This window comes from Schistocerca cancellata, chromosome 2, assembly GCF_023864275.1.
Source record: "Schistocerca cancellata isolate TAMUIC-IGC-003103 chromosome 2, iqSchCanc2.1, whole genome shotgun sequence".
In the NCBI taxonomy this organism is placed as follows: Eukaryota; Metazoa; Arthropoda; class Insecta; order Orthoptera; family Acrididae; genus Schistocerca; species Schistocerca cancellata.
Genome location: NC_064627.1, coordinates 455463943 through 455536031, shown reverse-complemented (window position 1 = coordinate 455536031; position 72089 = coordinate 455463943).

The following is a 72089-nucleotide window of genomic DNA, read 5'->3' as shown; positions in this document are numbered from 1 at the left end:
CCTTTAAAGACACTGTCCATTCCGTTAATTTGCTCTTCCAGGTCCTCTACATCTACATCCATACTCCGCAAGCCACCTGACGGTGTGTGGCGGAGGGTACCCTGAGTACCTCTATCGGTTCTCCAGTCTATTCCAGTCTCGTATTGTTCGTGGAAAGAAGGATTGTCCGTATGCTTCTGTGTGGCCTCTAATCTCTCTGATTTTATCCTCATGGTCTCTTCGCGAGATATACGTAGGAGGGAGCAATATACTGCTTGAAACTTTAACAAAAGCCCGTACCGAATTACTGAGCGTCTCTCCTGCAGAGTCTTCCACTGGAGTTTATCTACCATCTCCGTAACGCTTTCGCGATTACTAAATGATCCTGTAACGAAGCGCGCTGCTCTCCTCTGCTGTCTCTGACAGAATTAAAATGTCGTTGGCCAACCTCAAAGCTTTTATTTCTTCTCCATGGATTTTAATTCCTACTCAAAATTTTTTTTGTTTTCTTTACTGCTTGCTCAATATACAGACTGAATAACATCGGGGATAGGCTACAAACCTGTCACCTTCTCAATTACTGATTCCTTTCATGCCACTCGATTTTTATGATTCCATCTGGTTTCTATACAACTTGTACATAGCTCTTCGCTCCCTGTATTTGACCCCTGCCAACTTCAGAATTTGAAAGAGAGTATTCCAGTCAACATTGTCAAAAGCTTTCTCTAAGTCTACAAATGCTAGAAACGTAGCTTTCCCTTTCATAATTTATGTTGTAAGATAAGTCGCTGAGTGAGTATTGGCTCTCGTTTTCCACCGTTTCAAGGAATCCAAACTGATCTTCTCCAATGTCGGCTTCTACCAGTTTTTTCCATTCGTCTGTGAAGAATTCGTGTTAGTATTTTGCAGCCATGACTTATTAAACTGACAGTTTGGTAGTTTTCACACCTATCGACACCTGCTTTCTTTGAAATTGGAATTATTATATTCTTCTTGAAGTCTGAGTGTATTTCAGCTGCCTCATACATCTTTCTCACTAGATGGAAGAGTTTTGTCGTGACTGTCTCTCCCTTTTTTATCTTAGGTCTTTCAGTGCTCTGACAAAATTCTTCACGCAGCATCATATCTCCATTTTACCTTCATCTACGTCCTCTCCCGTTTCCATAATAATGTCCTCAAGTATATCTCCCTTGTATAGACCCTCCATATACTCCTTCCACGTATCTGATTTCCCTTCTTTGCTTAGAACTAGTTTTCCATCTGCGCTCTTGATATTCATACCAGCGGTTCTCTTTCCTCATAGGTCTCTTTAATTTTCTGTAGATAGTATCTATCTTACCCCTAGTGATACATGCCTCTACATCCTTACATTTGAACTCTAGCCACCCCTCCTTAGCCATTTAACACTTCCTGTCGATCTCATTTTTGCAACGTTTCTGTTCCTTTTTGCCTGCTGCATTTATTGAATTTTTATATTTTCTCCTTTCATCAATTAAATTCAATATCTCTTCTGTTACCAAAGGATTTCTACTAGCCCTCGTCTTTTTACCTACTTGATCCTCTGCTGCCTTCGCTACTTCATCCCTCAAAGCTACCCATTCCTCGTCTACTGTATTTCTTTCCCCCATTCCTGTCAATTGTTCCCTTATGCTCTCCCTGAAACTCTCTACAACCTCTGGTTCTTTCAGTTTATCCAGGTCCCATCTCCTTAAATTCCCACCTTTTTGCAGATTCTTCAGTTTTAATCTACAGTTCATAACAAATAGATTGTGGTCAGAGTACACATCTGCCCCCGTAAATGTCTTACATTTTAAAACCTGGTTCCTAAACCTCTGTCTTATCATAATATAATCTATCTGAAACCTTTCAGTATCTTCAGGCCTCTTCCATGTATACAAACTTCTTTCATGATTCTTAAACCAAGTGTTAGCTATGATTAACTTATGTGCAAAATTCTGCCAGGCGGCCTCCTCTTTCATTCCTTACCCCCGTTCTATATTCACCTACTACTTTTCCTTCTCTTCCTTTTCCTACTACCGAATTCCAGTCCCCCATGACTATTTAATTTTCATCTCCCTTCATTATCTGAATAATTTATTTTATCTCGTCATACATTTCTTCAATCCGTTCTTCATCTGCGTAACTAGTTGCCATATATAATTGTACTACTGTGGTAGGCGTGGGCTTCGTGTCTATGTTGACTGCAATAATGCGTTCACTATGCTGTTCGTAATAGCTTACCCGCGCTCCTATATTTTTATTCATTATTTAACCTACTCCTGCATTACCACGATTTGATTTTGTATTTATAGCCCTGTATTCACCTGACCAGAAGTCGCGTTCTTCCTGCCACCGAACTTCACGAATTCCTACTATATCTAGCTGAAACCCATCCATTTCCCTTTTTAAATTTTCTAACCTACTTGTCCGATTAAGGGATCTGACATTCCACGCTCCGATCCGTAGAACGCCATTTTATTTCTGCTGATAACGACATCCTCCTGAGTAGTCCCCACCCGAAGATCCGAATGGGGGACTATTTTACCTCCGGAATATTTTACCCAAGAGAACGTTATCATCATTTAACCATACAGTGAAGCTGCATGCCCTCGGGAAAAATTATGGCTGTAGTTTGCCCATGCTTTCAACCGTTCGAGATGACTGGGTGTTGTGTGCTGTCCTTAGGTTAGTTAGGTTTAAAAAAAGTAGTTCTAAGTTCTAGGGGACTGATGACCATAGGTGTTAAGTCCCATAGTGCTCAGAGCCATTTGAACCAACCGTTCGCTGTACCAGTACAACAAAGTCGTTTTGGTTAATGATACAAAGCCAGATGTCATCCAGACTGTTGCCGCTGAAACTACTGAAAAGGCTGCTGCCCCTCTTCAGGAACCAAACGATTGTCTGGCCGGTGCGATTGCACCGAAGGTACGTCTATCTGTATCGCTGAGGCACGCAAGCCTCCCCACCAACGGCAACCTCTATGGTTCATGGGAGAAGGAATTATGTTATATGAAGATTTAAATTACGTCGCTTGCTGATACACTGTATGCTATATTTTCCCCGTTCAAGACAAGTCCTGAGAGACAAGATGTTGCGTGCGATTGTTAGGACAGACGCCCCGCCCCTCTTAATGTGCATCCTACCGACCGCCACTGGTTTACAAAAGTCTCTCTTCCTCTCATTCCTCTCAGGGGATGCCCCTTTCATTCCTATCTGTGTTCTTGGCCGACTCACTAATTTACTTTACAGTTCGCTTCCTTGACTCAATGCCTCTGCATCTGAGTTTGGCTTTACTGGACGTTGATGATTATCATAAGAACGCTAGGTATTCCCACAGCTATATTTACGTATATGATAGTGCATGTGTATATTGTATATATTGTTAGAGAAATAGTCGACTAAGCCCGTGGACTAATAGCCCAGTCTGTGAAGACCAAGAGAAAATAATTCGTATAGTCGCACATATGAAGGTCACTTTATTACGTTTTCCTAGGATAAGTCGAAAGACTCAGCCTCTAGCGAAAACATGTCCCGAGGCAAAAGTACATTAAATTTTCTACAAGAAAGGTCCTGTTCATTTTTCCTCTCGAACTAATAGTTTGCGCGAAGAGAGCGAGAGAATATTGAAAACCTTACGTGACATGCATCCACCTTTGCTTAGGTAATTTCTTTAGCCAATTTGAGGTAATTTCTCGACTTGATAGACCGCAGCTTTCATTTATCAAATTATTCGTCTCGATTTCGTCTATACTACTGTGACTCATAGTAACTAGTTACCACTTACACTCTGTAGCGCAGCTTTTGAGTTGAAAAGTAAATGTCTAATTTTAGTAGCCCAATAAATGTTATATCGTATTGAATGAGTTGTGACATCTTGTTATTTGACGAAGTATCGCACACAGAATACGTTGTAGGTGATCATGTGAGTTACACGAGCAGCTGTCATCTGCCACCACTTGCACGAAGTGGATCGTCCTGCAACCGCTCCCTACGGCACGGCGGCCGATCCCGGTTGCCAGTGGATCCCAAGCCAGGAGCGATCCCCATCGCCAGCCGATCGCACGAAGTGGATTACAAAGAAACTCTGGAGTCGCTATGATCTCTGTGCTCTTGGCCAACTCACTGATTTGGTTTGCAGTTCGCTTCCTTGACTCAATACTTTCCATCTGTGTTTGGCTTTACTCGACGTCGATGTTCATCATAAGAACGCTTGGTATTCCCACAATTATTTTTACATATATGATGTATATATTGTTTTTATTTTTGTTTATGTAACCAGATCATATGAATGCTTTCAGTATACCTCTTAGAATGGACCAGGCTTTGAAATGTAATTTAAAAATTTATTATGTCACATTTATCTAAAAGTCGTAATATAATTAATATGAGATGACTTCTTTTATCTGCATCTATTAGGCATTTTCCTGTTGCACCCTTCTGCTTGAAGTTATTGATCTTTAGACGTTTTTCTCGGTATTCTTAAGGACCTTACATCCACTGGGTAATAATTCGTCAATTATTTGGGTATACTTTCATTTTCCATTCTTGTAGTATCATCCATACAGCGGTTCCTATACTCTTTAATCCACTCATTTAAGCTCTTCACTAGCTGTTCTTCTGTCAGAGTTCATCCTCCCGTGACCTGTCAGAGAGTGTGCACCCACTTACCCTTCGTAGGAGTCAAATCTCCAGTGCTTGATTTTTTAAAACTTTTTCCCCTCTTACAGCTCACAACTCATTTTCAGATGTCATAATTTGATCTTACATCGTTTTGTAGAGTTTGGATAGCGTTTCCTTTCTTACTTTAACTCCGAAGGTTCTATACATTTTTCTGTTAATTCAATTAAATCTTCCTACTTTCTTTTGTATGTCTCTTTATGTCATGTATGAGGCAAAATTTTCTAAGCGACTGAGAGAGTATACACTTTCTGTTTTCTAATCATTTATCATTATTTTGATGGGAACTGGCTTTTGGCCTCTGAATGACATAACTTCTGTTTCCCTTGAAGATGTAAACAGATTAGATCCTTTCGTGGTTGTGGATAAAATAGTAACAGCTGGATGGAGTGTATTCTCAGCTCTAAGGAAGTCACGTTCAGCGATTGTCGAACTCTGACAAACATTTATCTGAGGCATATTTGCCTAGAAACAGCGATTCCTTAAACTGGTGGGAAACCAGAAAAATGCTGTACTCAACGTTATACCAACTGGTTCTCAAAATATTATGCATCCCAGCTAAGTCAGTGCCCTGTGAGTGTATCTTTCCAAATGTAGGACAAATGTGCACGAATAAAAGCAACTGACTCACCTAGATCGAATTTTATTTATAAATCATACAACTGATTAATTATTCTATTTTTTGGTACATGTATTGCCAAAGTAATTGTTAACGGAGACTGTGGAAGCTTAAATAAATTACGATTGTGCTATATTTCTTACACTGCTTTTTGTCTCCAGTAAAAGTATTAAACATAATTAGAATTATTCCTACTTATAAAATTTTCACATTTGATGAAGACTATTTAGGATTTTGTTGCAATGTTTTTAATTTTTACGGCAGGTGAAATGCACACAACTTAAACATCAAAACTACTAGGGGCATAACATAAACCTATTACTTCTCTTTCTACCATCTTTCAAAACAGGACGAAATCAGATAAAAATACAGGTATAATGGTGTGAATTAAAAAGGCAAGGCGACTACCTATTATTTATTACTGTGAGAAAATGATGAGCGTTCGGTCATGAAAAGGAGCGAGTTCATTCCAGTGATTAAGCAGTTCTAATCCGATCTCTGGAAAGAATAGTTTTGCCCATCCGTAGTAGTGACACGTCGCCAACCAGAGCCAGGTATCCTTGCGACTGTTCATTCTCGTGACCACCGCTAGCAGCAGTAAAGTACAGTGACTGTATACCCGCCATGCCTTTCTGCAGTATCGCAGAAGGAACACCCACCTTCTTGTCGCCTTGCTACACGACCACATTCAAACTCAGAGAGTATTGATAATGGCGTCCTTGTCGCCTTAACATCAGTCTTGATTGACATCAACTCAGCATATCCAGACTCAAAGGTAACTAACACTCACCCCCGTTGCGGCGTGTATTTAAAGCAAATGTGATTTGCATTTTCATAGTGGCACTACTAGTACCACTCTTATGCGACTGGCACCAAATATGAATTAGACGTCGTCTTTCAGTTGTAGAAAGATGCCTAGCAACTTTTGCTTGTTTCGCACAACTCCTTCTTCGTACTTCGAGTTTTTTACGTCAGTGTAGACGATTTTATTCACGAGGCATTCATAGTGGTCAACAAGACGAAACCAAGGGAAGGAAGGTGTAGCTTGCACAATTATCGATGTCAGACAGCGGGCGTGCTGTAACTCAAGGCTACCGTTAGTTACGGTGTCTGTGCGGGAGGCGCCTGGAATCTGACATTAAGTTCACAGGCGGCGGCAGGGCCGTGACCTGGCGACCCCTTTCCTTCAGACGCTTGCCTGCCATCGCTCAAGCCGTCACGATTGCTCTCAGATGTCTTTTCTCCCAGACAACTTCCAGCTGTTTTTCTGTTGGTAACCAGCTGAAGCAAGAAGGCGTTCTGTAATTCACACTCTGAATGGTGTCGACATCGAGGGAAGTTACCTCCAGTCTTTTCGATACTATCTGTTTCACGGATGTGTAACTCTACTAAAGGAAGTTTCCATCTGGAGACACCGACGGCAGAGTTATTTGTGTTACAGACCAGTATTTTAGGATCTGAAGACCCCTATGCTGAACATGTGGTGCGGTTAATACAAGAATAAATTTTGTTATAACTAAGCCATACAAACAGCATTTTAAAACAAGTTTCGAATTTGAAGCCTATTACACAATATCTGAGTGATTTTTGTTGGGTTGGTGCGTAACTTCGTACCGTTATTCCATAAGGTTCATAAACACAGCAGGTACTCATAACAGAGACTTTAGTGATCAATAAGGTATTCTCCTTCACCATTTCCAACAGTCTGGCAACGCTGGAGTAATTTTCGATTCCGCGACTGTAAATTCACGTGGTTTTGAGGCGAAGAACTCATCGAGCCATGTTCGGAGCCCATTCTCATGCGGAAAGGACGTTCCCTAAATATTGTTCGACAGAGAGCGGAAATCTAAGGGCACAAGATCAACGTATAAGATGGGTGCGGAGTGACTTCCCCATCCAACTCCTGTACTGTGTTTCTTGTCTATCTAGCAGAACGCTGAGAGGGGGAGGGGGAGGGTTGACGTTATCGTGGAGTAGCGTCACTTCAAGAAGTCTCCCTGGTCGTTGTTCTTGGACTGAGTCTGCAAGACGTTTCAGTTGTTGACAAAGCCAGCCGGGGTGACCGAGCGGTACTAGGCACTTCAGTCTGGACCCGCCCCACCGCTACAATCGCAGACTCGAATCCTGCCTCGGGCATGGATGTGTGTGATGTCCTTAGGTTAGTTTGCTTTAAGTAGTTCTAAGGTCTAGGGGACTGATGACCTCAGATGTTAAGTCCCATAGTCCTCAGAGCCATTTGAAATGTTGACAATAACTTCGGGGAAGCAATTCGTAATACACCACACCGTCGCTGGCCCACCAGATGTATATAGCATTCTTTTGTGGATGCGCACAGCTCTTTTTAAGAAGGGTTGCTGCTTTGTTTGAGCTCAACCATTCCTTTCCTTTTCTTACGTTAGCACAAAGACTCCATTTCTCGTTACCACTAACGATGCGAGATACGGAGCTGTTCAGGAGCCAGATGATGACAAGCAAGCAGAGATGCACATACGGCCACCCGCTGGTTTTTGCGATTTTGGCTTAGACATCCGGTTATTGAACCTTCCCCATTGGAAGCAAATGTCGCACGATGGTGGAATGATTACAGTTCATCTCATTCGCAAGTTCTCGAGTACACTGACGTGGATTATTGTGGATTAATGCTCTTAAACGATCTTCATCAAACCACGGAGGTCTTCCTGAACGTTGAGAGTCTCTATGTTAAAACGAATCTCCTTAAGACTAGAAAACCATTCTATTTCAGTGCTCCGTCTAATGGCATTTTACTCATATACGGCGCAAATGTTGCTGGCTGCATCCGAAGCTGTCGTCACTCAGCTGAACTAAAACGGAAAAATATGTCGGAAATGTTCTGATTTCTCCGCTTGGCGCTCCATTTTCTACCGTACACAACTTCATTCACTATTTCCAAAAGAAAAAGTGGCAATATGTCATCTCAGATAGAAACAGTGAACTACAAATAAAATATAACAGTTGATACATAAACTCACAGCAACCATAATTTTTTTTTTTTTTTTTGGTCATCAGTCTACTGACTGGTTTGATGCGGCCCGCCACGAATTCCTTTCCTGTGCTAACCTCTTCATCTCAGAGTAGCACTTGCAACCTACGTCCTCAATTATTTGCTTGACGTATTCCAATCTCTGTCTTCCTCTACAGTTTTTGCCCTCTACAGCTCCCTCTAGTACCATGGAAGTCATTCCCTCATGTCTTAGCAGATGTCCTATCATCCTGTCCCTTCTCCTTATCAGTGTTTTCCACATATTCCTCTCCGATTCGGCGTAGAACCTCCTCATTCCTTATCTTATCAGTCCACCTAATTTTCAACATTCGTCTATAGCACCACATCTCAAATGCTAAGATTCTCTTCTGTTCCGGTTTTCCCACAGTCCATGTTTCACTACCATACAATGATGTACTCCAGACGTACATCTTCAGAAATTTCTTCCTCAAATTAAGGCCCGGTATTTGATATTAGTAGACTTCTCTTGGACAGAAATGCCTTTTTTTCCATAGCGCGTCTGCTTTTCATGTCCTCCTTGCTCCGTCCGTCATTGGTTATTTTACTGCCTAGGTAGCAGAATTCCTTAACTTCATTGACTTCGTGATCATCAATCCTGATGTTAAGCTTCTCGCTGTTCTCATTTCTACTACTTCTCATTACCTTCGTCTTTCTCCGATTTACTCTCAAACCATACTGTGTACTCATTAGACTGTTCATTCCGTTCAGCAGATCATTTAATTCTTCTTCACTTACACTCAGGATAGCAATGTCATCAGCGAATCGTATCATTGATATCCTTTCACCTTGTATTTTAATTCCACTCCTGAACCCTTCTTTTATTTCCATCATTGATTCCTCGATGTACAGATTGAAGAGTAGGGGCGAAAGGCTACAGCCTTGTCTTACACCCTTCTTAATACGAGCACTTCGTTCTTGATCGTCCACTCTTATTATTCCGTCTTGGTTGTTGTACATATTGTATATGACCCGTCTCTCCCTATAGCTTACCCCTACTTTTTTCAGAATCTCGAACAGCTTGCACCATTTTATATTGTCGAACGCTTTTTCCAGGTCGACAAATGCTATGAAAGTGTCTTGATTTTTCTTTAGCCTTGCTTCCATTATTAGCCGTAACGTCAGAATTGCCTCTCTCGTCCCTTTACTTTTCCTAAAGCCAAACTGATCGTCATCTAGCGCATTCTCAATTTTCTTTTCCATTTGTAATCGCCCCACGGAAAATTACCCTCTACCACGCAATAATTAATAATGGTCAATAAAATCATCCACATTTATTTACGTTTGAAAAGTACCTGAGCAGATTTTCTAGTAATATATGCGCCGACAGCTCGTCGACGCCAAGGTATTTTTCTAGTACGTTTATTCTTTGGAACAACAGAGGTACAGAGATGTATGCTCCATGGTGATTATAGAGAGAGAGAGAGAAAGGAACAGCTTCGGAAAGTATCGGTTGGAAGATTTTCGGATTGCTAAAGGAGATTTTATTTACTCTTATTCGCGCTAAAGCGAGACAGGAAAGTTTGCGCCGCTAGCGTGGTAGATAAAGAGAAAGAAGGACTTGTAAAAGTAAATTGCATGAGACTTAAAATCCACGGAAACGGAACATGTACGGAAATGGATTCAATATACAATTTTCCTCAGAAATAAGGTTTGTGACCATTTTATTCTAGAGTGAATGACGAATGCGTTCTCTGTCTGAATCATTGATGATTGTCTGGGCCCTGTAATTAATTGGGAAGTTTCAGCTGTGACGAAGAGAGCCTGCAATCTCTGAGTTTTTTTGAAATCGTCCAAAAAGGCTTCGTCCACATCTGAAATTTTAGATCTGTCGTAAATTGAACGAAGTGTTCAAACGATCGATTTTTCCCAACTGAATGCAGCGCTTAATAATAATAACGTATGTAAAGATCTTTTCTAGCAAGCCAGCCGCTGAATATTAAGACGAAGGGCTCCACCAGAGATTCTACTAGGCTGATTTCATGTAACTTTTATTTGAACTGTACACAGATAAAGGACAGAGAGAGAGAGAGAGAGAAAGAGAGAGCGAATGGAATTCTAGAAGTTACTCAGAATCCTCCCATTAGTATAATTTTTTTGTCTGTCTTTGCACGGATAGGCCTGATAAGAAAACCTAACCCCTTGACTTTATTGTACAGAATCGTGTATGAGGGTGAGAGAGCGATAAAGGCGACAGATACACTTCTGTACAGACAAAACATTACACCAAGTTAGGGGCTAGCTGCATTAACACACACACATAGACTTTCATCAAAACCAAAGCAGTAAGAGAATTCATTAGAATGGCCAATCCGTGACAGGACACGTTTTTGGACATTGTTAAAATAATTTTGTTCTTTGTTTCATGTGAACTACGACGAGACAACTTAACGTGGAAAAGAGAAGAAATACTCGCAGTCGTATTATTTGATCTACAAATAAAAGCAGCACGCTGGACGCAGAAATAAAGGCCAGATCTATACTTTTTTATTGAACTTGCTAGTATTGAGGAAGTAGACATTTACTAATTGTGTTCATAACAGAAGTAGTTTTTTGACTGACCTGCTTTAGTTGCATTTACCTGTATAAGTACTATAACAAAGTATCCACAGAAGTATTCTTGTGAAGGGAGAAAGATATACATCTTGACTGTAGAACATTTATATGGTTTTAACTAGGGCAATGTTTAAGATGAGTCAAGCAGAGCAGAGCAACACCCAACAGCCTTCAACTGTGAGCACTGATGATAATGATTACCTGTATAAGTACTATAACAAAGTATCCACAGAAGTATTCTTGTGAAGGGAGAAAGATATACATCTTGACTGTAGAACATTTATATGGTTTTAACTAGGGCAATGTTTAAGATGAGTCAAGCAGAGCAGAGCAACACCCAACAGCCTTCAACTGTGAGCACTGATGATAATGATGTAGTAAGAAGTGTTGTAGAACCGATCGCTATAGATAGCGCAATAGAACGCCCGGTGGACACGGCTGGAGATGTATCAGCCAGTACGCAACATGGATTAGACCCATTGGTCATTATCATGAGGCAGATGCAGATGTTAACGGAGACCGTGAATAATATGAATACAAAATTAGCCTCAGTTACTGAGGGGCAAAACCATTTGAATACAAAATTAGCCTCAGTTACTGAAGGGCAGAAAAATATGAAAACCGACATTAACGCGAAATTAGCCTCAGTTACTGAAGGGCAAAACCATTTGAATACAAAATTAGCCTCAGTTACTGAAGGGCAAGAAAATTTGAAAACCGACATTAACGCGAAGTTCGCCGCAGTGAATGAAGGGCAAAATGATTTGAATGCGAAGTTAGCCTCAGTTACTGAAGGGCAGGAAAAGCTGAAAGCTGAGATTAAGCAGCAGTTACATGACAGTTTTTCCGAATTAGAACAACGGATAGAGGCAAAGACAAAGGAACTTAAAGATCAGGCCGAAGAGACGGAACGAAAATTAACTGCACAAATCGAATTGGTTAAAGCTCAATGTGAGGAATCTACTCAACGCGTACGTGTAGAAATGAAGGAGTACGTGGCTATTAAGATAGATACCGTACGCGAACAGGTGGAAATGGTTCCGCAATTAGTACAAAAGCAAGATGCCATGTCATGTGCAATTGCGCAACTTCCCGAATTGGCACGTACGCAGACGAACCTAAAGGAAAGTGTGGAACATCTGACAGAACGTCAAGGCGTTATAGACCACCAGATTAATGTATTAACGGGTAAATTATCCGAAATCACATTAGAAAACAAAAGGCTAATGTGTGAAAACGTTGAGCAAAATGTTAAAGAAGCATTCCAGAGTCTGTGCGGCAAACAGGAAGAGAATTTGTTTGCGAAAGGACTAGAGGAAGTGCGACAGCAGTTAGGTGCTGATCTCGAGCATTGGAAACAAACGATAGCAGAGTCGATACGCGTTTCACAACAAGGCTCAGAACAAATGAATACAGGCCAGCAGCAGAAGTTGTCAGCGACTATAGAGCCAGTTACTGCACATTCGCACACAATACCGACTTGTGTGAGTAACTCAAATATTAAATTGCCACGAGCTAGTTGTTCGCGTGAAGTTTTATCTGACGGAGATTACGAAAGCCTTTGCCATGCCGAAGAAAAAAATGATAAAGCATCGGGAATTTCAGATTTTTAACACTGACAAAAGGGGGATCCATCCGATTGTTTTTATTCGAAGTTTTAGAGGAGTTCTACCCAGAAATTGGTCGGAGTGGCAGAAGATCAGTTTCGTTACTGGGTATATACAAGGTTCGGGGGCGATCTGGGCCTCGGACATGACTTCTGTTTGCTCGACCTATGACGATTTTGAGAAAGCGTTTTTAGCAAAGTTCTGGTCAGAAGGAGTACAGGAACGCCTAAGGCAGGAGGTGCTCTACCCAGAGCCTTTCTCTTTTTCGAAAGGAAGCCTTAGGAAGTATTTTGAAAAATATATAAATAAAACTAGATATTGGGACAGACCTATGCCTTTGCCAGACATAATAAACATACTTAAGGCAAGATTACCAACTAGCATCCGGAATCAATTAATTTACGGCAACGATAAAGACCTGGAGTCGTTCCTCACGACGTTAGATCATATAGACATTATAGAAGAGAACTACCAGAAAGCCCGTAACAACAGATTCCAATATAGGGAGATAGAACCTCCGCCAAATGGTAGGCAAGGGAACGCACAGAGATCGATAAATAGTGGAGAAACCCCTCAAAATCTCAATAATAATACCGGCAATAGTCTTGCGAGGGGCTATCCAAGGAACAACAGGAATGGGAAACGATACAATCCCGTATGGGGGAACGAAAGGAATTTCAGACCACAAGCTTGGAACAATAACAGTAATAGAAAGTGGAACCAACCGGGGGGAACAAACTCAAATAACCAACATCAGTGGGGACGGACATCCGCGAATCAACCGGTAATTACCGAAGTGACGGATGAGCTCAACCACCAGGTGAATCAAAATCCAACAAACTTGTAAGGACCCACTCGTGCCCCGGAGGAGCGGTCAACAATAGGTTGAGGGGCAACAGGATATGTGTACCCATGCTAACGTATAATGATGGGCGATTACTGGCAGATGAATTGACCGAGGACTTAGAACCCCAAGATGAGAATAAGGAACAGGTGGCAGTAGCCGAAGTGCAAGTCATTTTGGAAACTGTACCTATAGTGGCGGTTTTAGACACAGCTGCAACCACAAATGTTATTTCGGAGGCTCTATTCAACAAGATCAGAAATATAAGACGAGTACCAATTTTTCCAGTTCAAAATTGCAAAATAATAGGCGCCGTTGGGGCTCGATCGGCGAATGTAAAAGTGCAGTCACTACTTAGTGTAGAAGTAGGAAAGGTAGCAATATTAAGCACATTCCTTGTTGTGAAAAATTTGGTGGTAGACTGCATTATCGGAGTCGACAGCCTACGTCAATACGGATGCAGAATAGATTTTAAAACAGGAAAAATTTGGTTAAATGTAAATAAACAAGAAATTGAGTTGGACTTGTTGAAAAAAGAAAGCCTTACCAGAAAATATAATAGTGGGATCAGTGTGCAAGTAATCAGGACTGCACAAAATTCTAAACAGCACGTGAATAATGAGTTCAAAGTCAAAGGAGATTTCGATCAATTAGTGGATGAGAAGTTAAATGAATCCGACTGCATCACTGAAGATCAGAAGACGCAGCTCAAAGAATTATTATCAGCGTATGAAAACGTGTTTGATGAAAGGCCAGGAGTGATTAAAGGATACATATGCCATCTCTACGTTAAGCCGCACGAAACGTATTGTAGAACTTTCTATCCTGTTCCCTGGAGGTTAAAGGCTCAAGTTCAAAAGGAAATAGATCGCATGTTGAAATGGGGTTTGATCGAACCCTCTACAAGCCCATACTGCTCCCCATTGTTGGTTGTGCCAAAAGCAAATGGAACTGTGAGACTGGTACTCGACGCCAGGGAAATAAATAAAATTATAATTCCAGTGAGGACACATCCGGAAAACATAGACGAACTGATACAACGGTTCCAGGATGTCCAATATTTGACGAGCATCGATTTGCGGAGTTCTTATTGGCAAGTCAAGCTGGATGAGGTATCAAGGAGATATACAGCTTTCATTTATGCAGGAAGAAGTTACCAATTTACTGTAGTTCCTTTCGGACTCAACATTAGTGCTGGAATTTTTATAGCAGCGCTAGATTACGCATTAGGCCCAGAACTAAGAAGCAGGATAACAGTATTTGTTGATGATATGCTTATTGCATCGAAGACCTGGGAAGAGCATATTACTTTACTGAGTCGGGTGTTGGACGATTTCAAAACCATGGGAATAACTGCTAACCTACAGAAATCACATTTTGCACTAAATAGAATCAAGTTCCTGGGGCATATAATTGACGCAAAGGGAATTTTACCGACCAAGGAGAAGCTAATGGCGATTAGTAAGTTTCCAACACCAAGAAATAGGAGGCAATTAAAAGGGTTTATGGGTCTTGCATCATTTTTTAGAAGATTTATAACGAATCAGGCCATGAATGCAGCAGCTCTGAATAGTTTGCTGAAGAAGGATGTGCCCTGGCTCTGGACATTAGAGTGTCAAGAAGCATTTGAAGAGATAAAGAAGCAATTAGTAAATGCACCGCTTTTGTACCATCCGGACATGCAAGAGGAATTCTACTTGTCAACAGATTCGTCAAATGTGGGTCTTGGAGCGTGCCTTTTCCAAGTACGCAAGATAAATGGACAGCTTACCTTTTGTCCTATTGCGTTTGCTAGTCGTGTTTTGTCCAACTGTGAACGAACGTACACGACGACAGAATTAGAGGCTCTTGCGGTCGTCTGGGGATTTAAAAAATTTAAATATTATTTATATGGGTCGAAGACTATCGTATATTGCGATCACCAATCATTAACGTTTTTACAAACGTGTAAACTGTTACACCCCAGACTGGCTAGATGGACTCTCGCTCTGCAACAATACCAGTTTAAGATCGTACATGTCTCAGGGCAGCAAAACATTATTGCGGACGCTCTATCAAGGTCACCGCAGGGTTTAACCAAAGAGATTGAAGTAAATAATTCCTCAGAATTCCCTATATTGCTGCTGCAGGAAAATCCATATAAGACGTACTACATCAATTTGTGTGTGCATATGGCCCAGTTACAGAAAAAGGATGCTCAATGGGGAAGTGTCATTCAAAGGTTACAACAGCAACCTTCGGATCAGATCGCAAATTATTACAAGCTGGTAAATGGCGTATTATTTTTCCGCTGTGGAAGGCCAAACAAAGTCCGTTGGTGTGTTTGTATACCTGAGGCACAAATAGAGAAACTTGTCTGGTTCACTCATTTAACCTGGGGACATTTCGGTGCGACAAAATGTGCAGACAAGATAAGTGGGTACTGTTATTTCCCCAACATAAAGCGCAGAGTGCATGAGGTTATAAAGAGGTGCATAATCTGCCAAAAAACAAAGCCGGATTCAATAGGGACTAAGCACCCATTATGCTCTACATTAGTACAAGAACCAAAAGGATTAATTTCGTGCGATCTGTATGGACCGTTACCTACTTCAAGAGGTGGTGTTAAATATGTGTTAGCATTTCTCGATGTGTGCACGAAATACGTAAAGCTATACCCGATAAAGACGGCTACAGCCAAAGTAATTGTATTAAGATTGATAAGAGATTATCTTCCACATGTTGGTACACCAAAGGCGATCATAACTGACAATGCTAAAATATTCACGGGACTCCGGTGGAAGCAGACTTTGTCTCAAGTCGGTGTGAAACATGTACTAACATCATTTTACCACCCACAAGGTAATTTGGTGGAGAGGATTTTTAGAGAATTCAATCGATTTATGAGGACGTATTGCCATAATAAGCAAACTGCGTGGGCAAATTATGTGGAAGAGTTTGAGCAAATATACAATAACATGCCCCACTCCTCAACTGGATATACACCTCGTGAATTGATGTTCGAAGCAAAAGAGGAAAACTTCTGGACTGACCATATCCCCAAAACTCAGGAAACCGAGATGCCTTGGGAAGAAAAAATAAGACAGGCTATCATAAATATGACGAAAAAGGCTGATCAAAGAAAACAACGCTATGACAAATTAATCAAGAGGGTACAGACATACCATGTCGGCGAGAAGGTACTAGTTAAACGACATATCAAATCATCCGTAATAAAGAAAAGTATAAAGAAATGGGAGTTACTATATACTGGACCATACATTATCCTACAAATTCCGAATCCTGGAGCTTATCTGTTAGCATACCCGGGATCGAACAAAATAAAAGGGTTATTTCCTCATAACGACTTAAAAAGATATAATGAAGATTAGAAGATAGGGAGGAATGGTGTTCCGAGTGACAGAGATGAACGCTCGTAAAAAATATAACAATAAACTGTGTGTGTGTAGTGTTAAAAGCCTTTAAATTGAAATAGTTAGTCAGTGACATAGAGTATAGAAATAGTGACTAATTAGTACTATTGAGTGTTGTAAAAAAGATAGTGGAGATAGGCTTCACCTGTGGTTTGGGTGAACATAGAACTTTAGCACTGCTAATGTTATCAAGATGTATAAAGGATCTGACTGACCTTCAAGAAGAATGAAATGTTTCCCCGCAAATGACGCTGAATAATCTAAAGAGGTTCGAGTGAAGATTCATATATAATCTCATGTGAACGCTTAAATGTGTAAATATGTGAAGGGATGTGTTGTGGTAGTGAATCGTGAGTGACGGTTAACGCCGCAAAGATTATTTCCCGCGCAAAACAGTTGACGTCGGCGCGAGAATTAAAATCGATATAGACGATACAGATATCCTTGGTAAGAGACTCGCACCAAACGCGAGGATAAACTGATTCATGTTGAACTTTAAAAGGAATAGGTGGTATAATTCGAAGTTAAGAGTTTTAATTTATTAATGAATGATTAAAGAAAGTAGTATTCATAGATACAGTAGTAATTTAATGGTTCGTGTTCGTTTGGGAATTTTGTGTGAAAAATCCATTTCCATATATGAGCATGGATGAACGCCGTATGAATCAGAGAGTAAATGAAAGAAGTGAATCCGCATTCCTCAATGCTAATAACTTCTACATTTCAGCACTCAAGCGTAGAAATATATGTATTTAGAATAAAAAGTTTTTTTGAGTATAGCTAAATTATATGATTTATCAAGGAAATATGGATGATGCCTTGGAATAAAATGAACTACACTTTCCATTATTCGATGATTTGAATCCAAAATCTATAGTCAGTTACATGAATCCTTTAAATTACGAAGAACAAATCAGTCATAGAAAATCTGTTAAAACTTTTGGACTTATAAGCACAAGTGGGGAGGCAAAGTCAAAAGGAGTATTCAAACGAGAGTAAATCGGATGATGCTTTTGGCAACATCATTAATTAAGAGTTGAATTCCTTGAAGTACGTCGTAACAAAAAGGATCCATGAAGCCACAAGGATTTTGCTTTCAAAAAGGAGAATCTTGGACGGTGCAACCTAATCAGTTCTCTTACAGGAAGAGTTTCCCTTTTGGTCATTGCTAATTCTTTTTGAATGAATGTTGCATGTGAATTCGAGTATCCCTGTCCCTTCTACTCTTCCCATTGTGGGCCGCGTAGAAGATCAACGACAGAGGGGGCCGCATAGAAGACCGACTACAAATGTGGACGTCGGGGACATGCAAGACCCGGGGGAGTTTAGCACCGCAAGATATTGTCCTAGGAGCAAGATTGTAAAACGCAAATTCACGTTGTTTATTGTAAAACTTTTTTTTTTTTTGCTAGAGGCACAAACTACTCTTCTCCAAATCGTGATACAAATTAAGCCCTATATTTCCTTTAGAGATAAATTTCAAAATTATTGTTTGTTCTTCTATAGGCTTTCCTATCTTCTATGTACCGTAGGCTGGGGGTCTAAGCTTAAGAGGTTTTCCAAGGTTTCCCTGCTTAAGAAAGTTCCCGAATGGGTAGACCCTGACATAAGTTCATGAAAGATCATCTTCCTTGCTTGTGCACAGCAAACATAACACCTAGATGCACGTAAAGGTAATACAGCCGCGGTACCGGTCTCTTCATTTCTTCTGTCTTCAACATTTCTTTTCTTCGTCTAGTTCAAACATAATATTCTTTTTCAGTCGGAGGACTGACAATCATCACTTCCGGGTTATCCACGCTAATAGATAGCTCGCGAAGTGTGTTCGGTGAATAAAAATTGACCTCACAAACTTCGCTCGCTGCGAGGGGCATTGTAATCGCCTCACGGAAAATTACCCTCTACCACGCAATAATTAATAATGGTCAATAAAATCATCCACATTTATTTACGTTTGAAAAGTACCTGAGCAGATTTTCTAGTAATATATGCGCCGACAGCTCGTCGACGCCAAGGTATTTTTCTAGTACGTTTATTCTTTGGAACAACAGAGGTACAGAGATGTATGCTCCATGGTGATTATAGAGAGAGAGAGAGAAAGGAACAGCTTCGGAAAGTATCGGTTGGAAGATTTTCGGATTGCTAAAGGAGATTTTATTTACTCTTATTCGCGCTAAAGCGAGACAGGAAAGTTTGCGCCGCTAGCGTGGTAGATAAAGAGAAAGAAGGACTTGTAAAAGTAAATTGCATGAGACTTAAAATCCACGGAAACGGAACATGTACGGAAATGGATTCAATATACAATTTTCCTCAGAAATAAGGTTTGTGACCATTTTATTCTAGAGTGAATGACGAATGCGTTCTCTGTCTGAATCATTGATGATTGTCTGGGCCCTGTAATTAATTGGGAAGTTTCAGCTGTGACGAAGAGAGCCTGCAATCTCTGAGTTTTTTTGAAATCGTCCAAAAAGGCTTCGTCCACATCTGAAATTTTAGATCTGTCGTAAATTGAACGAAGTGTTCAAACGATCGATTTTTCCCAACTGAATGCAGCGCTTAATAATAATAACGTATGTAAAGATCTTTTCTAGCAAGCCAGCCGCTGAATATTAAGACGAAGGGCTCCACCAGAGATTCTACTAGGCTGATTTCATGTAACTTATATTTGAACTGTACACAGATAAAGGACAGAGAGAGAGAGAGAGAAAGAGAGAGCGAATGGAATTCTAGAAGTTACTCAGAATCCTCCCATTAGTATAATTTTTTTGTCTGTCTTTGCACGGATAAGCCTGATAAGAAAACCTAACCCCTTGACTTTATTGTACAGAATTGTGTATGAGGGTGAGAGAGCGATAAAGGCGACAGATACACTTCTGTAAAGACAAAACATTACACCAAGTTAGCGGCTAGCTGCATTAACACACACACATAGACTTTCATCAAAACCAAAGCAGTAAGAGAATTCATTAGACATTCTTCTGTATATTATTCTTGTAAGCTGCTTCGATGCATGAGCTGTTAAGCTGATTGTGCGATAATTCTCGCACATGTCAGCTCTTGCCGTCTTCGGAATTGTGTGGATGATGCTTTTCCGAAAGTCAGATGGTATATGGTTCAAATGGCTCTGAGCACTATGGGACTCAACTGCTGTGTCATAAGTCCCCTAGAACTTAAAACTACTTAAACCTAATTAACCTAAGGACATCACACACATCCATGCCCGAGGCAGGATTCGAACCTGCGACTGTTGCTGTCGTGCGGTTCCAGACTGTAGCGCTTTTAACCGCTCGGCCACTCCGGCCGGCTCAGATGGTATATCGCCAGACTCATATATTCTACACACCAACGCGAATAGTCGTTTTGTTGCCACTTCCCCCAATGATTTTAGAAATTCTGATGGAATGTTATCTATCCCTTCTGCCTTATTTGGCCGTAAGTCCTCCAAAGCTCTTTTAAATTCCGATTCTAATACTGGATCCCCTATCTCTTCTAAATCGACTCCTGTTTCTTCTTCTATCACATCAGACAAATCTTCACCCTCATAGAGGCTTTCAATGTATTCTTTCCACCTATCTGCTCTCTCCTCTTCATTTAACAGTGGAATTCCCGTTGCACTCTTAATGTTACCACCGTTGTTTTTAATGTCACCAAAGGTTGTTTTGACTTTCCTGTATGCTGAGTCTGTCCTTCCGACAATCATATCTTTTTCGATGTTTTCACATTTTTCCTGCAGCCATTTCGTCTTAGCTTCCCTGCACTTCCTATTTATTTCATTCCTCAGCGACTTGTATTTCTGTATTCCTGATTTTCCCGGAACATGTTTGTACTTCCTCCTTTCATCAATCAACTGAAGTATTTCTTCTGTTACCCATAGTTTCTTCGCAGCTACCTTCTTTGTACCTATGTTTTCCTTCCCAACTTCTGTGATGGCCCTTTTTAGAGATGTCCATTCCTCTTCAACTGTACTGCCTACTGCACTATTCCTTATTACTGTATCTATAGCGTTAGAGAACTTCAAACGTATCTCGTCATTCCTTAGTACTTCCGTATCCCAGTTCTTTGTGTATTGATTCTTCTTGACTAATGTCTTGAACTTCAGCCTACTCTTCATCACTACTATATTGTGATCTGAGTCTATATCTGCTCCTGGGTACGCCTTACAATCCAGTATCTGATTTCGGAATCTCTGTCTGACCATGATGTAATCTAATTGAAATCTTCCCGTATCTCCCGGCCTTTTCCTAGTATACCTCCTCCTCTTGTGATTCTTGAACAGGGTATTCGCTATTACTAGCTGAAACTTGTTACAGAACTCAATTAGTCTTTCTCCTCTTTCATTCCTTGTCCCGAGCCCATATTCTCCTGTAACCTTTTCTTCTACTCCTTCCCCTACAACTGCATTCCAGTCGCCCATGACTATTAGATTTTCGTCCCCCTTTACATACTGCATTACCCTTTCAATATCCTCATACACTTTCTCTATCAGTTCATCTTCAGCTTGCGACGTCGGCATGTATACCTGAACTATCGTTGTCGGTGTTGGTCTGCTGTCGATTCTGATTAGAACAACCCGATCACTGAACTGTTCACAGTAACACACCCTCTGCCCTACCTTCCTATTCATAACTAATCCTACACCTGTTATATCATTTTCTGCTGCTGTTGATATTACCCGATACTCATCTGACCAGAAATCCTTGTCTTCCTTCCACTTCACTTCACTGACCCCTACTATATCTAGATTGAGCCTTTGTATTTCCCTTTTCAGATTTTCTAGTTTCCCTACCACGTTCAAGGTTCTGACATTCCACGCCCCGACTCGTAGAACGTTATCCTTTCGTAGATTATTCAATCTTTTTCTCATGGTAACCTCCCCCTTGGCAGTCCTCTCCCGGAGATCCGAATGGGGGACTATTCCGGAATCTTTTGCCAATGACACTTCTTCTATTACAGGCCACATGTCCTGTGGATACACGTTACGTGTCTTTAATGCAGTGGTTTCCATTGCCTTCTGCATCCTCATGTCGTTGATCATTACTGATTCTTCCGCCTTTAGGGGCAATTTCCCACCCCTAGGACAAGAGAGTGCCCTGAACCTCTATCCGCTCCTGCGACCTCTTTGACAAGGCCGTTGGCAGAATGAGGCTGACTTCTTATGCCGGAAGTCTTCGGCCGCCAATGCTGATTATTTATCAAAATTTAGGCAGTGGCGGGGATCGAACCCGGGACCGAAGACGTTTTGATTATGAATCAAAGACGCTACCCTTAGACCACTGGTCAGAAGCCAACATACAAAAGTAAGACGCTACGAACTTACACACCACCCTAATATTTAGAATAAAACTCCTGGAGGATACGATAAATCAACTTGCCAGTGCTTCTTTGTCTTCTGCTGCTGTTTGCTTTGGGTTATCCTTTGTCTGCCGAGAATTCTTCCGGGTTGTATGGACATGGTCCGTGTGGAACTCTTCTATCCCTGACGTTTCGTCCAAATCTACTTTGGACATCTTCGGAGGTACTCCTGGTTGTTCTGAGTCTTCGCGACTGACCAGTCCGGCGTCGAAGAACGGCCTAAATACCGTGGAAAGTAGTCGTGGTCAGGATTTCACGTGTTAGCAGAGATAAACCTTGTCAAAGACAAAATATAACTATCGATCATAGTACGTCAAAGACAAAAACTTCTCATCGATTCTGTAGCGCCAGTGTCCATATATCGCTGAGTTTCATAGCTTCTTCTTTTCTGTGAAAATTATCCCCATGTTTATATATTTTGATGGCGTCTCCATATAGCCGTGGATAATAGTTCGTCATAGTATATAAAACTTCAGTTTCCGAAAATTTCAGTATGTGAGCACCTGACTGAAGAGCATGTTCCGCCACGGCTGACTTGTCTGTTTCGCCTAGTCGACGAAGACTTTTATGTTCCTTCAACCGTGTATTCACACTTCTCTTTGTTGTTCCAAATGCAGACCCTACCATATGTACACAGAATCTTGTATACACCGATTACAGACAGAGGGGGGCGTTTATCCTTAACGGAAGGAAGTGCTTGACCTATTTTCTTAGTTGGTCTGAAAATCGGTCAACGCTATGTTCCCTTAAAAAAAAGTAACGAAGCAAATCAGCAAGATTTCCAACGTAGCTTTGGACGAAACTTAAAGGCCATACAATTCGGAAGAATTCTCGGCAGCTGAAACATCCGGTCGTGAAAGCCTTCATTGTATGAATTCTTTCTCTCTTAGAGAATGTTGTTCTTTCACTTTTTGTGTACAATTTCTTCCAGGTCTTAATTTTTTCTGTCCTCAGTCTGCCTTTTCTATTCCTTGTTTAAAAGTGTTCTGTTTCTTATTTCGTCCAGGTCGACTCCCTCGTTTCCGATATGTCTTCCTACTTCCCTCTGCTATGTTATTTGGGATTTGTAATTGTTTAGTAAATCCAAGACTCGTTTACTTATTGTGTCATTATTCATCCAGCGTGTGTGTCCTTATAATTAAAATCTTCTATTTCTTATTACTTCTGTTAACTTTTCAACGTTCAAATATTATAGTGTGTTAGCTCTTAACCTTCGCTCTGATTCACTGCTGCTTTTGGGTCCTAGCTGCTTTCTTATGATTATTCTTTCAGTTATCTTCTAATTTTTTGAGCCATCTCTTCGTAAATAGTTTAAGAGTTTCCGCTGCATAGGGTATTTCTGGTGTCAACAGTGTTTCATAGTATTTTAGTTTTGTGTTCAAGGATGAAGCCTTATTTGGAATATGCGTTAATTGATATTTGAAAGGCCCTTTACATTTTATGTCTTCTAATCTCTACTACTATTTTTCCCATCATGTTGTTTAATATCCATTCCGGCAGATACTTAAAACAGTCTACTTTATATATTGCATTTCTGGTATTTATTTCAAGCTTTTAAGCTATATTGCTGATGTTCCTCATGAACTTTCCTTTCAAATGATATTTGTAATCTTATTTTTCCTGCTTGACGTTGTAGTTCTGTGGTTTGTTCTTGTGCAGTTTCAGGTGAGTCTGTAATAAGTGTCATGGTATCCGAAACTAGAAAATCTATAGTGATTTTGTTTGGTTTTCTTCCTAGTTGTACACCCTTAGTATTCATAACCGTCCTCCTTTTACCCACTCCATTGAGGTTTATTAATTAATTGGGTATAATTTTACCATGCAAATTATGATTTAATGAATGAGATGGAAAAGATTTTTTTCGCCATTCCGCTTTAACGTTCCTCTTATTTTGGTAGTTACTTTCCATTTTTTATGGCAGTTGCTTTCCGTTTTGTAGCTACTCAGACTGGCCATAATAACAGATTACACAGAAAAACGTAGTCTTACTGCGGAGGCAGCTTTACTTTTTTGTTTCATTGTTGCTATGGGGCCTACAATCATGGGTAAGACCACCATGGAAGTTCTGTACATTGCGCTGCAGCGCTGTAATAGAAACGTAGATAATTTTTTTAGAAATGTTTTCAGATGATATTGGTGTAATTACTATGAAAAACATACTTTCTTAAAAAATCCTTTCGAATATATTTAAATGCATTTCTGTATTTGATATGAAGCTCCCTATAATATATTTCCCGTTGTATAGTAACGTAGCTGTGACGTCACGATTCAGCAATCTGTCAAACGATGTGGATCTTGAGACACCTTGTACGCTTCGCACAATTTCTCACTAGCTAATAAAGTTATCTGAAAATAGTGTTAACCGACTTTAAAAGCACAAGAATGCACGTCGGACAACAAGGGAAAAAAATTATTGGTCCTGCTTTGGAAAAAAATGAGGTATGGTAACAAGCGGCTTCATGACAAATAGAAGTCACTTCATACTGTCGACGTTCTGTAAAACATCTTTTAAAGATTTTCCCTACTGAAGTGCAACGTACACTCCTGGAAATTGAAATAAGAACACCGTGAATTCATTGTCCCAGGAAGGGGAAACTTTATTGACACATTCCTGGGGTCAGATACATCACATGACCACGCTGACAGAACCACAGGCACATAGACACAGGCAACAGAGCATGCACAATGTCGGCACTAGTACAGTGTATATCCACCTTTCGCAGCAATGCAGGCTGCTATTCTCCCATGGAGACGATCGTAGAGATGCTGGATGTAGTCCTGTGGAACGGCTTGCCATGCCATTTCCACCTGGCGCCTCAGTTGGACCAGCGTTCGTGCTGGACGTGCAGACCGCGTGAGACGACGCTTCATCCAGTCCCAAACATGCTCAATGGGGGACAGATCCGGAGATCTTGCTGGCCAGGGTAGTTGACTTACACCTTCTAGAGCACGTTGGGTGGCACGGGATACATGCGGACGTGCATTGTCCTGTTGGAACAGCAAGTTCCCTTGCCGGTCTAGGAATGGTAGAACGATGGGTTCGATGACGGTTTGGATGTACCGTGCACTATTCAGTGTCCCCTCGACGATCACCAGTGGTGTACGGCCAGTGTAGGTGATCGCTCCCCACACCATGATGCCGGGTGTTCGCCCTGTGTGCCTCGGTCGTATGCAGTCCTGATTGTGGCGCTCACCTGCACGGCGCCAAACACGCATAGGACCATCATTGGCACCAAGGCAGAAGCGACTCTCATCGCTGAAGACGACACGTCTCCATTCGTCCCTCCATTCACGCCTGTCGCGACACCACTGGAGGCGGGCTGCACGATGTTGGGGCGTGAGCGGAAGACGGCCTAACGGTGTGCGGGACCGTAGCCCAGCTTCATGGAGACGGTTGCGAATGGTCCTCGCCGATACCCCAGGAGCAACAGTGTCCCTAATTTGCTGGGAAGTGGCGGTGCGGTCCCCTACGGCACTGCGTAGGATCCTACGGTCTTGGCGTGCATCCGTGCGTCGCTGCGGTCCGGTCCCAGGTCGACGGGCACGTGCACCTTCCGCCGACCACTGGAGACAACATCGATGTACTGCGGAGACCTCACGCCCCACGTGTTGAGCAATTCGGCGGTACGTCCACCCGGCCTCCCGCATGCCCACTATACGCCCTCGCTCAAAGTCCGTCAACTGCACATACGGTTCACGTCCACGCTGTCGCGGCATGCTACCAGTGTTAAAGACTGCGATGGAGCTCCGTATGCCACGGCAAACTGGCTGACACTGACGGCGGCGGTGCACAAATGCTGCGCAGCTAGCGCCATTCGACGGCCAACACCGCGGTTCCTGGTGTGTCCGCTGTGCCGTGCGTGTGATCATTGCTTGTACAGCCCTCTCGCAGTGTCCGGAGCAAGTATGGTGGGTCTGACACACCGGTGTCAATGTGTTCTTTTTTCCATTTCCAGGAGTGTATTTTACGGAGCACCACTGGGATTTTAACGAGAAGGGGCGCAGTGTGAGGCGAACGGCGACTTAATTCATATTAGCTTAACGTGCTTGTTAAATGGGCACTTAAATTTTTTTAGTTATTCTCTTTTTTTATCTCTTTTATTTTACAAAGGTGTTTCTGCATTCAGTATCGAGTAACCATAGTCAGTCCCTTTGACTTGTTCTCTCTATGACGTTTCGAGGACGTTTTTGTCGCGAGTGTCAGCAAATCAGCGCTTGAGCGGTTTTCGTGCACGCCAGCGATTTGGTTTTCGAACGACACTTGGTTCGTGGTCTTTCGCCGAGAAGGCTGTTTGGTATTCAACCCATGCCTGAAAGAGGACTCGAACCTCCGATGGGGGGAGCCGGGCGAAACGTGGTAAGTCTCCCTAGCCCGCACGGCTGAAGTCGAATCATTACTGTGGTTATTGCAAGGCATAGTTTCTCCTCATTATTTCGTGTTAGGTTTAGTTTGCATTAGTTAAATCATTTCTAAAAAAAATTTAAAAAAAACGGTGGGCACCTTAAAAGCGGTCCACTAAAAATTTCAGCCGAATAAGTTCATACAAAACAACTACACCTTCGTCTTTTACGATATGAAGAGGATTCATAATACAAATTGAAACAAGGATTTAAAAGTTTTGTGGCGGGAGGCACCCAGGCAGCAGCCTTTTGAGCGTAAACGCGGCGCTGAGTGGGTTAAATAAGTAAAACAGCGTCCACGCAACGTGACAAGGCGCGGAATAGTTCTAGTCTTGACAATGACCATTGGACAAGGCGATCTTCTCAGTGGGCAAACAAAGTAATCTGCTCACAGTCTGTGAAGAGTCCATTTGTCTACAAATATATCAGCAAGAGACTACCAAAGACGCCGCAGTGAGCAAGTTGTTGCGCTTAACGATGTGCAACATCAGACGCTGGGAGGTATAATTGAGAGATGTCTCTTACTAATCACATTTTCCAAGATAAGAAGTCTTTTAACTGATAACAAAACATTAGAGATAACTCACGCAAGCGTGTTGTTAAGGATGGCGATAGTATTGTTTATGAAAATGCTGATGAAATAAAGAAACGGGTCCAGTTGCACAGAAGCTTAGCCTGCAACCTTCAGAACGCTTTCCTCGTCTAAAGCTAAAGTAGGCGTTTAGTTCCGCTGACAATAAAAACTTAGTTCCTCAATGATGAGATGGTCTGCATAGTATGAAGGTCAGTCAGATGAAAGCCAAATAACCACTACAATGGGACCACGGAATGGTTCCGATCAAAAGTAATCATCACACACATTAAGTCAATTCTTCTACTGGAAGACGAGACGATCAATTCCTGTTTCTAGAACAGATCCACAACCGCACCCACTTTTGCACTTTCCCGCCGACTCAGACTGATCTCTACGCATTTGTTTCTTAAGGTCCCCAAAGACGTGAAGAGGTAAGGTTGTACAGAAGATGTTGCAGCGTGACCCAACTAAATCGCTGAAGGGCAGCTACCGTCTGATTGCCAGTGTGGGGGCGGGCTTTATCGTGCAACGGGATGATGCCGCCCGACAGCATTCCTGAGAGTTCTCACTTCATGGCGCGTCGAAATTTCTGCATAGCGTTGCGCATTGATTGTGGCTCCACGCTCGTGTAACTCGACGAGCAGACGGCCCCTGCAGTCGAAGACGGCCATCGGACCCTTTGCGGCGCAACAATTTCCAGCAGAATGGCTGACGGCAAAGCAAACAGTGGAAACGTCTAACATCTTTCCCGCCAAAGAAATCCAAAGCTGTTCACACAAGTCCCGACAAGGTCAGGATGACCTTTATCTTAGACTTCAGGGGACTTCTGCCCGTCGAGTTCCTCGAGTGTGAAATCACAATCAAAGCGCAGCGCTATCAGTACACTGTACAGAAACCGCTACGAATTCAAGATGCCCAGGACCGCAGTCAGACGGCATCACCAAGTTCCAAAATAACGGCCGACTCCATAGTGTCAATCGGACGAAGATTACGCCTCAGCAATTTGGTAGGGGAAGCACAGCAACATCCTCCGCACAGCCCGCATCTTTCACCGTACGATTTTCACAGCTTTGGCGACCTGATGAAAGACTTGAGTGGACGTCGGTTTCAGTCGGACGAGGAAGTGCTGTAGTGGGTGTGGTTGTGGATCCGTCAGCAGCCGACCACGTCATACGAAAGAGGAATCGAATGTAATAAACGTGTTAAGGCTCCTGCTGATTAATTTTGGATTGAACCATTCGATAGTCCTCTTGTGGCGGGTGTCTGGTTTCCATTTAACTGCTCCTTACATTACCATTAATATTTTTATGTTGGTAATGAAAATATTCGTCATTGTTTGTGGTATTCCAAAGACCTATTCGTTCCTTAAATAGTTCCCTTGTAGATTTTATAGCGACTACGAAAAATTCTAGTTACTTCTGCATTAAGTTTAGAGCCTCAACAACTCCCTGACTGACTTTTTTTTAAAGAAAAGCACGATAAGTTAGTTGTTTGGGCATAAAACATTCAAAAACTGCATTTACTTGTAGTATAAAATTTATTCTTAATTTAAGAGGAAACTGGTTTTTGAGGAAGGCTCCATCAAAATTGGGAACTTTGGAATGTAGTTATCACTTTCGTAAAAAGGCAAATGGCATCATAGAAAATTCATAATGATTTCTTTGCTGCACTCTTCGGAACAGTAATTTTGGAGATCTAAGTTTGGCTATTAAGAATGTGACATTATTAATTACTTACAAGTCAATCATTTTGAGAAACATTTATTGATGTTAATGCCTATTACAGACGAAAGCAAAATATATGGTCTGCTACCTGCTACTTAACAACGTCACGCACAGCTAAAGCTTTGGGAACATTTTAAGAGCAGCAGTCTACAAATCCCTGTGACTATCGTAGCTTGGGTCTTTCATCCCTCTTCAAAACAGCAAGTACTCCTCCACGTAGAAGATGATCTCTGTAATTAATGCTAATGGTTAAATTAGCAAAGAAAAATATGTGGTCTAGAGAGGGCAACCACGCCGATGTCTGCAAGCCCTTGCCACAGGGATGCCTGAGGAAGACCCAGGTGCAAGACCTACCCAATTCAGCCACCAAGCACCTTTTTTCCAATCCTGTCGTAGGCTAGTCCTACTCCTTGAGAGACCAGGCAACCCATGTAAACAGTCATGTCATATACCAGCTCTGCTGGAATCGTTGCACAGCTTTTTATATCGGTATGACTACCAACCAGCTATGTGCCAGGATCAATGATCACTGGCAACAGCAAAATAGTCCACCCTGTGGCACAACATGCAGTCGCATAACATGCTTGATTTCAATGACTGCCACTGGACCCTCCCCTCCACTACCAGCTTTACTGATCTGTGCAGATCCTTACAATGGATTCACCGCTTTCGAAGCTATTCCGGCATCTACCTACGCTAACCTACTTTCCCCACACCCTCCACCCATTAGTATCCTCCCTCTCTGTTCTGTTACCTTCTCCTTATTCTCGTCCTCTCTCCCTCTTTGCTTGCCGCCTTCTGTCAACGCACCAGCTTGTCTTTCCTCTTTCCTGACCTCTCCTTTTCTGCTCCTAATTGCCCCCATCCTCCCCATGTGCCTGCCCGCAGCCTCCCAATGCTGCACCTAGTGGTTGTCTTGTCATGCCTCCATTTAGTCTCTGCACACTCCGCCAGACAGCGCTCTTCCCTCTCCCCACCCATACGCAACCGCATCCCCTTCTCTACCTCCTGTGAATGTGAATTGTTTCTTTCGTTCAATGTGACATTGCATTCTGGTTCCAAGTGCCAGAGATGGCGTGCAAGGTGTGCTTGCTTTTGTGATTGTATGTGTATGTTTTCTTTTCTCAAGCGCAGATATTTTTATATGTGTTACCTTAAGATGTACACACATCAGTGTATTGGTTGATTTTTCTTTGCATCGAACTGTCTTCCCACAAACAGGTCGCATACTTCATGATCTGATGTTTTCTTCATGATATAAATACACCACTAAGTGGTTGGTTGGTTGATTTTGGAGGAAGGGACCAAACAACGAGATCATTGGTGCTCTCGGATTACGGAAGGTTGGGGAAGGAAGTCAGCCATGCCCATTCAAGAGAACCATCCGGGCATTTGCCTGAAGCGATTTAGGTAAATCACGGAAAACCTAAATCAGGATGGACGTACGCGGGTTTGAAACGTCGTCCTTCCGAATGCGAGTCCAGCGTGATAACCACTGTGTCACCTCGGTCGGTCCACTAAGTGGACCACGCCTGTCAGTAGAGACTAACCTTCGTGTCCGTCTGTTCACATTTCAAAACCTGATCTGCTGCTCAAGGGAAAATAAACATTGGTGGCTTGTTCTTGTCACACATAATTGGAGATACTAAACAGCCTAAAAATTACAACCTGTAATGGCTATTCTCAGTCTGCAAATGACGTGAATACTATTGTAACGTTGTTCAGTACCAATAGAAATATCTGCACTAATACCCATTACACCCTGTATGAGGGTGATCGTGAGCTATATTTGTTAGAGATAAAGTGTTCACCGATGCTTCTCACGACGCTAGAGTTGTTTTATGTCTGGTTTTGCTCCTGTGAGGTGGCAAGGTGTAGGCCCTCTGCGGCTTTCATATGCCATGTGTGTTGCCCAAGTTCAAGTCATGTTCTCAATTCCTGATTCACGCCTAAAATATCTTTCTCCGCTTAATTTTCTTGTTGAAACTCACTCTATCGATTTGCTGGAGTAGGTAGTATGCTGCACACTTGGTTGGCAGATCCTGCTAGTTACATGAAATATCATCGATCCAGGGCCAGTGAATATTTATTGATGCCTAGTATTGAAGCTTCCTGGCAGATTAAAACTGTGTGCCGGACCGAGACTCGAACTCGGAACCTTTGCCTTTCGCGGGCAACTGCTCTACCGTCTGAACTACCCAAGCACGACTCACGCTTCGTCCTCACAGCTACACTTCTGCCAGTACCTTGTTTCCTACCTTTCAAACTTCACGGAAACTCTCCTGCGAAGGAGAGGTTTGTACCAGCACTGGGGATGCATTCGGATAACTGAAGTGGTTCTGGCAACTTCTCATGACATGCGTGAAATCCGGATTCGAGACCCAGTCTGGCACAAATTTTCATTTATCACAAATAGCTGATTCTAATACACATTCACAAAACGTGAATCCATTTAAAAGCGAAAATCAGTTAACGTATCACCCACTGATAATTACTAAGATTACTAGTAACTGTTCAATTGGCCCAAGACCGGACAATATTTCTTTAGTTTTCTCTTAAGGTGCAACAATGATATGGACGTTCAACAGGCGCTATGCTCCGATATTAATCGAACCAGTACATTATCTGACTGTTCCACAATCAGCGATGAGTGAAAAAGTTGTAAACTCACCTGCCACTATCTTCTTAGTTACCGGACCCACTGTGTATGTTCTTCCATATAAATACTTGTAGGCTAGAGTGAAAAGAACATGAAGTTCTTTGGTCACCAAATTACATCGAAGGGTGTAATACCAGACAGTGCAAAAATCACTGCAACAGCCAATTTTCCAGCTTCTTGGATGAGAAGGCTACTGAAAGTGTATGTCGGCCTTTCATTCTTCTACAGAAGGTTTTTCCCTCATCAACTGCTGAATTTCTAAATCTGTTAAGAAAGAATGTGCAGTGACAACTGCTGTATACAAATCCGTTTAGCACTGTCACAATTCCTAATCCAGGAGCGTGTTTCCTCTAATATAAAGCCTGACTTAAGACGAGTGGTCTACATCCACACCAACGTTTAAAAAAATATTTTCATAACCTATGATAAATAGAGAACATTTAAGTATGTATAAGAACATGTAAGTATGTATAACTTAGTAGTTTATGGATACAGTTCATATACTTTAAAGAAAGTGAGAAGTACATTACCGTAAAAAAGCGACATTACATTTTCTTTGTATATGAAGTAAGCTCTGTGTATTCTAACATGTGAGTAGACTAAATGTCGATATATGTGTTAGTAAGGTGTTGCGTCATAAATGACTACCATTAACACTTCTGTGTCAGTAAAGAATATTATTATTTTTTAATTTGTGTATATTAGCGATCGATGTGTTTTGCTATGTGACCCAGATACACTTTGTTACTAGCACGTTAAATGTTATTTCTAACAAATGAAATAAGTTATGCTGTACTGAACATATGCAAAACAGTGAGTTTAGCAGTTCTTTTGGAACTATGTCTCTCCATGAAATGTAAAAACGACATCTCATTTTTGAACAATGAGACCATCTGAATTGTGTTGAGCTAGGTAGATACTCAGCCGGTCGCGGTGGCCGTGCGGTTCTAGGCGCTCCGGTCCGGAGCCGCGCTGCTGCTACGGTCGCAGGTTCGAATCCTGCCTCGGGCATGGGTGTGTGTGATGTCCTTAGGTTAGTTAGGTTTAAGTAGTTCTAAGTTCTAAGGGACTGATGACCACAGCAGTTGAGTCCCATAGTGCTCAGAGCCATTTGAACCATTTTTTTGAAGGTAGATACTCATTGGCTGAGTTTACGAATTTGTGCTGGTAGCTATCGTGTTAGCTGGAGGTAGTAGTGTTGCTGAATCTCTACTGAGCGGGGTAAAACTATTGTTAGTGGAATAGGTAACGATATATTCCTACACTCTGCCAAAGCCTGTCCTTCCGGGAAAAGAAATGTGCTTGAGTGTGGATAGCAGACCATAGTTTATAATTAAGACATCGCAGGAACAGAGGTTTCCTATCGTTTATTGAAGAGCGTTTAAAGAATTGTACTAGATTAAATGTCCCTAATATTAAAGTTTCATACAGGCGATTGGATTTTGTGTATGATACAGGGGCAGCTGAACTGGTCTGTTAAATATAAAAGGGTGATTTAACTTTGAACTTACTTTCATCTGTGAAACAAGTAATCATATTTACCCTCATACAGACAGAGGGTATCAGTGATGCATATGTTGCGCGCTGAATGAACTGATTTTGAAAGGAGTCCATCTACTGAAGTTTAAAATTATGAATGTTCATATACCAAGGACTTCAGATGTGCTGGTTTGACCACATGACTACTGAGTGTGAATTGTGACATTGAACCAAGAACACTGATTAATGAAGTGTCTTGAAGAACGGTAAACATTCATGCATTGACGAAATATGGACAAGTAAGCTACTGTCCTCGTCTGAACCGCCAGTCGACAATCACTATGGGCAAGACGGTATTGTTGATGCAGAAACTGTGTGATTGCATTGCTCATCTGAAATTAGATAATGTAACTCAGGGAAGTGTTCCACAGAAGACACTCAGTGACTGTGCTTGTGGATGCGTGAACAGATTTTCAGGGAAACAGAAGGATAAGATTTGTAGTTTTCTTCCTGCGATGTAACGTCTGCAAATGAAATATACCTGACATTCTCATGTGACCGTCGTGATGTTTATATCTGAGACTGCTAACCCCCGAATCACTTACGTTACCAGCGCAGTTTGATTAAGGGTATTACAAAGTAACTACTTTACTGTTTCATCCATGTACTTGATGTGTTCTAATTCTAACCCATTCCTTTCCAGGGTGTTGTTTGACTGTTTCATTTTATCCTCCCATCGATTGTTGCATGGCACCTTTCTAGATCTGTTCTTTCAACCATCCCGAGCGTCCCTGCTGCTCCCAAGAACATACAGCCCTGGCTGGTATGCAAGTAGGACCCTAAAGATCATTCCATCAGTCACTTCACCAACAACCTCTCCCACATCCCTGCTGGTATCACGGCGATATCAGGCTTACTACATTATCTTAAATAAAAATAAAAACACAAAAGCGTGAATAGTATAAACGTGCCAAAGAAATTTGCTATCCCTTGCTAAAACTGTTACTCCACTCATCTGACAGAAAGAGCAATAATCGATCAACATACAAATTTTTTATGTGAGTATGTATTAAATAAATGAACTGACAATCATAGTTGCATGAATGCTAACTTACTTCAGCCTATATGTAACATACTTGCTGTATACCGTGCTTGAACGTCAACCGAATTAAAGATAACACACCTTACTCTCTATACACCAACTTGCAATATAAGATATTTTTAACGTCGAACACGATAGTATGATGCATGTAACAAACACGTAAATCAAGGTTTAAGTTCCTTCTGGGGTTTTCATCTGGTTCTTATCAAGACTACCCAAATGGGGAAGCACAGAAAAGAAAGGAATCCAGGATGTAATAGATGAAAGAAAAGTTCAGCTATGAGAATAGTAGTAGTCTGAATAAAATGTAAATTTTAACACAAATCCATATGTCATGCCAGTGAGCAATAATCATTCAGCTTTGAGTGTAGTAGTTACTGAAGTACAATAACGTAAATGTGAAATAAAATCTAAACCGTTTTTAAAGTAAAAATGTTTATGAATTGTGTTATTTTAAGGTACTGACTGCACAATAAAGCCAATGAACTGCTTATTGTTAAAGTGATGACTGACTGCAAATCTATTCACTACGAATAGCGGTGTACAAGTATGTGGTTCTGACTATGTATCTACATTCCAGTCATTATACACCGGTGATTGTTATTAACGTTTAAATCCCCTCCCCCCCCCCTATACCCCAGTAGATGTCTTTGTTGATCCATTATGGACTGTGGGACAACGACTGGCAAATATTTCTTGATGCAATAATTTACTAACAGCCGTATGTATTGTAGAAATTTCTTTTACGAACTTCTTATGTGCTACCGGTTTCGGCATTACATTTATGCCATCTTCAGGCCTCACACGTCATAGTCGTAAAATCGCTATACACGGAAAGAGCCATATAAGTGGACCCGTGAATCAAATCGCTATGCAACAGCTCTTGGGGACCAGGCGACACAGACTAGGGCAGTAGATGTAGTTGACGTTGAGACAAGTAATTTAATGTTAGACATATGGAGATGGAAATGTCGGGAAATACATCAAAAGTGGATGAAAAATGCTGAACATGTGTCATCACCATAGGACGTACCTCGACGCACTGTCAGTGACTGGGCCTGTTTATCTTACACCCACTGATAGAGTCCCCACAGGGTTTCGTGGGCGATGTGCAGTGACTAGTCTTCGTCCAAAGCGCATGATGAATTCATTCGTTTGTTCGGAAGGGGAGGCAGACACTATCTGCTAGCTTTCGGCCGGTCGGCGATGACAGAAACGGGGCGCACGCCCTGCAACGTATACCAAACGATTTTACAGAAACTATTCGATAAAAATTAAGTTTTGCTTTACTTGTAGGTTTATATGTCAGATCCATTATGATGTGCCCTTCATTTCGTTAATGGTCATAGTTATTGTGATATTTACGTGGAAGTAAGACACTGCGCGGTATTCGCAAAAAATTTACATTGAAAAACAGGGGTCGCTATGGCTTTGCATTTGGTGCATATTACACATGTTGCTACATATTCAATTTAAATAACATATTGAATTTTTCTTTAGACTTGGGTGGAGGTCTCTATCTGTCACTAATCTCGAGAAATCAATCTGAAATGGCACACTCATTTGCATTCGCACCGCGCCAGCAGTTTTTGCCAGAGTGAAATATCCGAAATATTCCTCATATTTCATAAACGGTTTGAGACATCGAAATGAGATTTTGCAAATGATAGCATGCAAAGACGAGAGTATTCTGTTATTCCACATAGTTATTATACAAAACTTCGTTACCTACGTACTATCTATCTACTTTTTCGATGAAAGAATGTAATTTTTAAGAGCCATGAGTAGCTGGTGAAACGAGAAATGCTATAGGTTTTGGAACAAGATAAGTGAAGTTATCAACATTTATTCTGTGCTGAAGATGTGCTTTTTTGTAAGATACTGACCCTACTTTCCCTCAATTAATAAATTAATAAACCGGTTTCAGAATTCTCTCGCAATTGCGTCTCCATATCATGTTATTGAGGTAATATTCTGTAAACTCCGCTATGTTTCGGCAAAAGAAGCAAATTTTAACATTGCAACAAGAGAAATGTTAGGATTCACACAAAATTCGCCACTGATGACACCTCTTTGATACTTAGAAATGGTTAACAAGCCAGACGAAAGTAAATGACTGCGTTTTCGGCGGCATTCTTTTTGGATACTAACCAAAGCAGAGGTGACAGACCTTTTTGAATGGCCACCATGAAAGTGTGGACGTGGAGGGGACCCAGTTAATATTTACGAAAAAATATGAGTGTAGGCTTCAGTTTAGAATGGCACTTCTCGTCCAACGCTCGGCATTTCCCCTACCATGCCTGCCCATACCCCCCACCACTACTGCTCTCACCATCTGTGCCCTACCATCTGCACATCTACCGGCCATGGTATTCTGTGGGGGGTCTAGCCAGCAGTGCTACACATAACTCGCTAGCCAACAAGATCCCTGAATTTAAGCTCACTATATTTCTTTTTTGGTGTTGTATGAAAGAGCTAATTTACAGCACCCCAATAGGACCTCATAGAACACATAGCCATTGCTGCTGGAGGGTATTTTTGGAGTACATGCGTGAAGGGATGATTGAGCGACGCAGTACTTGCATTCGAGGAAATGGTGTAAATTACGAACAACTTTTATAAATGTAATCTGTTGTTAAATGTAGCGGCTACCAGATTATTATTGTTGCTGTAACAAAGCTAAAGTTATTCTTATTTTGTGTTACTTTCGTTTTGTCCCTCCTTTTCTTGTTTCCAGACTTACGTATTGAAGAATATGTAGGTCGCTTACTGGTAGCAACGCAGTTCAGAAGCTTATACTCATTTACGTGTGAAGCAATACGGTAGGTTTTCGTCGTACTGTACTTTACAGTGAAACATCAGAGACCGTGAGACTATAAAAATAAAATATTATAACTTATCTCGATGTAAACATGTAAGTAGGCTGTTTATATTTTCTTATGGGCAACGTTACGTAGCGCTCTGTATGAAAATCACTGGCTGTGCTGTGTGCAGTCTGTGGCTAGTTTGCATTGATGTCTGCCATTGTAGTGTTGGGCAGCTGGATGTGAACAGCGCGTAGCGTTGCGCTGTTGGAGGTGAGCCGCCAGCAGTGGTGGATGTGGGGAGAGAAATGGCGGAGTTTTGATATTTCTAAGAATGGATGTCATGAACTGCTGTATATATTATGACTATTAAGCTGGCAGTAGTGGCGCTCGCTGTATTGCAGTAGTTCGAGTAACGAAGATTTTTGTGAGGTAAGTGATTTGTGAAAGGTATAGGTTAATGTTAGTCAGGGCTATTCTTTTGTAGGGATTTTTGAAAGTCAGATTGCGTTGCGCTAAAAAAAAATATTGTGTGTCAGTTTAAGCACAGTCGTGTATAATTGTTCAAAGGGGACGTTTCAAACACATAATTGTATAGCACAGTACAAAAAATATTGCTTGCCAGACACGGGACTTGAACCCTGATCCCCACACAGCAAGCTCATGCACAGAGGCCTGCAACCACAACAGTAACACTGGGATGATCGGGTGTGACAGACCAATAGGCTCAACCACTGCACGTGCATTGAGCTAAGTCATCCAGTGACGTCAAATGTTCAAAATTTGTCATCCACTTTTGGAGTATTTCCCGACATTTGTGGTCCCATGTGCCATGTATTAAATTATACTGTATTGGTATTGTGTATGTTGTTTAATGGGTTTTTAAATTTTAATATGAATCACCCTGTATGTATGCCACAAATCCCAGCTACCCTGATAAAGGCACCCAGTCCAATGCAAATCACTTATAAAAAAAAGTAATATCCAAATCAAAGTTATGACCTTCAGCCTAAAGAATTGTTGACATAGAATGCTAACAGGATGTTGAATACTTAAAGATTTCTGCTGCTACTGAGGACATTGTAATGTGTCAAATGCATTTTATGTTTCGTGTAGGTCAGAATAGCTATCGTGAAAGTGATTGCTATAAAGAGCAAACACTCTGTGAGTATTATTATTGCTAGCACACTTTTACTCTTCCAAATAAACTGGTGAAACTGTTCCATACAATTATTAGTTTTTTGAAATTAATTAGTCTGTTTATTAATCATTTTTTGATAACTGATACGATTTACACTATGTGGTGTAGTACCAGCTGCTGGCTCATTGTCAAACGCTTTAGGGCATTAATCTTCAGAGTTTGTTTCAGTTTTTTTCTGCTAGTAACAAATAAAGATCCTGTCACTAACCAATTGAATTACCAAATCAACGAAAGTTGCCAGAAAGAAAAGAAAAATCAAGTATGAATATTATCAGTAATTCTTGTAACATAGAAGCTCATGGAGCAAGTTGCATTCATCTGTCCATTATGAGGCCATACACATTGAGAAACCATGGATTCACAATTACTGATATCAAATCGGAGGTAAAAAGTGACACTGTCATCTATCATCTATAAGCAAGCAGCCTGAACACCGTGTGTGGAGGCCATCAAGTACTAAGGAAGGCAGAGTTCGAGAGTTCCAGCGAACAGAAGAGATTCAGTGACAGCCATTTTGGATGAATGAGCCTAATCAGGTGCTATGTAAGTCAGCAGTCAGACTCAATTGACTTTGTCCACTAAGAAGGACACGTAAAATTTTACCTGTATGTACATCTGGGCTAGGGTTCTAGATTACCATCATTCATTTATCTACAGGTATGTACACTTGACAGCAAAAAAATTGGGTCACTGCCGAATACAACCAACATAACGTAGCTGTGTTGCAGGTCCTCTAAACACCAAAACCCAGTGGGGTACAGTCGTTTGACTACACACAATGGGTGCCGCAAGAGACTACTAGAGACCAAAGGTCTTTATGGCAGTCAGTCTAAGCGTCAACTACACTCCTGGAAATGGAAAAAAGAACACATTGACACCGGTGTGTCAGACCCACCATACTTCCTCCGGACACTGCGAGAGGGCTGTACAAGCAATGATCACACGCACGGCACAGTGGACACACCAGGAACCGCGGTGTTGGCCGTCGAATGGCGCTAGCTGCGCAGCATTTGTGCACCGCCGCCGTCAGTGTCAGCCAGTTTGCCGTGGCATACGGAGCTCCATCGCAGTCTTTAACACTGGTAGCATGCCGCGACAGCGTGGACGTGAACCGTATGTACAGTTGACGGACTTTGAGCGAGGGCGTATAGTGGGCATGCGGGAGGCCGGGTGGACGTACCGCCGAATTGCTCAACACGTGGGGCGTGAGGCCTCCACAGTACATCGATGTTGTCGCCAGTGGTCGGCGGAAGGTGCACGTGCCCGTCGACCTGGGACCGGACCGCAGCGACGCACGGATGAACGCCAAGACCGTAGGATCCTACGCAGTGCCGTAGGGGACCGCACCGCCACTTCCCAGCAAATTAGGGACACTGTTGCTCCTGGGGTATCGGCGAGGACCGTTCACAACCGTCTCCATGAAGCTGGGCTACGGTCCCGCACACCGTTAGGCCGTCTTCCGCTCACGCCCCAACATCGTGCAGCCCGCCTCTAGTGGTGTCGCGACAGGCGTGAATGGAGGGACGAATGGAGACGTGTCGTCTTCAGCGATGAGAGTCGCTTCTGCCTTGGTGCCAATGATGGTCGTATGCGTGTTTGGCGCCGTGCAGGTGAGCGCCACAATCAGGACTGCATGCGACCGAGGCACACAGGACCAACACCCAGCTTCATGGTGTGGGGAGCGATCTCCTACACTGGCCGTACACCACTGGTGATCGTCGAGGGGACACTGAATAGTGCACGGTACATCCAAACCGTCATCGAACCAATCGTTCTACCATTCCTAGAACGGCAAGGGAACTTGCTGTTCCAACAGGACAATGCAGGTCCGCATGTATCCCGTGCCACCCAACGTGCTCTAGAAAGTGTAAGTCAACTACCCTGGCCAGCAAGATCTCCGGATCTGTACCCATTGAGCATGTTTGGGACTGGATGAAGCGTCGTCTCACGTAGTCTGCACGTCCAGCACGAACGCTGGTCCAACTGAGGCGCCAGGTGGAAATGGCATGGCAAGCCGTTCCACAGGACTACATCCAGCATCTCTACGATCGTCTCCATGGGAGAATAGCAGCCTGCATTGCTGCGAAAGGTGGATATACACTGTACTAGTGCCGACATTGTGCATGCTCTGTTGCCTGTGTCTATGTGCTTGTGGTTCTGTCAGTGTGATCATGTGATGTATCTGACCCCAGGAATGTGTCAATAAAGTTTCCCCTTCCTGGGACAATGAATTCACGGTGTTCTTATTTCAATTTCCAGGAGTGTATTATCGTCATACAGAACATATTAGAAAACACATTCTGAGCGATGAGACACCCCATAACACTCATAAACTAACTTAATTACAACAAGTGACTTTCAAAAGTTCTGAGAAAACGGATTATTTTACAAAAAAAAAAAAAGGTTCAAATGGCTCTGAGCACTATGGGACTTAACATGTGAGGTCATCAGTCCCCTAGAACTTAGAACTACTTAAACCTAAACAGACTGTAGAGCCTAGAACCACTCGGCCAGCTTTTAAACATAGCTACCACAAAATATTTCACCTAGCTAGCAATAGCATGACGCAGGAAACTATTCTTTCTTGTAAGAGCTCTGCATTAGGTCTACCCTTAAGAAAACGTGTATTCAACTACGACAACTAAGCGGAATGTAAATGTAAACAGGTTTGGCGGCAGCTTCTCCAAATAATAGTATATACGTAGTATATAATACACGTTTTGTGCACTTGTTACATGTACTCAATGTCTGTGAAACAATACGTGCTGCACCACGGAGATTACTTTATGCTGAGGCACTTCATTTACATCTCAATGATACACGACAACTAGAGAACATTGCTCTTTACGGCAGTTAATCGCCGGCCGGGGTGGCCGAGCGGTTCTAGGCGCTATAGTCTGGAACCACGCGATCGCTACGATCGCAGGTTCGAATCCTGCCTCGGGCATGGATGTGTGTGATGTCCTTAGGTTAGTTAGGTTTAAGTAGTTGTATGCTCTAGGGGACTGATGACCTCAGAAGTTAAGTCCCATAGTGCTCAGAGCCATTTGAACGGCAGTCAGTCCACGTGTAAATTAACACCATGATATCGCAGATATTAGGCAACACATTATTAGGGATGAGAAAGGCCTTAAGGTTTGCAACCTAACATGCTACTCCTAGCTACTACTGGATAAGAATTTGATTATTAACGTGTCTTCATAACCATGTGTGCGGCGTTCGACTCTCAGTCAGCATAGACGTTTTCCTCGCCTTATTTCTAGTTAAACGTGCGAACATCTCGCTAATGGTGGACCAACATTGAACATTTCTCATCTGTTCCTGGTTAGACAACGACGGCGGTAGGCGCCGAGTTCGAATCCCGGTCAGGCAATACAACTTCAGTTGTCATTTAAGGTTCCAACCTCACTGCTGGTGATAATCTGTGATATCTACCTGTACATTCTGAATGTTACGTGATACCACGTACTTACGCTTATGACTATTACCGCGCCATCTATCACAAAGCGAAAGAAGTGGTCCAACTAAAACATTCATATTTCTTTGCGTACTACACGAATATGTAATAAAAATGGGGTTTCCTATTTAAAAATCCGCAGTTGATAACCGTTTGACCTATGGCAGCGCCATCTAGCGGGCCAACCATAGCGCCACCTGGTTTCCCGCTTCAAGCTAGACGAGTTTCGTTCTTTGTAGTTTTTTCGTTTGATGCTTATTTGGTGAGATATTTGGCCCGGTCACGATCAATGGACCACCCTGTATAATAATATAAAAGTATAGCGTAAATGATGCTCATTGTTCTCTATATTTTCTTTACTTTACTCACTGATGCTCTATATCACTTTGTTATTATCTGATTATCGGATATATCTTCCGCCATATAGCATATTCTTTATGAAGCCACTGTGCTTCTTCAGAACGACTGACGCTGGAATCACTTTCAGGGTGCATTTTAAAAGACATTTCTGAAGCAGACAGCTACTGTCAATAATCTTGAAAGGTGGAAAGGAGCGCTGGATGGTACGTGGGGGAAAAGACTACCGAACTGTATTCCATGAAAGATGACATTTAGTATCAGAGAAGTATTCTCTCCTCGATTACAGCAACATTTTAACAAAGCAATCTTAACAGTACGGTTCCTTGCAGGAGAGTAGGGGGAAATGGGGTTGGGAGGGTACGTAAATTCTCTCCACATAAATCTCTCAGCAAAGAATCACGGCATCAGACGGTGCTCACATGAACGCACTAAAAGTCAAACACTCGCTACGTGTGGCAAAAACATTCATTAGAATTTAAGTTCACCACATCAAAGAAAAACCCCAATCATTTCCATAAAGTGGAAGCCGTTGCACATCAAACATACTTGGAACCATTCATCCTGATCAAGAAATTCTGTAGAGCACAATGGAATAATTCTAAGGTGGTTGGATAAAAAAAATCAAGTGATCCTTCCAAATACTTCTTTGAGAACGATATAATTGAAACACGCAGATTTTAATTACGTAACTCTCGTCATAGCTGTTCTTAGTTACTTCAGAGATAACGGACATTATGAAATGTAGCATCTAGCCGGAATCCCAACCAAAGCATTTTGCCCAATCGGGTGGACGCTAAAGACGCTCAAGTCTCCCACCATTTTACCGTTAAAATTTTAACAAGAGTTTGATGGAAATTTCCACATCTTGTGCGTTGGTGTGACTGACCAGTCGAAGACGTACTTTTTAAAATGTGCAGGAAAAGTTTTTGTCTCCAATCCAGTCACGCTACAAGCAGCTTTGAAAACTAAACTCAATGGATGTTCCCACACGCCTACATCGAGAACAAGAAAGTTATTCATAGTCTACTATCTGACATGCACATCCAATTTTACACACTTTCACACATAACAGAGCTATCCATGGTAACGATTATGAATACTGGGTAACATAGTATGACTGTATGATATGTGAATAGGGTATAAAATCAATAAAGTTGGTTCCATAGTCAATCCTTCTCTCAGGCATGACTCGTAATACATTTCAAGAAAAATCATTAATCGATGCAACTGTTGTTTAAGATATCGTATCACCTTCATTTCTCATATATTTATGAAAGATATTGTAACTACATCCATGCCTATTTTATTTTGGTCTTTATTAGATAAGCGCTAACCGCACTATTTTCTTCCTACTTCTTTTCTCCTGCCATTCGATCTTAAACTCATGTAAGTTCTTTCTGTGTAAAACCATTCCCTGTCTAATTTTTAGCACATAAATGAGCCACACCGACACGTTACCAGTAACTGATAATGTAACTGTTATTAGTTCATGTGGATAGTTAATGCCATCATAAGATGAAATGTTAATATTCTCCAGCTATCTACGCTAGCTTCTTTTATGAATAGCAACGTGTATTCCCTGACGGCGAGCGTTATTGCAGGGCTATCGCAATGTGTTTTTTAATTCAAATCTGACCTGCTTCCCTTTGGTAATAATGACCATGTAATCGGTCAGCGGCCATAAATTGCAATAATTTTCTTAAATAAATCACACCATTATTACCGGTCTCGGAGAACACACATAAGAAATATCGATATTCCCATTAACTCATGAAGAAAGCTGTGAGTAAATATTTTCTACGCTGTTTGAAAGTGAATTTCGTTTGAAAAGCATCCAGTGACCCTACTGTGGCTAATTCAGAAAGTATTGAGAGAAAAAAACTATCTGATCGAGGAAAAGGAAGTTAAAAAGTCTCAGATTTAATTACAAGGAACAGACAGAGTAATTATTAACACCGATATGTTTTAGTATGAAGATCGTTCAGCGACAAATTTGAATTTTTTAAGAATATAAGAAATAACTAGTGATATATTAATATTTCTTGTTATTACAAATATTGTATCTTTTATTTTTCATGGGCTAACAGTTCATAAGAAACACAGCTTGGACGATGTTGTTGTTGTGGTCTTCAGTCCTGAGACTGGTTTGATGCAGCTCTCCATGCTACTCTATCCTGTGCAAGCTTCTTCATCTCCCAGTATCTACTGCAACCTACATCCTTCTGAATCTGCTTAGTGTATTCATCTCTTGGTCTCCCTCTACGATTTTTACCCTCCACACTGCCCTCCAAAGCTAAATTTGTGATCCCTTGATGCCTCAAAACATGTCCTACAAACCGATCCCTTCTTCTAGTCAAGTTGTGCCACAAACTTCTCTTCTCCCCAATCCTATTCAATACCTCCCCATTAGTTACGTGATCTACCCACCTTATCTTCAGCATTCTTCTGTAGCACCACATTTCGAAAGCTTCTATTCTCTTCTTGTCCAAACTAGTTATCGTCCATGTTTCACTTCCATACATGGCTACACTCCATACAAATACTTTCAGAAACGACTTCCTGACACTTAAATCTATACTCGATGTTAACAAAGTCCTCTTCTTGAGAAACGCTTTCCTTGCCATTGCCAGTCTACATTTTATATCCTCTCTACTTCGACCATCATCGGTTATTTTACTCCCTAAATAGCAAAACTCCTTTACTACTTTAAGTGTCTCATTTCCTAATCTAATTCCCTCAGCATCACCCGACTTAATTTGACTACATTCCATTATCCTCGTTTTGCTTTTGTTGATGTTCATCTTATATCCTCCTTTCAAGACACTATCTATTCCGTTCAACTGCTCTTCCAAATCCTTTGCTGTCTCTGACAGAATTACAATGTCATCGGCGAACCTCAAAGTTTTTACTTCTTCTCCATGAATTTTAATACCTATTCCGAATTTTTCTTTTGTTTCCTTTACTGCTTGCTCAATATACAGATTGAATAACATCGGGGAGAGGCTACAACCCTGTCTTACTCCTTTCCCAACCACTGCTTCCCTTTCATGCCCCTCGACTCTTATAACTGCCATCTGGTTTCTGTACAAACTGTAAATAGCCTTTCGCTCCCTGTATTTTACCCCTGCCACCTTCAGAATTTGAAAGAGAGTATTCCAGTTAACATTGTCAAAAGCTTTCTCTAAGTCTACAAATGCTAGAAATGTAGATTTGCCTTTTCTTAATCTTTCTTCTAAGATAAGTCGTAAGGTCAGTATTGCCTCACGTGTTCCAACATTTCTACGGAATCCAAACTGATCTTCCCCGAGGTCGGCTTCTACCAGTTTTTCCATTCGTCTGTAAAGAATTCGCGTTAGTATTTTGCAGCTGTGACTTATTAAACTGATAGTTCGGTAATTTTCACATCTGTCAACACCTGCTTTCTTTGGGATTGGAATTATTATATTCTTCTTGAAGTCTGAGGGTATTTCGCCTGTCTCATACATCGTGCTCACCAGATGGTAGAGTTTTGTCATGACTGGCTCTCCCGAGGCCATCAGTAGTTCAAATGGAATGTTGTCTACTCCCGGGGCCTTGTTTCGACTCAGGTATTTCAGTGCTCTGTCAAACTCTTCACGCAGTATCTTATCTCCCATTTCGTCTTCATCTACATCCTCTTCCATTTCCATAATATTGTCCTCAAGTACATCGCCCTTGTATAAACCCTCTATATACTCCTTCCACCTTTCTGCCTTCAAAACTGGAAAACTTCAGTCGGTGCAGTGGCATGAAGCAATTCTCAATTAAGATATTATTACTTGTTTCCGATTTATTTTGCTTCCCACTGAACCACAATTCTGGTTTGTTTGAGGTTCATAATTTGATTTATTGGATTCATAAGTAGCAAAATTAATTCTAATTCCTTCATGAATATTGCAAACAAAATGGCAGGTGGATTGTGCTATGTGGACCAGGGGGCCAAGCACTGCTACATTGTTTTCCGTTATGAGTGCGCCTTTAATTAATAACTGATCTTCAGTTATTAGTTAATAACAGTGGAAGCACTATTAATTTTTTATTTTTAGCTGATATACCTACAATAATATTGTTAGAATTTTTTATTGAGTCACGTAATGGCTAAAATTGTGAAATAACCATCTAGTATAGAATCTGAAACGCATACTAATTACGAATCCCAGGACGATGTTTCTGCATCGAGTGAACAAGCCACTAATAGAAATTTTCTGTTGATTGGAATTAATTGCTATGACCACGAACAGTATTCAGAATGTAACAGGCGAAATTTCTTCGGCACAAAATATACCGGCGACAGAATTAATCGTAATTTCGTGAACACAGGCGACATTGTCGACTATGCTAGAGGACCTAAGTGAAAAGCAGGTGAACATTGCGAAAGAATTAAAGGCCTAAATTTTGGAACTAAGATCAGCTCAGGAAGGCTTACCTGAGACTATAAAGAAACTGACTGACGAAGTTCCGACTAGCAGTAAAGCACAAGAAACATAGTCAGACACTGTTCAGCAGCTACCTACAAGGATGAATAACATTACTGCTAAACATGACAGTACATTGCAAGAAAAATTTGATTTGGAAAGCCAACGATCTACGAATGCTTTTTCGGACTTGCTTCCTGAAAGAGACGACCAGATTAACCAAAACGTCGAATCTCAAGCAAATGTTGCAATGCAACGATTCATTGCAACCGTGATGCCTGAACGAAAACGTTCAGAGGAAAGTAAGCTGATGGGGTTGTTGAAAATCACGGAAAGACCTAACTGACGCATGATTCTATTTCCGTACAAGTGAAAGACATGAAATGAGAACTAACAGAAGTGAAAATCGTGGTACACAACGTTTTGTCAGTCGCTGTCACTTCGACAGTGTGTCACATCATGTACCACAATTAAACAGGTCGCGGGAAGATCAATTCGAGCCGACATACCCAATGTTTACTGACACACGATTCACATGTCTGTGATTTCCTAAGGGACCAGACTGCTGAGGTCATCGGTCCCCAGACCTACACACTGCAGGGTTATTACAAATGATTGAAGCGATTTCACAGCTCTACAATAACTTTATTATTTGAGATATTTTCACAATGCTTTGCACACACATGCAAAAACTCAAAAAGTTTTTTAGGCATTCACAAATGTTCGATATGTGCCTCTTTAGTGATTCGGCAGACATCAAGCCGATAATCAAGTTGCTCCCACACTCGGCGCAGCATGTCCCCATCAATGAGTTCGAAAGCATCGTTGATGCGAGCTCGCAGTTCTGGCACGTTTCTTGATAGAGGAGGTTTAAACACTGAATCTTTCACATAACCCCACAGAAAGAAATTGCATGGGGTTAAGTCGGGAGAGCGTGGAGGCGATGACATGAATTGCTGATCATGATCTTGTAATATCTCTTTATATTCAATGAATTATTCTGATACAATTCTACCCTTGAATGACGTTTACTAATTTTCTATCTTCATACTCGCAGAATCCATGCGAAAAGTAGTTCATACAATAGCTATGCCATGAGCGCATAAGTATTCTTTGTAGTACTCTCTCTGGTGGTTGTTAGAAAAAAAAGAAGAAGGGAGCTTGCGAGATTGTCTTCGTGCCGATTAGCCTGAGCTTGGTTTGGAAGAACTGTAATTTGATTATTGATATCTATCACAGAAGATAACTGATACGAACTGTACGATTAAAAAGGAAATATATATATATTGCTCCTTCAAAAAAAAGGTGTGTATGTGACATTTGGGAATTAATGATATTTATCGATATATTGCGTAGTTGTTAATCAGAAGGGTCTTCCGAAAGACTGGATACGAACCTGCATTTAATAATCCAAGAGCTCCATTACTTCTTCGGAAGGTTAAACTTCATCAAAGCCAAATATCCGCTTGATCTGAGGTTTCCCGACTGATTATACAACGCTCCCAAAATTACGAGGCATTTTATTTGTACAGATTACCGCAAAGCACGAGCCTGCAGAGAAGAAGAATCATCGCCTGATTTCATTCTAACAAGTAAAATTTCAGAATAATTTTTGAGTGACCGAGCTATGACTGTGTTTCCTATCATGAATGATTGATTGCTCGAACGAATTGAGAGCTACATAATTACGTAGATAGAGGAAGGAAAAAAAATTACAGTGGCGACAGTGTGACAGGACTCTCTTGGATTGTTATATAATATATGTATTTTTTGTTTCATGAAACCAAACGCGAACGAGAGGTAACTAATCTGAAGAGAGATTCGGTGCCCATAGTAAAAGATTGCTGGTACCAAGAAACGATTTCAACTATTGGACAACACCGAGACTACAGAACAAGCCCAGAGAAATCTAATTTTTTTATCCTATAGTTAAAATACTTTGAAATCAATTTAGAAAAAACTTTTTTTCCAGAGAGTAGTTACATTGTAGAGCTGTATATTGTGTGATTTTCGTATCTGGACATTAAACTTTATACCATCTGTGAAGTAATTTGAAAGTTAAGTGTGTCTACGACAATAAATTTGAAACTATATTTAGTGATTGGAACCTGATATTGACGGTTATTTAATGGTATTGGTGTAAGTAGGCTGTTTATATTTTCTTATTGGCAACGTTACGTAGCGCTCTATATGAAAATCACTGGCTGTGCTGTGTGCAGCCTGTGGCTAGTTTGCATTGTTGTCTGCCATTGTAGTGTTGGGCAGCGGCAGCTGGATGTGAACAGCGCGTAGCGTTGCGTTAAGGGGACGTTTCATTGGCTAGAGCGGCATTTAAAATGTCATTGAATCAGCAACGAGACGTGCAACAGTCTTCAGCTGTTTGCGCAGAAGCAGAGACCACGGATAGCAGTTTTGAGACTGTTGTGGCTAGCGGTAGCAATATAAATAATCCCGCTGGTTCAGAAAACAGCAGCTGATCATAGTGTTGTTGACACATTAGTTGTTATTATGCAACAGTTGTCTTTATTAGCCGAAGGCCAAGCGGAGGTAAAACGAGACTTATCCGTTATCCAAAATGAACTCCAAAATCAATTAGCCGAAAATCAAACACAATTACAAAATCGGTTAAGAGCAACCTTTACCGAATTAGATCAGAGATTAAATACCCAGACACAAGAAATAAAAGAACAGGCAGTAAGGACCGAACAGAATCTTATTGCTCAAATTGAGCAAGTCCGCCAACAATGCCAAGAAAACAATAGTAAATTAAAAGCGGAACTAACCGAATATGTATCTGTCAAAATTGACACCATACAAAAACAAGTAGAACTGTTTCCTCAAGTAATACAAGCTCAAGAGGACATACAGTGTTCCGTAGGTATGATGCCAGAAATTATAGAATCCCAAGATAATCTAAAGAAGCAATTTGACGAAGTGAAGGAAAAACAGGAGACAGTGGAACATAGAATGAATGTACTTGCGGGAAAGTTTTCAGAATTGACATTAGAGCGGCAAAATTTTCCTTCAGAAACCATAGACGAAACTGTGAAAGTAGCTTTACAGCCAATTTCAGAGAGTTCCGAGGAGAATTTTTTCAACAAAGGGTTAAAAGAAGTTCGAGAACAACTCGGCGAAGAATTCTCGCGTTGGAAAGAAAATATCGAAAGATCACTAAATCTCTCGCAGGAGGATTTAGAAACGGCGAGAAGTAGGAAACAAAACTCTCAATCTGCGCGTGACATTCCGTCCACGTCAAGATCCGATGTAGACAGAAATGGAACGTCACAAGTTAGATTCGATATAACGGATAGCCACAGGGAAGAGTACGAACAGGATGATTTTTGGAATCGTAGTACCGTTGAGGAAAAGATGATTAAACAGAGACAATTTCAAATCTTTAACTCTGCCAAAAAGAATGTTCATCCTGTAGTTTTTATGCGAAGTTTCAGAGGTCTATTTCCACGATCTTGGACAGAATGGCAAAAGATTAGTTTTGTATCTGGATATATACAAGGATCAGGAGCATTGTGGGAATCCGAACAAACATCTACTTGTAAATGTTACAATGAATTTGAGCAGGCTTTTCTAGCAAAATATTGGTCTGCTGGAATACAAGAAAGACTTAGGCAAGAAGTATTATATCCTGAGCCTTTCTCATTTTCTAGAGGATCTCTAAAGAGATATTTTGAGAAATACATTAATAAATCTTTGTATTGGGATGTACCGATTCCTTTGCCAGATATACTTAGAATACTCAAGTCCAGACTACCCACCAGTATAAGGAATCAGCTGTTATATATAAATGATAAGGATATAGACTCATTTATGACTACGCTTGATCATATTGATATAATTGAGGAGGACAATAAAAGGACAAGAGAAATGTCATATCAAAGAAGAGTAATAGTAGCGAATCCGAGCTGCAACTCGAATGGGAATGGCAGTAATGGTAGCAGTAACAATAATCATAACCAACTACACTCTCCGAGGAGACTTAGAAATGGACAAAATGCAAACAATAATTATTACCATAATGGAAACTTTAGTAATGGTGCAGCGAGAGGCTATTTTAGGAACAGCAGGAATTTTAATCGATATAATCTATAAAATAAATTAATAATAATAATATATTAATTATTCTATCTGTATGATGGTGTTTGTAATTGTAATTGATATTTGCTTATCTGGAACGTGGACGTTTAATTATTCGGTATCAGACGCTTGACAATGGCTTTTTCGTAAAGGCAATGTTACTCGTAGTTGACCGTGAAATAAAACTGAAATAATCGGACTTCGTAAATAAATCGTTTCCAAAGACTGCTGCGGTAGGTGCGGACTCAAATCTAAATCTCAATATTAGAATAATTTGCCAGCCATGTCAATACGTCGTACAGAGGTGTCTGTCTACTAAACATAAAAAAGTTACACAGTTAGTTAAATCAGATATATTCAATGAATAAGCCTACAGTTCATAATCCTACTTACTTTTATAAATATAAATTCTTTACAGAATCGAGTGCCTAGTCTGGTTGCAACTCGCAGTTTTCTTCTCTAACATGAAATATGGCGGTGTGCCAGACAATAAAATAACATACGTGCTTCTCGCACCACTTCAACCAGAGCTCTCCGTTTCTTCTTAATTAAACATAAGAGTAACGTAATTGTGCTTTTTTTTTATCAGCGACACAGCGCTGCAGTTGTATGCCATAGGCTTTATTTATTTGTCACTGATTATTTATTAATATTTCGCGTTTCCGCGGAAACTCACGCTCGGCATGCAAATGTGCCTTTATATTGCCCCCTGAATTGCGAGGCGAAAGGACACACCTGCAGGCGAGCAATTCACCTAAAGGCACAAGAAAATCTAAGTTATCTACAACTATTTACATGACCTACATTATACACATTATATACAAAATTTGAATGACGCGGGTGCGCCGTAAAAGTTCTTATGTTGGCAGATAGAGTGCGCGCATGCGCAGAAGCGTCTGTGTGACTGCTGTTATGTCGTACAGTTAGATCACGCGGCACAGTATTGCAGTTCATATTGTTCGTGTGCGCGCGTTTCTCAGTCGTTGCACAAAGAAAATATTCAACCAAGATTACATATGAAGACTACATTCTATGACAGGTAACTTAGTTTTAAATTTACAATATTTGTTATAACACAATACAACTTAGATTGTTGAATGTTCTTAGTTACATAGTATTGTTTTGAAATACTTCAAAGAAAAATGTCCGTATGTTTCAGGTGCGTTGACCTATACACATCGTGTCGTTATTACAGTTCATATTCATCCGCTGCACAATAATTTTTTACAGGTTAGTATCGTCGTGGTAAAGTTTTTTGATCACAGTAACATCGTTGTATAACAACGTGATTAATACATAAGCGTGTCCATTTCTCATCTCCATTATAGTCGTTGTGATGCAGTTCGTTGTGACTAAAAGCATTGCTTATTACAGATCAGACGTGACCCGTCGAGTAATTGGTCCACGTGCAGTTCGTTTTTTACATTCCGTGGAAGCTTGGTTGCAGAACCTCGGACGGCACATAGCTGGCGTCGATCCTTGGACAGTCCAGGTAAGAGTGTCCGTCACATTTCGAGAACATTTCATTCCCTGAGGTTCCAACCAAAATTCTTCCACCCGTCGTGTTGTTTTCTGGACAGGCACTATGTGTCCATTTAATCCAGTTAACATCTTGAAGTTAGGTACTGTAGTAATGTCACTAGACGATGCACGAATTATGCACTTCACATTTTCAGTTTTTCGCTGAATATAGTTCACCTAAATGTTCGTAGTTATTAATCAAAGAAATCATTCATCACGTTTACATAGATACGCTGCATAATGAATGGCATTAACCGTTTCTTTCACATAGGTTTCTGCGTAGTTGCAGAGTTAGTAATGTTCGTTAATGTCCGTGAACAGAGGTTCACTATGCAATGTCTTTTTGGCACTCGTTTTGTTCAAATTTTTTACATAGTACAGTTACATGATACATCAGTTAAAAAAAATAAGTAATTATACATACACACGTCACATATTTTCTTAGCATAAACATAATACAGTTGCACATAAACATGTTTGCATCATCATTACATAGCTATAGGTTATTATATTGTGTCACGTTTGATTACATGAATTGTCGATATTTACATCCTCTTTAGCGGTTTTGCTGGGATATTATCGATGTTTTTTGTGATGTCATCTGAAATTAAGATTGGTTAGACACAACATTCATTACATCAGTAGACAAGACCAGGCGTTTTCACTACTCAATAATATTCAAAATAGTAAGAGAGAGAAAATGTTCGATTCCTCGCGTTTTGTGCGTGTGTGTAGAGTGACTGTGTGGCCTTGACTACTGATAGATGCTTTTCGTGTTAAGAGATGTGCGTCTAATCTATTTCTCAAAGTAAAAGATCGCTTCACAGGTGACGTCTGTCAGTTCGTCAGGTGTCACACCAAGTCAGTGGTACCTTCAGTAACAAATGTTCCGTGAAAAATTAATATGTCATCCACTGCTACGTAATCATAAATTTTACTTTAATATTCCGTCCTTCAGGTGGTGCCGTGCGTTGAAAGAAGAGTTCTTCTGTCTTCAACTGCGTCACTGGAACCGCTGAAATGAAAATTTCTATACTACTTATTATCTGTGCTGTAACAACAGAGTTTTTCGAGTTGCTTAGCAATATTTTGATGGGTATGACCTTGACATTATTCAGCATGAAATGCTCTAAGATCTCGGTGTGCGTATAGCCCAATAATTTTGTTAGTTCTAGGATGTTGTAACAGATACGCACCAGGATGCGGTATGTTAACAATTATATAAGGTCCTTCATATAGCAGACGCCACTTAGCGTTGCGTCGTTTGAGTGCTACAGATTTATGATGAGTACGAAGTAGTACAAGCATTCCTACCTCGAATTTTTGTTTTCTTTTTATTATGTTTCTGTGATGTTTGTTTCGTGTTTGTGCGTGATGTGTCAATGTAGTCAATACTTCTTTTATTTTCTGTTCAGGTGTGATTTCCTTGTCTGACAACTTAGGTAATGGTTCTATCCACTGATCGTTCTGTTTGCAATTGAACATGATCTCGTTAGGTGTGTAATTTGTATCGTAAATATTTAAGTTATTGTGTACGTCTTCGAAAAGACTTAGGTAGGACACCCAATTAGTATGTTTTGATGAAATATAGGTCCTCATGAATCGGTTTAGTTCTCGGAAAAGTCTCTCAGTCGCGTTACATTGTGGGCTAAACCTCGAAATAAATATACTTTTGATGTTATTGTCCTTCAAGAAATTTCTCCATTTGTACCCAGAGTAGTATGCTGCATTATCTGACAGAATTGCTTTAGGTTTTCCCACGTGCGTCAGGTAATCACTTGAGAATCTTCGTATTATAGCACTTGCAGTGGCGGATTTTAAAGCATAAAGTTTGACATGTTTAGAAAATATATCGTAAAAAGCTAAGATATATTTGACGCCTCCAGAGCTTGCTGGATGCGGACCACTGATGTCAGTACACAGAATTTCCAGGGGTTTACTAGGTAAAATAGAATGTAAATCTGTTTTTGTGGATAAATTCTGAGGTTTTGATTTTTGACATATGACACATGTTTTCAGTTCCCTGTAAATTTTTCTTCTCATATTGCTAAAATAACAGTATGTGCTGAGCTTCGCTAAACACTTTTTTGTCCCATAATGTCCCCAAACTAAGTGTGTGTGCCAAATTAAATTACGTTCAGACTCTTTGGGAATGCATACACACCAGTTAGTAGCATTAGGATGTCGTCAATAAAATAGCCCATCATTGTGTAAGTTGTAATACTTAGTCAAAGGATGATTGTGTTTTTCTACCAGTAATGTTATTATCTTATACCAGTGAGGATCTGATTTTTGTAATTCAGCCATGTTTCTGCACATATCAATATAATATTGGTGATACTGCTTGTCTTGCATTAAGAGAATCCTGTAGTCATTTATATTTTCTAAGTCACTGTTGGTATCATTCATACCTTGTGGAAGTCTAGACAAAGTGTCTGCAATGGTGTTGTCCTTACCTCTTATGTACTTAATTTCAAAAGAGTAGTTCTGAAGTGTAACTGCCCATCGTGATAGTCTAGGATGTACAAGTTTACAAGTTAACAAAAATGTCAGGGCCTGGTGATCGGTGTAAATTACTGTATGTTTTCCAAATAAATAATAATTGAATTTCTTGAATGCCCATACTATGGAAAGTGTTTCTAACTCAGTAGTGGAGTATGTACGCTCACATTCAGTTAAAGTACGACTTGCAAACCCAATAATTCTTATCTGTTCCTTTTCTTTATTCTTTACAACTTGAAATAAGCAACATCCCAAGCCAGTATGTGAAGCGTCACAAGTCATACAAAAATCTAAATTGAAATCTGGATGGCTCAATAAGTTTGCACCCACTAAAGCATGTTTAATTGTATTAAAGTCATTCTGGCACTGTTCCGACCAGATCCAAACTTGATTCTTTCTGAGTAGATTTAGCAGATGTTTACTGTTCAAAAGTGGTTGTGGCAAAAAACGTCTAAAAAATGAACATAGCCCAAGGAATGATTTTAACTGCTTTTTAGTTCGAGGGCTAGGAAAGTTTCTGATAGCATCTAATTTACTGGGATCAGGACGTATGCCTTGTGAATTAATGATATGTCCTAAATATTTTATCTCACTGCAACCAAATTTTGATTTTCTTAGGTTGGCTGTGACTCCAGCTTGTGCAAATTTTTCTAAAATTCTTTGAAGTGTGTCAACGTGTTCATTCCAAGACTGTGTAGCTATCAGTATATCATCTACATAGTGTGTGACTGTCTCAACTAAATCGTCGCCAAGCACGGTATCCAGGGCTGTAATGAATACCCCAGAGCTGACATTCAGTCCGAAGGGTAGAACACAAAACTGATAGGTTCGCCCCCCGAACATAAATGCAGTATATTTCCGTGAATCAGGAGTGATACCCACCTGCCAAAACGAATTAGCGAGATCTATTGTGGAAAAATATTTTGCATCTAGAAATTTCTGTAATTGCTCTTCTAAATTTTCGGGTTTTGTGTGAACCGGTAAAATTATTTCATTAATTGCTCGTGCGTCTAACACTAACCTAATGCTTCCATTCGATTTTTTGACAACAAGTAGAGGACTACAATAAGGTGAGGTGGATGGTTCAATGACCTTCCAGTCTAACATTTGTTTTAATTCTTGCCACACAGCAGGTCGTTGAGATAACGGTACGTTATATGTCTTATGGTAGAAGATCTTGTGAGGCTTAACTTCAATCTTGTACACATACGTGTTGATAACACCCAATCGTTTGGTAAAAACTTGTAAATATTTGGATAACACTTCCTGTAGTTTTATACGTTCATGTACTCTGAGAGCTGTAGCTTCACTTTTCTTATGATCAAGCAATGTTTTCAAGTCCATTAGCTCTGTGTCAGATGAGTGTGTTTGCATGTCTTGAATGTCTTTGTCAAGTACTAACTGAACCTTGTACCCTGTACAGTGTTTGTCATGCTTTAGAGTTCTGCTGTCCAAATCAATAATAATTACCCTGCTTTTATCATTTAAAATACATTTACCTTTGGAGAAGTCTATAATGCAGTCCTTCTCGCTCATAATATCTATTCCTAATATGCAATTTGTCACAAGGTTTTGTACAACCAGGAATGGCCATTGTACGGTTCCATTACCTATTTTAACGTTTACAAAAACTTGCTTCGTAACCCTACATGACTTATTACCTAGTGCAGTAGTTATTTTACAGTTTTGGGCAGGAAACTCAGGCACAGGTTCCAATTCACACATCTTTTTATAGAAATTAAAAGACAAAACGCTCACAGCTGCACCTGTATCTAGGATAATAGTAGTTGGAATCCCACCTACTACACCAGTAGTAGATGCTAAAACAATTTCATTTGTGTTTGAACGACATTGTGTACTGTCTTGCAAAAGTTCATCTGATATATTCTCATTGTGGTTGTATCTTATAAATAAAACAGGTAATTTTTGTTTAGAATTATTCGGCATATCATTATTCTGTTGTTCAAGTGTGGTGTCAAATAACTGATTAACATTGAAGTCGCCCCCCAAGAATTCTTCAGCCACGACCTGGGGCATAGTAGTGACTGTTTCTAGTTTGTTGGATTAGAATTTGTACTAGGTACTGACACAGATTGAGGTTGTGCATCAGGTGTCATTTCTATTATATTCACATTCGGATATTGCCTATTATGATCTCCAAACTTTTGCGGTTGTTGTTGCTGTTGCGCATTATAACTTACCTGTCGGTCGTAAGGTATGCTCCAATTTTGTCCTGGTGTCTGCTGTGGTAAAGCAGAGTTTGAATGAAAGTACTGCTCGTTACGAGCCCAACCTTGATGCTGTCTTGGCTCGTAGTTGTTATTATTTCTATTTCTGTTTGTGTTTTAGTTGTTGCCTTTGTATCCGTTGTTACCGTTGTAGTTATTACCGCGGTGCCTTTTGTTCTTGTGTGTTTGTCGTGTGCGGTATGTGTGTGTCATACTCGAATGTATATTGGTTCCTGAACTGTGCATTTTGACTGATATTTTCGTTACATTCAGACTGTGGTCGATCGGTGAATTGTCTCATGGGTGCAGTGACGGATTGTACAGCGTCACTGATCAGCTGTTTGTTATTAGTAATGTATTGCGCTACGGAGTCGTGCACAATTGTTGGTAAATTTTCACGTAAGCATGTATCAAAATGTTTGTCTTTGTTCACTACCCAATCATTAAATTCCTTATTAATATTTTGAAAATGAGCTGTGGCATCAGATTGTAAGATGTCAGTCAGGTGTTGTTCAACATTGTCAAATTTATTCTGTACGTCAGTGATTCGTTTTTCAAGGTTGTCATGTACTGAAGGATATGTTTGAATTTGTTCAGTAAGAACTTCACACGTGACATTAAGGTTTTTTACTTGTGTCTGTAAAAGTGCTACGTCAGTTGTAGTCTTTTCTTGTCTCGTATTAAGCTGGGAAAATTTAGTACTGAGTTCAGTCATCTGTTTGGTCAGTGTGGCGTCTATAAGTTCCACACGTTTACATAAAGTGTCATTACCTGTCTTGAGTGCTATGAGGTCAGATTTAATTGCGTCATTTTGTGTCTTCAACTGTTCATTTTGTGTCTTTAAGGTTGCCATGTTTTCCGCGTTCTGTTTCCTTATGGTTGCCATATTTTCTGCGTTTTGTTTCATTAGCATTTGTAACATGTCGGCAATGTTTACCGTTTGCAAGGTCTCTGCCCCCGCCGCGTCATTAGACGTGACGTCATGCATTAACATGGGCTCTGATTGAGACTTTGAAATTTTTGTGGTGGACGGCCTATTGTCAAAATTTTCGTCAACACTTGCGTCAATATTTGATGAATCGTCACTACCGGTTGCTGTCGTAAAGTCATTTTCTAACACTTGTCTCACGTCCGAGTCGGACTGCGTCTGAATAGTACGTCCTTGCTGTTCCATTTTTGCGTATTGTTTTCTAGTTATTACCATGCCACACGTGATATATGTTTCAAGAAAATTTTTGACACTGATTTTAAAATAAAATGTAGTTGAGCATGAATCGCTCGTAGCAACAATGGCTGTCTGTTAATTTAAAAATATAAACTGAATTTGAGATTATTGGTAATGGCTGCTGGCCATGTTACATGATATCGTACAGAAGTCGGCCATATTGTACACTCGTGTATTGGTATTGTTGCATACGTTATTGTTTAGGGAAAAGTACTGAGAACGAAATTTATCACTGAAACTGTTATGCGGAAAAGAAACACTACAGAATTTACTGAAAAGCTAATACACTGAATTATACGTCTGGTCAAGCCTGCTAATGCAAAGATGCTGCGTCTTACCTTATTTTGCTGGAAGCTTCTTTGCGTCTTTCGGCAAAATTTCAGAATTTGAAAATATCTTCCAATTTTGTTATCTCTCATACATTGACGTCCAGGTCCAGAAAGTTGATTTTTTACATGAAACAAAGAGAACAATGTAACAAATGACAAAATAACAAGTCCGACACGCAGTCGCCAATATAAAATAAATTAAAAATAATAATATATTAATTATTCTATCTGTATGATGGTGTTTGTAATTGTAATTGATATTTGCTTATCTGGAACGTGGACGTTTAATTATTCGGTATCAGACGCTTGACAATGGCTTTTTCGTAAAGGCAATGTTACTCGTAGTTGACCGTGAAATAAAACTGAAATAATCGGACTTCGTAAATAAATCGTTTCCAAAGACTGCTGCGGTAGGTGCGGACTCAAATCTAAATCTCAATATTAGAATAATTTGCCAGCCATGTCAATACGTCGTACAGAGGTGTCTGTCTACTAAACATAAAAAAGTTACACAGTTAGTTAAATCAGATATATTCAATGAATAAGCCTACAGTTCATAATCCTACTTACTTTTATAAATATAAATTCTTTACAGAATCGAGTGCCTAGTCTGGTTGCAACTCGCAGTTTTCTTCTCTAACATGAAATATGGCGGTGTGCCAGACAATAAAATAACATACGTGCTTCTCGCACCACTTCAACCAGAGCTCTCCGTTTCTTCTTAATTAAACATAAGAGTAACGTAATTGTGCTTTTTTTTTATCAGCGACACAGCGCTGCAGTTGTATGCCATAGGCTTTATTTATTTGTCACTGATTATTTATTAATATTTCGCGTTTCCGCGGAAACTCACGCTCGGCATGCAAATGTGCCTTTATAAATCCAATGTATAGCAACACAGGACAGTTCTGCCAACACCAGCAGAACAACAACAATAATTACACGAATCAAGCGAGACAACAATGACAGAATTCACCACAACAACCGATAATCACTGAAGTAGCAGAAGAGACAAATACCAATCGGACCAACAATCAGTCAAACTAAACATGACCGCATCGTGCACCGGAGGAGCGGTCAGGGGATCTGTTAGGGGCGAAACAGTAAAATTACAATTGTTAAGATATAATGACGGTGAGCTGTTGACTGAAGAGTTAACAAAGGATTTAATAACGTGTCATAATGACAGATCGAGTGTTCCGGTATCGGAAGTATTTGTTGAAATAGAGGAAGTTCCAACGAATGTGATATTAGACACCGCCGCTTCCGCCAATGTCATCTCAGGAGCTCTTTTTAGGAGAATTATTAGGAAGAAGAAGGTACCAATTTTGCCGGTACAGAACTGCAAAATCATCGGAGCTGTTGGAGCACGCTCTCCCAATGTCAAAATACAAACACAATTAGAGATGAAAATGGGAAATGTAGCAACAAAATGCACGTTCCTTGTAGTGGAGAAGTTATTAGTGGACTGTATTCTTGGTATTGGGAGTATGCAGGAGTACGATTGTCAGATTGATTTTTTGGAAGGAATAGTTAAATTTTGATTAAATGGAGAAGAGATAGCACTGGATTTAAATAGAAAGGAAACGGTGCATGAGAAATATTGTCGCGGTGCCATAATTCAATTAATTGACACTACAAACGGTCGTTGGAAGGAGCTTTCAAAGGATTTGATACAACAGGAGGACTTTAACCAAACAACAATGATAAAAGCTACTGAATCAAATCAGCTTACCGGAGAACAAAGGCAGCAGCTTCATTATTTGTTAGAAGCATATGAAGAGATTTTTGATGAGAAACCAGGAATTATTAAAGGGTATATTTGTCACTTACAAGTGAAGCCACATCAGACGTACTGTTACACGCACTATCCGATCCCCTGGCATTTAAAACAATCTGTTCAAAGGGAGATAAATAGAATGTTAGAATGGAACTTGATTGAGCCATCAACTAGTCCATATTGTTCTCCGCTCTTAGTCGTTCCGAATCCTGGAGGCAACGGAAGAAAAGTATGAAGACCAGAATTTAAAATGGAAGGAAAAGATTCGACTCGCACTTGTCAATTTAACTAAAAAGGCAATACAACGGAAATGACATATGATAAACGGATTCACCGGATTCAGACGTTTCATCTTGGAGAAAAGGTTTTATTGAGGCGACACATCCATACTTCGAAACTGATGAAGAACATAAAGAAATGGAATCTTATTTATACCGGACCATATGTTATTTTAAATATACCAAATCCTGGATCATACTTGTTGGCATATGCCGATTCGAAAAGAATAAAGGGATTATTCCCGCATAATGATATTAAGAAATTTTTTGAAGGATCGTAGATCTGTGATACCAAACATGGAGAAGAATTTAGAGAGGAATTTGACTATGAGTCGAATGTGTATATAAATATCAAGAAGTCTCTAGAGGGTAAGAGACAGTGAGATTGCTCCTGTGATAGATTAAGAGACAGTGAGATTACTCCTGTGATAGTTTAGCACAAAAATTTTAAGATAGGTAGAAGAATTTGTTAATTACTAGTGTTTGTAAGTGTGGACTATGGGCAGAAGCCACAGTGATACACAATGAAAGTGCATCTACATTTCCTCAAGACACGGCACTTACGTGAGAATTGCGTGTGAAACTTGAACAGTGTGGGATATGTAGGTGAATACGCTGTGTGTATGATGTGCGCTGTTCGCGCAAGATACCAAATGAACTGTGAAATGAAGCAACAGTCGATAATGTCACTGTTGCAAACAATTGAAGAAACTCTCTGGTTGCGCGAGAGAAAATTATTATAATTTTTAGATTTTTCATTATGCCTTCTTTACCAGGAGAATTAATTTAAGAATTTTAATTAACATTTTAAGAATAGCAGTTTGTGTGTTTCATGTTATGGACATAATTGTCGAAATATATTTCCATAAATGTTCATGAGAGGATGAAGAAGATTCTGCGAGTGGATGATTTGTTAAATGAACATACGTCATCATTAATAATATTTATTTGGAAGTGGATCTATAAATCAATTAATTATAAGAATAATGAAAATTTTTCAAATTATTCCTTTTGTGGAGTCAGTGTCATATGCCTATGTTTAAAATTTTTCATCAGGTGTAAACTTAAATTTTATCCATAATTTCGTAATTGAAAGCAAATCTCGGACAGATTCAATGCTCTACTTCTACCTGCACTATAACAAACCGAAGATTAGATCTAAAAACTTTTTTTGAGAGGAATACATTCGATATGAGCTACAACAAAATTTAAATGCACACAGTCTATTTGGCAATATTTTGGACAATCAGCAGTTGTAATTGGTATTGAGGACTACAAAAAAAAAAAAAAAAAAAAAAAAAAAAAAATTCGCGATTGTCAGGACTGATGGATGTTATAGTCTAGTACAGATGGAAGAATATAAGAATCCACTCCGATTTTGAGTTCAACGATGAAATATGGACTTCGTTGCCTTAATCCACTCTCTTCCAGGGATTTATTCAGTCAGAACCTTTTATTATTCCACTTTAAACCTGTTTCATGTTCACGTCCCTGACCATCTGTTCCTGAGATCATCTTCTGTTTCTACGGCACATTATCAGCTTCTATCCTGTACCATAAGCCATCGCCTGTCCTCCGTGCCGCCTCCACCAGACGCTGTACGTCGCCTACCCGGTGTCCGTACCCAGTGTTCCTGTTCCATCGACTTCACAACGAGATCGCCGGCTACATCGTCGACAAAAGAATTTTGAAAAATTTTTTGAGCAATATTGTAAATTTTTTTTGGCTATGAGGCACTTTTCCTTCGATCTAATCTATGGAGCTTCTATATATTCAAAATTACTGGATTTAGGCTTTCCTATCTTCTTTAATGCCTGAGCTGGGGTCTATTCTTTCGGGTTTTCGAGGGCTTCCCTGTGAAGGCCAGTTCCCAAATGGGTAGACCTTTTTCGTAATTACACCAATCTACATCTTCCCTGGTTATGTACTCGGGATGCGGGTATAGCCCGGTACATGTAAAAGCTACAGCTTAGGTATTCTCGTAACTTATTGCCTTAACATGTTACCCATACTCTCTATAGTAAAATTCCACTAATTCAAAATATTCCTCTTTCGAAAAAACAACTCAACAAATTTTTTCTGTTAGCTCGCAAAGTGTATTATCATTAACTTTGCTCGCTGCGAGGGGCAATTGTAATATCTCTTTATATTCGATGAATTATTCTGATACAGTTCTACCCTTGAATGACGTTTACTAATTTTCTATCTTCATACTCGCAGAATCCATGCGAAAAGTAGTTCATACAATAGCTATGCCATGAGCGCATAAGTATTCTTTGTAGTACTCTCTCTGGTGGTTGTTAGAAAAAAAAGAAGAAGGGAGCTTGCGAGATTGTATTCGTGCCGATTAGCCTGAGCTTGGTTTGGAAGAACTGTAATTTGATTATTGATATTTATCACAGAAGATAGCTGATACGAACTGTACGATTAATAAGGAAATATAGATATATTGCTCCTTCAAAAAAAGGTGTGTATGTGACATTCGGGAATTAATGATATTTATCGATATATTGCGTAGTTGTTAATCAGAAGGGTCTTCCGAAAGACTGGATACGAACCTGCATTTAATAACCCAAGAGCTCCATTACTTCTTCGGAAGGTTAAACTTCATCAAAGCCAAATATCCGCTTGATCTGAGGTTTCCCGACTGATTATACAACGCTCCCAAAATTACGAGGCATTTTATTTGTACAGATTACCGCAAAGCACGAGCCTGCAGAGAAGAAGAATCATCGCCTGATTTCATTCTAACAAGTAAAATTTCAGAATAATTTTTGAGTGACCGAGCTATGACTGTGTTTCCTATCATGAATGATTGATTGCTCGAACGAATTGAGAGCTACATAATTACGTAGATAGAGGAAGGAAAAAAAATTACAATCTCCACCACGACTTTGTCATCGGGTGTCAGGGCTTGTAGTAATTGTAAACGGTAAGACTTCTGCTTTAGCCTTTTCCGTAAGATTTTCCAAACCGTCGGCTGTGGTACGTTTAGCTACCTGCTTGCTTTATTCGTCTACTTCCGCAGGCTACGCGTGAAACTTGCCCGCACGCGTTCAACCGTTTCTTCGCTCACTGCAGGCCGACCCGTTGATTTCCCCTTACAGAGGCATCCAGAAGCTTTAAACTGCGCATACCATCGCCTAATGGAGTTAGCAGTTGGTGGATCTTTGTTGAACTTCGTCCTGAAGTGTCGTTGCACTGTTATGACTGACTGATGTGAGTGCATTTCAAGAACGACATACGCTTTCTCGGCTCCTGTCGCCATTTTGTCTCACTGCGCTCTCGAGCGCTCTGGCGGCAGAAACCTGAAGTGCGGCTTCAGCCGAACAAAACTTTATGAGTTTTTCTACGTATCTGTAGTGTGTCGTGACCATATGTCAATGAATGGAGCTACAGTGAATTTATGAAATCGCTTCAATCATTTGTAATAGCCCTGTACTTAAACTAACTTATGCTAAGAACAACACACACACCCATGCCCAAGGGAGGACTCGAACCTCCGGCGGGAGGGGCCGCCAAGTCAGTAACATGGCGTCTCAAACCGTGCGGTCACTAAGAGCTCCCTACTCTTGAAAAAAGCTTATTGAAACACAAGCAATTTCAGATGTTTTTGTCAGATTAAAAAAGTATTCATTTGTGGCTTTTGAAAAATTCTTTCACTATGTATTACCACGTAACAGGACAGGCAGAAAAGCCCTTTTATAAGAGGTTTTATTCAGTATGAGGGCACCATGTGGGCAATGGAAACTGTTGCCAAACTTATGAACGATTTGAAAGAGCATTTCAAATCAGAGATTTTAATGTTTTGCAGAGAAGCCTTCACAAGTATTGTGACAAGTACGTAAATACAACAGGATACTGGGATGAGCCCATATCTCACGGAGACATTCTGCCAACCTCTCTAAAGTTTCCTACAGATATTCACGAAAATCTAGTTGACGTACCAGAGGCATACCTGGATGATTTTATGTCAGTGTTTCATTCAATGAACCTCATACATGAAGAAGCTGAAGGAAAAACTGAGAGTGTGCGAGGCCTGTCGCAATAACAATGGAATTCTGAGTCACACGTGAATTTTATGTCCATGTAAGCCACTCAGACAAGCGAATCTTGCGAGCACAATGAAATGAACTCTGCAGTACAAAATAAAAGGATGATACTAGAAAAGACATTCAGTCGCCGTTACCAAACTAATAAGACAGGAAACCAGTGGCAAAATAGCCATGGTAACCCATACAATAACGGTCCAGGTAACCCATGGACGAATAATCATGGTAACCATTTCAGCAATGGCTCAGGTAACCCATGGGCGAATAATCATGGTAACCATGTCAGTAATCGTCCAGGGAATCAGTGGAATTCAAATACAGACAACCGCTGGCCTATCCTAATCCAATAACAAATGAGACAAAATAATCAAAACCGACAAGAACCACGTCTGGTGGTAACTGTGATTGAGGTGACTGATGAAAGTCACTGAGCCACTCCAAGCCTAGATAACTAAAAGTAGTAACATCTTCTCCCATTGTGTTGGCAACGGAATGAAGTGGAGGCAATCAGTGTAACCCAGTAGTGCTATTACCAAGATATAATGATGGATCAGCATCACGGAGGAACTGTTCTCAGTACCAAACCTGTGCACTGAACAGCAGGGTGCTGTGTTCCAGTCATATATTAACGTAAAGGTATCGGGTATACCATTACCGTTATCACAGGCACAGGTGCAGCTGTGCATGTTGTATCGACTAATTTATAGAAAAGCGTTAGCGAGGAAACTGAAGTACCATCATTATTGTTTCTGAACTGGAGGTTCCTGGTAGCCACCAGATCTTGTAATGTTAACGTACTAGTCTGCCTTCCAATCACACTAGGACATGTAATGGCTATAGCTGCATTTTTGGTGGTATATAATTTGATAGCAGACTATATCCCTGGTATAGAGTTCCTTAGGGAGAAACGGAAAGAAACAGACATCTGGTGAGCTCCATGTGGTTCCCAAGTTGTGCAGCGACCGTAAACCATAAAATTACCGAATAAGCAGCAACCAGTCGCAAAATCATGTTTTCTTTATTTACTTTTGCAAATCGATTTCAACTGATCAACAGCCATCATCGGTGCTTTCAACGAATATGTGCCGTGAGTAGTAACACTGTCTTAAGCAGAGGTCAAACATAAACTTTATGTTTGACCTCTGCTTAAGACAGTGTTACTCTGAAAGCACGTGTTTTAGAGCCCGAGTTTACTACACTTTTTTGCTTCGAGTGATTGTTCAGTCAACCTGATTATCGACCACTCCTCCTGGAACCCCTCGTATAATTTGCTCTTATGGTGGAAAATGACAAACGCTACATTTTACTTGGTTCTTCGTGTTTAGAAACCTTTTCTTCTAGACGCTGCAGCCCGCATCTCGTGGTCGTGCGGTAGCGTTCTCGCTTCCCACGCCCGGGTTCCCGGGTTCGATTCCCGGCGGGGTCAGGGATTTTCTCTGCCTCGTGATGGCTGGGTGTTGTGTGCTGTCCTTAGGTTAGTTAGGTTTAAGTAGTTCTCAATTCTAGGGGACTGATGACCATAGATGTTAAGTCCCATAGTGCTCAGAGCCATTTTTTTTAGACGCTGAAATAAGGGAAGCAGTGTAAGCTATATGAGAAACTGACATGAAAACTTTGGATGTATGTGCAACCGAATAATGGCGACGACAATTATGATGAGGACGCAGTAACATTCGCTGTCAGTTAAGCCCTTGTACAATCACCTCAATGAAAATTTTTACCAAAGCTGGGATTCAAACATGGGTGTTACGCTCTCTAGGCAGATGCGCTAACCACTACACCACCCTAGCAGAGTAGCTTTGCACAACGGCGTAGGCTGCCATAGCACGCCTCCCTTCTCGATCCAAATTTCTATTTACGCCTCATACCGCTTTGTATTCCCTCTAAACTGCACCTCAGCATCGAGCGTAACGACGGCATAGATGCTTCAGTCAAATGAAATTATATGGTTTCTCAGACTACGCGTTGTTTTTACGATTGAGTTTCAGGGGGGATCCTTCGTTTCGTTCGGTACTGAACTGCTCTTCCAGTACAGTTGGAGAGCCTCTGAAATGCTGTTGGAGTTTAGGGAGAATACCAAGCGGTCTGAGGCATAAATGATAATATGGATTGAAGAGGGAGGCGTACTATGGTAGCCCGTGCAACTGTGTAAAGCCGCTGTAGCAGAATGGCTTTGTGATTAGCGCATCAGCCGCGTAAGCGGAAGACCTAGGCTGAAATCCAAATTTTTATTCGTTCCTTCAAGCTGCATATAAACATCACTGCGGTAAGGGTTTGTGTGTGTGTGTGTGTGTGTGTGTGTGTGTGTGTGTGTTTGTGAGATTGTTTGTTTGTGAGGGGGCGGGGTATAAATTGTAGACTACTGTAGTTAGCGTGTTCAAATCAATAGATATACAGCGACGAATAGACTTGTACAGAGAGTCTAGTATGGGGCTGCATCAAACTTGTCTTCAGACTGATAACAAAAACAATAGGCTTCACAAAAAAATGGTTCAAATGGCTCTGAGCACTATGGGACTCAACTGCTGAGGTCATTAGTCCCCTAGAACTTAGAACTAGTTTAATCTAACTAACCTAAGGACATCGCAAACATCCATGCCCGAGGCAGGATTCGAAACTGCGACCGTAGCGGTCTTGCGGTTCCAGACTGCAGCGCCTTTAACCGCACGGCCACTTCGGCCGGCAATAGGCTTCACAGAAAGCCAATGAAAATACGTAGGTCTGACACTCTGAAATACGTCCGCGTGTCTCTGCAACCATCTGTCTCCGTTATAGATATATGCACGCGATTCTTATCCTCGATAAGTTTCCTTTCGGTACCATGTCAACGGATACAGTGACCTGTCGTTGAGAAGTTAGAAAAAAGTGATGGCTAGTCATGCAGCTATTTTCTGGTTTCTGCGAGAGTAGAAGAACGGACGCTCCATCGGAATAACAATCCACATATATGGACTCTGCGCTGTGTGACAGCACGCACGCCACACATCGAAGCGACTGGCCATTCCCATCAGCTGAGAGCGAGAAATGTCGCCTGCAGGCGTGGTTCATGTGCGACACCTTCCAGTGTGTGTGTGTGTGTGTGTGTGTGTGTGTGTGACAGAGAGAGAGAGAGAGAGAGAGAGAGAAGTAGTGCGGGACGGGGGGGTGAGTGGGGAAGGAGGGGGGGAGGGTGAGTGTCACACGCGGTCCAAATGTCAGGGGTGGCGGCGTGTTTCTGCGGCTGGCCGCCAGCCCGCAGTGGTCCCCGATGGGCAGTGCTCGGTCGGCAGCGAGGGGCGGATGCGGCGCAAAGTGGTTACGAGTCCCAGGGCGCACACGGCGTGTGCCGCGGCAGCCACCATAGCACACAGCTCCTCGCGTCGTATTTTGCAGAAATTGTAACAAATCAGGGATGACGGACTTAACTTTCAAGTACAACTGAAGAGGGGAATAGAAAAAGTTTGGAGCGCAACGTTTTCACAAAACCGATCTTCAGTGCTAATGTGTTCTCGGTACTCGGCTACTTGCCCTAGACTTAACGTAGGTGTCAAACCATAGCGAAAATGTTTCAAACATAATTTAGTAAGTGGGGCATGGCCTTTGTACCAAGCAGTGTTCCCCACTGGAGTTTGCCCGCATCTCGTGGTCGTGCGGTAGCGTTCTCGCTTCCCACGCCCGGGTTCCCGGGTTCGATTCCCGGCGGGGTCAGGGATTTTCTCTGCCTCGTGATGGCTGGGTGTTGCACGATGTCCTTAGGTTAGTTAGGTTTAAGTAGTTCTAAGTTCTAGGGGACTGATGACCACTGATGTTAAGTCCCATAGTGCTCAGAGCCATTTGAACCCACTAGAGTTCTACAATTTAAAACGAATGAGAAGCAGATTTAACAAACTGCACGTCTGCTAGTAATTCAGTATTTCTATACTTCTATTGTGTGCCTCAATATTAAAGCCATGCGGCGTGGCCGCGTGGTTCGAGGCGCTATATCACGGATTGCGAGGCCCCTCCTGCCGGCCGGCCGGAGTGGCCGTGCGGTTCTGGGCGCTACAGTCTGGAACCGAGCGACCGCTACAGTCGCAGGTTCGAATCCTGCTTCGGGCATGGATGTGTGTGATGTCCTTAGGTTTAATTAGTTCTAAGTTCTGGGCGACTGATGATCTCAGAAGTTAAGTCGCATAGTGCTCAGAGCCATTTGAACCAATTTGAACCCTCCCTGCCGGAGGTTCGAGTCCTCCCTCAGACATGTGTGTGTGTGTGTGTGTGTGTGTGTGTGTTGTTCTTAGCGTAAGTCCGCAGCTCGTGGTCGTGCGGTAGCGTTCTCGCTTCCCGCGCCCGGGTTCCCGGGTTCGATTCCCGGCGGGGTCAGGGATTTTCTCTGCCTCGTGATGACTGGGTGTTAGGTGATGTCCTTAGGTTAGTTAGGTTTAAGTCGTTCTAAGTTCTAGGGGACTGATGACCATAGATGTTAAGTCCCATAGTGCTAAGAGCCATTTTTCCTTAGCATAAGTTAGTTTAAGTAGTGTGTAAGTCTAGGGACCAATGACCTCAGCAGTTTGGTCCCTTAGGAATTCACACACAGTTGAACAGTATTAAAACGTTCCTTGCTGTTATTGCATAGAAAACTGACTTTTTGAAACCTTGGCCGTATACACAACGAGAGCAGAATCTTGCAAAGAAGGAAACAAGAATCACCCACTATTAACAATGCTATTCATCATCACATTTATACTTCATTTGATGTTGTTTACATTATTGTAGTTTTTTGTAACAACTAATATAAAAACACTAAACGTAATATAAATGTGAGCAGCCGTCTGAAAATGAGCCCTTAGGTTCGAAACCGTTAACGGAGCTATTCGTGTAAGTAAATAACATTATTAACAGCGTTTGATTGCTGGTTTCTTCTTTGCGAGATTCTTCTTGTAAAAAAAATTCTCGTTGGCACCTGAAACCAGTCCGTTTTCGAGATGGCACTTACACCTTCTTAATAAAGTACTTAGTTTCTGATTCGTCTCCAGCAAATGTTATCGTAAGAGAATATATAGATACAAACCAGCTATGTACAAACAGATACACATTATTTTTTCGTTATTTTGACAAAAGTCTCATTTGGCACTCAGAACAGTTGCTTATTTTCCCTCTCCAGTTGACGATTTTGCAGGTGATGGACTAAGCGCGTGTATGCTATGATGCTACGCGAATATGTTAGTCCAGTGATGAAATCCCACGTGAAATGTCATAAAGGAGTTCAACGTAATGCCAGATACGTACACAGACTCTATATTGTTACTCAGCCAGCCGAAACTAAACTCTAAGAAGGCTCAGATCATCCTCATAGCTCACCGAAAGCTGATCAGCGGTTATTTAAGTGAAACCGTTCCTCCGATGCTTCTTAATCGTGTCCAGTAACAGTTGCAGAAAGCCGGAAAGGACCTCGGCGTAATTCTGTATGAGCATCTGTATTTGGAAGAAGAAACAATGTGATTCTAAGTGAAGTATGGCTTGTGGGGTATCAAATTCATTGGGTTGATGAGTAGAATCGGTTTCCTCACATGAAAATGATATTAGGTGGTAAAAACTATCCTGCTACCTTACAACTGCTTCACCATGACCAACATATCCCACCAACGTTCAACCTACACCCTCTCCATCCCCCCCCCCCAATAGAAGTTTCAACCATCTCCCCCTCCTAGATCATAAACTCCACCCTGACATGTACTCATCCTACTAATTGTAGGTCCATCCCACCCAGTCCACCATGTCACAGCTTACTCTCACTCCCCTCACCACATTTCCTTACCCTCCTTTTTTCTCATTTGCCTTTCTTTCACCACCCCCTATTCCCAACAACAATCAATGTCACAATTCCCCCCTCTACTCCAGCCCCTGTTCCATAATAACAGCCATTCCTACTTCATTATTGCTAAGCATCAATCCTTCATTTTGTTACCACCACATTCCTACTCTCCTCACTGGCCAAACTTCTCCCAGTCAACAACTAACTCCCTGTAATATGGCAGGTCCTTCTAACTTCTAGTGACAGGAAAGTGCTTCATTTGATATCAGTGTTTCGACAACATGTTTTGGATATGAGCTTATTGTGTTTCATTATATCTTTAATTATTACTGCCTTTAGCTACCACCGCAAGAATTCATCTGTCATATATCTACCAACTTCCATTCTATTTTTCACCTTTAAAATGTTTGAAATTCAATGTAAATACCTCTGGTACCTGTTTCCTATTTTTTTGTTTCATTTTATTTTATATCTTCGGTTAGCTGAAGAGCGGGTTGCCTGTCATGCTGACAGCCCACCCTACATCACTTTTGGGCGTGGAGGGATCAAATAATAACAAGGAAAAAAAGAGCAGTATCGTCAGTGAGCACAACCCGCATATGTGCGCCTCTATATCCCCTACATATTCGGTGACAACCACCGAAGATCCACCTATCGAGTCTGCAGCCCATGGTCTAGTGGCTACCGTTGCTTCCTTTGGATACGGGGTCCTGGATTAGTTTCCCGGCCAGGTGGAGAATTTTTCCGCCAAGGGACTGAGTGTTTGTGTTGCTGTCATCATTCGGGAAGGTGGCGAAACTGGACAATGGAAAGATTGAGAAATTGTAAGGACACTGGCTCTGAGCACTATGCGACTTAACGTCTGAGGTCATCAGTCGCCTAGAACTTAGAAGTAATTAAACCTAACTAACCTAAGGACATCACACACACCCTTGCCCGAGGCAGGATTCGAACCTGCGACCGGAGCGGTCGCTCGGCTCCAGACTGTAGCGCCCAGAACCGCACGGCCACTCCGGCCGGCTGTAAGGACACTGATGACCAGGCAGATGAGCGCCCCAAGGATAATCGAATTATCGTGCGCCACACCTCAGAAATATTGCACCCGATCGACCTAAACAGCTACAGCCGTTGTTTGTGTCCTATGGAACATTCTTTAGTTTTGTTTTAAATATCGAGAGGTGTTGATTAAATATTTTCGTTCACGCGCTGATGTATGGGACGATTGTTCCAAGTATTCTCGGAGTAAAGATTAGTATTCACGATGAAGAAACCACCTGCACTATGGGCCTTACTCTGTATTCTGGCTTCATTTTAATACGTGCAGTACGTTGCACATCACAAGCGTTTACTGCCTAGGTTAGTTTTCATTGAAAGGGACAACGTGGGCTTAGAATTCAATGATCTTCCGCCTAACTTCGATAGCCATAGTGCTGACGTGATTTTACGAATATGATATCTATATAGTAGCATAAAAGTTATTCAATAATTCAATTACCTGAAGTCTGCAGTTTGATATCCAGGTAACGATAATACCATTGTGCTATTGCACTCTAGCTTCGTCTCATGTTTGTCTGTTACCTAAACAGAATGGTTATAGTGCTCTGGTTACGAACTGACGTATGTCTTTTACTATTTAGCTTGTTCAGCTCGTACATTCAAAAAATCTGATAGATGTGTTGGACGTTTGTGCTTCATATGGCTTTAGAAATGTTCGAGAAGCCAACGAGAGACGGTTCCGTCATTTCAGAGAGGACCACTTTGACATACGCGACTTGCAACGTTCACGAAATACTTCGAATTTTGAGAAAGACCTTCTGAATACTCTAATCTGCGATAATTCAGGTAAGTGCACCAAATTTCACTATTTGTGATTGACGGTGTGACATTTTCATTTATGGGAAATTTCCTGTTATGAAAAATTTGATTTCATAAGCAATATTAAAAAATACATTCCACTGTGCTGGTAATCACAAAAATCAATGGATGAATGTTTCTGCATCTCTGCTTACTCATCAGCTTTTAGCTCGTGAATAACGTGCGTCAATCACT